Source organism: Panthera tigris, chromosome A1, assembly GCF_018350195.1.
Source record: "Panthera tigris isolate Pti1 chromosome A1, P.tigris_Pti1_mat1.1, whole genome shotgun sequence".
Classification (NCBI taxonomy): Eukaryota; Metazoa; Chordata; class Mammalia; order Carnivora; family Felidae; genus Panthera; species Panthera tigris.
The window spans coordinates 188553579-188625667 of record NC_056660.1 but is presented as its reverse complement, the minus strand read 5'-3'; the positions used below and the strand labels follow the sequence as shown (position 1 = coordinate 188625667).

Below are 72089 nucleotides of genomic sequence, written 5' to 3'. Positions count from 1 at the left end.
GAGAGAGAGAGAGAGAAAGAAAGAAAGAAATGAACAAAGAAAGAAAAAAAGGAGAGAGGAAAAGAAAGAAAGAGAAGGAAAGAAAAAGAGGATGCAAAAACAGAAAATATGACTTAGGGCCTAAAGTTGTAGCCCAGAATGAGAAACATTTGGGTTTAATGCTCAGCCTCAACACACACGAACTGTGTGATCTTGAGGGAATTATTCAATCTCTCTGTGAAACAGGAATGATAATCTTGTCAGGTGCTCCAGGACGTTGCTGGGGGCATTAAGTAAGATAATGCATCTAGTTTTGTCCCATGCTTGGTACATTGTCAGGTCTTGATAAACATTGGCTATTATTATTTTTACTAGTACTAGAACTGTTTGTATTATTATCAAAAGGGGAATAAATGTATGAGAGTGAATAAGCAAATTTTCAGAGGGCAAGCCTAGCAATCTTTTGCTTTTAGTAGGCTTCTATAGAATGCTTACCTTTTCCAAAGTACTTGCTTTTTCCTTTGAATCTTTTTGACAACTATTTAATAATAATAATAATAATAATAATAATAATTCATTCCCTCATTCAAACAGCATGATTAAGTTGCCAGTGTTGAATTGACTAATTTTATTTTATAGCTTTTTTTTTTTCAATAGTCTCATGCTTTACCAACCAAGCTATCTGGGCTATACGATCTTTTTAAAAAAACAGAAATATATGACCTTCAGTAATTTTGAATCAGTCATTTATTCAACAAGTATTTATTGAGTGCCCACCATGTGCCTACCTTGGGACACACAAAACAAAGATCCATGCCATAAGGCGTAGCTAAATCTAAGATAGCATGATAGTAAATTATATTGTATGTCAGAAGGTGGTAAGTGCCATGGAAAAAGAAAAAAAAAAAAAGTAGGGCAAGGTAAGGAACACTGGGAGCACAGAGGCTGGATTTTATTTTGTTTTGCTTTTAATCAAATCTGACCCTCTTAAGACCTCTTTGAGCTCTGTAGGCAGGTCTGAGTGTCTGCAGATAACTAGATGCTGAAAGAGCTGTATCTCTACCACTCTTGCCTGGTTCTCCATTCTGCCTTGGCAGCCTATCTCACATATATAGCTTAATTATTGTCTGCTACCAATTCCAGCTGATCCTTTTGGGGGTTGGAGATGGGGACAAATCAGAACCAGGCCCGTACAGTTACCCCCACTCAGAATGCAACCAGAGGTAAATGAAAAGTGATATTCTAGAGCATGAACAATTCCTCTCCTCCTGGTGGTTTTCCAGGATTATGCGCAAATGAAAGAACTCCATCTGGGTGCTAGGTGATGGCCCCTGGGTCTTTTAGTCCCTCTTGTGGGAATTCCGGCCTTCATTCCCAGGTGAGCTGCCAGAACACTCAAGTGCAAGGTAGCATTATCATTAATCTCCCAACCCAGGCTCCTATTAATGTGTCACTGAAGCAACCTATATATTTTTTTGTACCAGTTCCCACCCCTTTGATATACTGGACACGTGTCAAAAAAATCAGAGGCCATCCATATCTTATCTTACATTAGGAAGAGTCATGTAGAAATGTCCCTTCATTACCAGGACAGTCATGTCAAAAAGAATCGACTTATTGTCAACGTTTCTAACCTAACAATGTTAATGGAGCCTTTAGACATCCTTTCTCCTCATTTGTTTCTTAGATGCCTATCAAGGAGACAGTTGCATGAGAGTTTCCAAGCTCTGGGGAGCCGTGTGTATGTGTATTAAATGACAGCACTCTAGGCTGCTTATTATAAAGGGATATAGGGGTAGGTGGGAAGATTGAGACAGTGGCAAGAAAGCGTGCTTTTGTCATGGTGTCAGGGTGGTGAGGGACTCCAGGCAAGACACAGGCTCCAAAGATAGCTATTGTTTCTCCTCTTTCCTGTCCTTCCTCCAAAATTTTCCAGCACTGCATAACAAATATATTTATTGAGTGAAGGTAGCCTTTAAAAAGTTCCCAACAATGTTAAAATACTTCTCTCCCTCAATTCATACATGTTGTGCATTTCATTTTTTCCCCCCTGAAGCAGAGAAGGAAGTAGGGGAAGAAACTATTGGCTGGAGAATTTTCTAGGGCTTCAGAAAGTACCTGGTTCTGGATAAGAAGATTTGCTGGTCAGCCAATCTTGGAGGAACCAGCTCTCTGCCAACATGCCGTCGGCCACTCAGTGCTAATCAATAGTAACGAGATGACAGGTTGATATTAGTGAATAAAGCAATAAGCCATTTCCCTGTAGAAGTTACACAAATGACTTGTCTTAACAGCATGAAACTATTGGAATTTTTCTAGGAAATGCCCATGGGCTCTTACAGTAAATCTCTTTCATATATGGATAATTCATCCTTCTTTCTCTTAAAACACAATAGAATGTGCTCCTTAGGTCCATAAGTCCTAATCAACCCCACTCATAGGCAGTTGAACTCTGTCCAGTGAGTATGATTCAGAAAGATATAGCAGTCAACTGTGTGCAGAGTACTTTCATAGGCTTCAAGGGATATTTACTATTTAGGGGAATGTTCAGCAACCAAATACCTCTCCTCTGTGGAGATCTCTCCTGTTAAACTCCTGGAGGAAGGTAGTGCTCTCCCTCCCATGTTTGGAAGCTGATAGGATCTAGATTCCCTTCTTGTCAACCCCTGGCAGCTAGGGAGTGGGCTAATGATCTCGGTTCAGCCATCTGGATGTTCCTGCTCAGCCCTTTGGGTTGTGAGCTGGGGATGTCATTTAGATAGAATTATTCATAGTAGTGGACCTAGTGGCAATGGCTGCAACTTTCCGTGGTGGTGGCACTGGGTACTGGTAATGGTCATATTCTCCCTGGGGTGTTCCTTTTGAAATCAGCTGTGGATCCCTTGGATATGGGTTGTTTTCCTGATTTTTGAGTTTGGGGGCTAATACTTTGAGTAACTTGACACCCTTATAAAAGTACCTTTCCACTTATGTTAGCCAGAGTTGCTTTCTGACCATTAGAGAAACTCACCTTGTTCAAGTCCTATTTCAGTATGAGAGTATGGGATTTCAGACATCACTTTCTACATTCTGTAAAAGAGAAAGCTGAGGTTCAGCAAGGCGAGTAACTTGCCCATGTTTTTGCTAGTGAGTGGCAGAGTTGAGAACTGAAGTGAGCATATGAGACCCATGGAGGCAGGGTCCATGTCTTATTTAATGTGGTATGTCCAAGACCTGGTGAAGAACATGCAAAGGACTCTCCAGAGACTTCTCAAGAATATTTGTACTCCACATTCAGCTTACAGGATATATTATTTTCTCTATTTGATGAGAAAAAGACTGTGACCTGTAGTACATCAGGACATTTCTAATACAGAAATGTTTGTCCTTTATCAGGAGAATGGGCTCAGGAAAGCTGGAGCACAACCACAATCACACCTATATTTCTGTCCAAATTGATCCCATTATTCAGCATTCTCAAAGGGGAGCATAGCATGGAAAGATATTGTGGGAAATGGAGACTAAAACGCGGGGAGGGTGGAATGTCACTTATTTATGTAGTTTTCTGAGAATGTGCATAGAATTGTTACTCTGCTTGTGTTATGCTAGGCACCTGACATATATCCATCTCATTTCATCCTAACAATGGTTAACAATATGACGTAGGTGCTATTATTGCCCTTATTTAACAGATGAGGAATCTGAGACTTAGGGAGGCTAAGTTCCTTGCTCCAAATTCATGGCCAGTAAGCCACAGCATCAAGGACTGACGTCATGGCCCAAGCTCCTAGCCAATATACTGTACCAATGGGGCTTGTTGACATTTAGATCTGGGGTTTGTTGGTGATGGTTGACTGCTTTGTAGCACATTTCATTTTTTAAAAAATGTGTAGAATTGCTTATGTAATTTCAAGATTGTGGTCTTTGAGAAAGATATTCCCTCCTCCACTTTATTTATTTATTTATTTATTTATTTATTTATTTATTTAGTGGGAGAAAGCTGAAATTTGGAAGACTTGGCAAAGAGAGTGTTAATGTGCTAACATCAAATGAATTCCATGGATTTTCTATTCATTAAGGCCCATTTCCCTGCACATAACTCACCTCAGCTTGGTTATACCACTCCAGGGTATGCTAGTAAAAGGGAGAAAAATGGGGAAGCCAGCCAGAAAGAGGTGTTTTTGGCTGCAAAAATCAACTTACACCTACCAACAAAGAAAAACAGAAAGGCTTTGCCAAACAGTAAATATCAAGTTCATTGCCTAAGCCCCAGAAGAAAACGTATTAAGCAATTTATGATACCTTTTTGAGTCTATGGTCACCTGATACTACTTGGCTGTGAATTGGGGGAATTGCAACTCAGCAATTGGGAGATGAATCACAGCAAAAATTCTGGTCATTTCACACCTCCGATAAAGTATTGAGGGCTGGCAAAACATGAGTTTCCTTTGCCTTAGATAATGTACGTTTATTTATTCATTCACTGAATTAATTTACTGACTACCAGGCAATCTTTTAGCACTAGGGATAGAATTGTCACCTGATTTGCAATAGCCCTCTCTTACTAGCTGGGGAATATGGATAAAATTAAGAAAACAAAAAAAATGAATAATTTCAGAGAGTGATAAGTGACTTAACACCAATCAAGTGCTGTCATGGAAGGTGACAGATGGAGAGGTAGCAATTGAAATTGGATGGTCTGGAAGCTCTCCCTGTGGCCTGAATGTTAAGAAAAAGCCAGCCATTCAAAGGTCTAGAGCAAAACATTCTGGACAGGAGGGTGAGCAAGTGCAAAAGGCCGCATGGAAATGGAATTTGATGTGTTAGAGAACCAGGAAGAACTGTAGACCAGAGTTTAGTGAGAGAAAGGAGACAGGGAAGAATTGAGGTCAGAGGTCAACATGACAGATAATGGAGGGCTTTTGGCCATGCTCAAGAGTCTATTCCTTATCCTAAGAGCAGTGAGAGGCACTTGGGAGTATTCAAGCAAGAGCGTTGGTGTCTGATTGACGGTGATTGAAGGCTCCTTGGGAAATCTCAGTAGAGGGTGGTGGGGAGAGGCTTAGGGTGTTAGACATGATTAGGTATTGGGAGATGAAGATGCTTCCATGAACTATACTCTATTGGGTGTCTGTTGTTTTTGGTTGTTTAACATCCATTCCAATTTCTTTTTGGAGAGAGAGAGAGGTGGGGATGTGTTCTCCATGGGCTCCTCTGCCAAGATGCTTTGAGTCACCTGGGTTCTATTCATTTTGAGCCTGGTTTTGCAAACTTCCTTTGATCCTGGGATACCTCTATATCTTTCAACAAATCTCCTTTTTGCTATAGGCATCCAGAACCAGTTTTAATCGCTTGCAACAAATTACTCCTGTTCCTGTGTGATGTGGTGACCATTTAGAGAAGGAGGACTAGATGTGTAATACCCTAAGTTGGCAAATAGGCTAAATTTGCATTCTCCTATTCCACTTCCCACAATCATCCTCTCTAGGTCTCTCTCTGATTTCAGCTTTTGTGAAGATCACTGACTTCTCTTCTGGGATGCACGTCTTCCTCCATTTACTTACAGTGAAATGAGTGCCAACACAGAAAGACAATAGATACTCAAAAAGGATCATACTTTCAATCTGTTCATTTAGCAGCCATAGAGATTTTTCCAAAATGGAAATCATGGCACTCCCCTGCTGAAAACTCATTAATGGCTTCCTATTGTAACTAGGATGATGATAAATTCAATATTAAAGTGCCTATCAGGCCCCAGGAGATGTGATGCATACAAGAATTCAACTTAATCTTGCCCCATCTTTGATATCTATGCTCCAACCACACATTGTGGTTGTTTCAGGTAGGTACTGCATTCCAGCTGCCAGAAGGCCTTTGCACATTCTTTTCCTTCACTCAGACTCTTCCCATTTTGCCCAGGAAATTCCTTCTTTACACTTCAGAACTGTATTATTTCCCCAGATAAGCCTTATCAGACTATCCTGACTAACATAAATCCCAGTTCTCTACCCCTCTACACTCCTCTGCTCCGGCCCCAGCTACCATACTTAGCATATCTCATTTGAAGCACTAGTCACACAGTGACAATCTCGCAATTTGTTTTTGTGGTTCTCCATCTTTGATTAATGTTTAGGCCCTCACTAGTCTGTAAACTTTGTGAAGGCAGATCTCTTACTGTTTTTTTATCATTTTGTTCAAAGTTTACAGCATAATGCTTGGTACATAATGATAAAAATGATAAGAATAAGAGTAACAATAAAAGTAGTAGCTACCATTTTTATACTACAAGATGTTTTAAGCCCCTTACATGTGTTCTCAACAATCTTATGAGGCTCCATCATTATTCTCACTTAATTTGGGGGAAGCAGATACAAAGAGGCTCTGTGACTTAATAAAGGTCACACAGCTAAAAAGTATTGGTAGAAAAGGAGAGGTTTACTTTTTACTCTTTCTAGTTATTTGACTTTTTTCTTTTCCTGCAAAGTATCATCTGAATGATAACTTATGCAATATGGTTCCAAAGTTGGCACTTTTAACTATAATGTTATCTTTCTTCTGTGCAAAATAGTTGTTCAATAAGTGTTTATTGAATGAAGAAATGGATGAAAGTATGAATGAATGAACATGACCCCAGAAATCTGGAATAAAATTCCAGAGACCTAAGTTCAGTACCAACTCTGGGCCTGACACCTCTGGGTAATTTCATCCTTGAAGACCTCTGTTCCCTTTGTGTGAACAAAGGGGAGTGAGACAGACAAGTGTTAAACACAAACACTCTGGGACTCTAAGCTGGCACGATTTAAAAGGCCACATCTGGATTCAGCTCTTGGGCTTTGAAATCTTAAGACAAAAATGACCAAGGTAGAGAACTTATTCCCCAGATCATAAGGGAATATGTGGCCCCTGGAGATGAAACAATAAAAGAAAAGACCATATGAATGGAACCTACATCATGATTGCAGACCAAGGAAACAGGAAGTTGTAGGCCTTTCTCTGCCCATCACTTTAGGTATTGCACAAGGTGCGATTTAGGGGATAATTATCAACAATCACTTCCTTCTTGAGATATATTCATTATTAACAGTTATGAATGCCTGCTGGAGAAATCACAGAGTTAAATTTCCCCTTTCTTAATGTAGTTATACAAAAGTCTCATTGCATTAATACTTTTGCAATTGTGCTGTAACTGAAGCCACAGAAAACTGCTCACCAGGGATCCTGAGCCTTGCAAACAAGTCTCCCTAAGCCTGCATGGAAAATGCAGACATGCTCCTCTGTTGCTAGTTAAGCTTGCTGGGACGTTAATGCATGCCTCCTACAGTATTTTAGACCCAGGCCCCAGGCCCAGGCCCCCTTCCCCACCCCCAAAGCTGCCACCAGGGTCCTATGTGCCTCCTAAACACTTGGCTGCAGCACTTGGGACATTTTATTGAGGCAGCTTTACTGGAAGGATCCAATTACAGGGTATAGCAAGTTAGATTCAGTGCCCCGGTTAACAATGCTATGGAGAACACTGAGGTTCCTTTAGCCCTTCCTGATATAAAAGAAATGAACAGAGGTAATGGCAAACAGGCCCTGAGATGGCTGCTGCTTCTGGACACGAACACTCCACTGGGTTTTTAAAAATCTTTATATTTTTATTCATGTATAAAATGTAATACATCCTAGTTGCTGGAAAAAAAAAAGTCAAACAATAGGGAGTAGAAAGAGCAAAAAGTAAACCTCTCCCTTTCTACCCTTAAAACCCCACATACTTCCCCTGAGGTAAGCACTGTTTTCAGTTTCTTGTATATCCTTCCCGATCTTTATTTATTGTATTTACAAACAAAATTATATTATACTTTAAAAATTTCTGTCCACACTTTTCTGCAACTTTATTGTTTGCCTTAACAATACATTGTGGACATTTCCACATCAGTGCATATAAATCTACTTTATTCTTTTTAACTGGTCCTTTGCAATTTCTAGTATGTCTATATTACAGTTTTCTTAACCAATTCCTCTTGTCAGTGCATATTTAGGTGTTTCCAAAATTTTGGCTATTAAAAATGATGCTGCAATGAATATCTTTGTAGTTTCCTTAAGTATACTGTGCACATATGAAAGTTTCTTCAAGGTAAATTCCAGAGGGCTCTTTAGAGAATTAAACAAAAATATTGTATTAGTTCTGAAATGTTCAAGTTTGGGTTTCCCTTAGAGGTGAGACAAACCTTCTGAAGGGTTTGTTTTTTTAAAAATTATAATTAAAAAATAGAATAGTGCTATAATCACATGACAGATTTACAGTTTGCTTTCTTATTAGTATCCTCACCCAGCCAATTAAACCACCAAGCCCACAGGTAATACTGCTGTTAGTTTCTTAGATATTCTTCTGAAGCTTTTTATGCATAAACAAACAAATATGAATGTGCTGTCTTATTTTTTCCCCCATTTTTACATGAAAGACAGCATATTTTATACATTTCTCTGCTATTGCTCTGTTCTCTCACTCATACGTCTAATAGATCTTTTCATAAGAAATGCAGAGTTTAGCTTTGGCATTACTTTTAAAATTTTTAATTAATAGATTTAATTTTTTTAGAATGGCTTTAAGCTTATAGGAAATTTGAGTAGAAACTACTGAGATACAGAGAGCATAGGGTTCCTATATTTTCCCCACATTTTCCGTATTATTAACACCTTGCATTAGTGTGGCACATTTATTAAATTGATGAACCAATACTGATATGCTTTTGTTCACAAAAGTACATAGTTTCTATTAAGGTTCACTCTTTCTGTTGTACACTTCTATGAGTAGTGAAAAATGCATAATGTCTTATATCTACCCTTACAGTATCATACAGAATAGTTTAATTGCCCTAAAGATTACCTGCATTCCACCTAGTTATCCCTTTTTCCTTCCCTGACAACTATTGATCTTTTCATTGTCTCTATAGTTTTGCCTTTTCCAGAATGTCATGTAGTTGGAATCATATAGTATGTAGCCTTTTCAAACTGGCTTCTTTTACTTAGCAAATGCATACCAAATTTCTCCACGTTTTTCCATGGCTTGATACTTTTTTTTTTTTTTTTTTTGGTATCACTGAATATTCCATATGGATGTAATGCAGTTTGTTTACCCATTCACCTATTGAAGGACGTATTGGTTGTTTCCAAGTTTTTGCAACTTTAAATAAAATTGCTATAAACATTTGTGTGCATGTTTTATGGAGTTAAGTTTCATACCAAGGAGTACAATTGCTGGATCTTATGGTAAGTGTTGTTCAGATTTTTAAGAAATTGCCAAACTGTCTTTCAAAATGGCAATACCAGTTTGCATTTCCATCAGCAATGAATGAAAGTTCCTATTGTTCTGCATCTTTGCTTGCATTTGGTATTGTCAGAGTTTAGATTTTAGTCATTCTAAAAGATGTGTACTGGTATCTCAGTGTTGTTTTAATTTGCAATATCCTAATGACATATGATGTTGAATATCTTTTCATATGCTTATTTGCTATCTGTATAACTTCTTTGATTAGGTGTCTCTTCAGATTTTCTGCTTGTTTTTAAATTTGGTTGTTTGTTTTCTTATTGCGTTTTAAGAGTTTTTTGTATATTTTGGATACAAGTTTTTTATTGGATATGTTTTGCAAATATTTTCTCTCAGTTTGTGACTTGCCATTTCATTTTCATAAGTGTCTTTTGCAAAGCAGAATTTTTAATCTTCCTTAAGTCTAACTTATAATTTTTTTCTTTCATGGGCTATACTTTTGGGGTTGTATTTAAGAACTCTTCACCAAACCTAAGATCACCTAGATTTTTCCTGTGTTTTTACCTAGAAGTTTTATAGTTTTGAATTTTACATTTAGGATTATGCTCCATTTTGAGTTAATTTTTATGAAAAATGCAAGGACTGGGTTTATTTCTTCGTGCATGAATGTCCAGTAGTTCCAACATGATTTGTTAAAAAGAATATCCTTTCATTATTGAATTATCTTTGCTCCTTTGCCAAAGATTAGTTGACTGGATTTGTATGAGTCTATTTCTGGGGTCTCTATTATTTCTATGATCTATTTATCTATTATTTTGTCAATACCACACTATCTTAATTACTGTAGCTGTGTAATTGAGTCTTAAATTCAGGTAGTGTTGGTCCTTTGACTTTATTATTCTTCAGTGTTGGGTTGGTTATTCTAGGTCTTTTGCCTTTTTATATAAACCTTAGAATCACTTTGTTAATATACAAAAAATAAATTACTAGGATTTTATTGAGATTGCAATGAATCTTTAGATCAATTTGAGAAGAATTGATATCTTAACAATATTGAGTCTTTCTATATAACAAACATGGAATATATTTATTTAGGTATTTAGTTTCTTTCATCAGAGTTTTGGAATTTTCCTCATATAGATCTTGCACATAATTTGTTATATTTATACCTAAATCATTTTAATGGGGTGCTAATTTAAATGATGATATGTTTAAAATTTTAAATTCCAATTGTTCATTGCTGGAATATGGAAAAGTGGTTGACTTTTGTATTTTAGCTTTGTATACTGCAACATTGCCATAGTTACTTGTTAGTTCCAGAATTTTTCTATTGATTCTTTGGGGTTTTCTACATAAATACTCATGTCATCCAGGAATAAAGACAGATTTATTTTTTCCTTCCCAATTTGTGTACTTTGTATTTCTTTTTCTTGCCTTATTGCATTAGCTAGAACTTCTAAGAGGATGTTGAGAAGCAGTGGGGAAAGGGGACATAGTTGCCTTGTTTTCATTCTTGGGGAAGTATCTAGAAACTCACATTATGTATTATGTTAGCTCTAGGTTTGTTGCAGATGTTTTTTATTAAGTTAGAAAAGTTTCACTCTATTCCTAGCCTGCTGAGAGTTTTTATTATGAATGGCTTGATGTTTTTTTCTTTTGTAAGTCTAGTAATTATTGATTTAATTTCTGTATACATGTAGGCATATCAGATTACTTATTTCTCCTTGTATGAGTTTTGACAGATAATGCCTTTCAAAAAATTGGTCTATTTCATCTAGGTTGTCAAATTTGTGGGCATAGAATTGCTAAATATTTATTTATTGTCTTTTTAGTGTTCATAAGATTGATAGTGAGGCTCATTTTTCATTTTTTATTATTAGTTACTTGTGTTTTCTCTCTTTTTTCCCCCTTGGTTTGCCTGGCTGGAGATTTATGAATTTTATTGATTTTTTTTCAAAAACACAGCTCTTGGTTTTATTGATTTTATTATTTTCCTGTTCTCAATTTCATTGATTCCTGCTCTATTATTTTTTATTATTTCTTTTTTTCTGTTTAATTTGGATTTAATTTGCTCTTCTTTTTGTAGTTTCCTAACATGGAAGCTTAGATTATTAATTTTATATTTTTCTTTTCTTCTAATATATTCAATGTTATAAATTTCCCTCTAAACATTGTTTTCACTACACCCCACAAATTTTGATAAGTTGTATTTTTATTTTCATTTAGTTCCAAATATTTAATAAAATTTTTTGATACTTCTTTAACAAATGTGTTATTTATAAGTGTGTTGTTTAATTTCCAGATATTTTGTGACTTTCTAGCTATCTTTTTGTTATTGATTTCGAGTTTAATTCACTGTGGTCTGAGAACATACTTTGTTTAATTTCTGTTCTTTTAAATTTGTTAAGGTGTATTTTATGGTCCATAATATGGTATATCTTGGTGAATGTTGCATGTGAGCTTGAGAAGAATGTATATTCTGCTGTTGTTGAATGAAATATTCTTTAAATGCCAATTAGATCCAGTTGAGTGATGGTCCTATTCAGTTGAAGTATACTTTCACAGATATTCTGTCTACTGGATCTGTAAATTACTGAAAGGTGTGTTGAAGTCTTCAAATACAATAGTGGATATGTTTATTTCTTCTTGCAGTTCTATCAGTTTTACCTCATATATTTTGACACTGTTAGGCACATATACATCAAGAATTGTTATGTCTTCCTGGAGCATTGACCCCTTTATCATTATCTAATACCCTCTGTATCACTGATAATATTCCTTGCTCTCAAGTCTACTTTGTCTGAAGTTAATAGTTACCCTAGCTTTTCTTTGATTGATATTCACATGTTTTGTCTCTCTTCCTCCCTTTACCCTTGGTCTATCTGTTCTTTATGCTTAAAGTGGATTTCTTGTAGACAGCATATAATTGAATCTTTATGTTGTTGTTTTTTTTAAATGTTCTCCAAAAGTCTTTGTTTTATATTTGGTGTATTTACATGATTCACATTTAAAGTGATTATTGATAAATTTGGATTAATAACTACTATATTTTTAATTAGTTTATATTCATTTGTATCTTTTTTGTTTTCCACTCCTTTTCCATCACTGGCTTTAACTGAGCATTTCATATGATTTCATTTTCTCTGCTCTCTTAGTATATCCATTATAATATATAGCAATATATACCAATATATATTATTATTATTTTGAACACATTAATAATAATTAATTAACCTAATAATGAATAATCTAATAATTAATTAGTAATAATTAATTCATCTAACAGATGATTTAAAATGAATTAAGAAAAATGTTAGATGAATTAAGAAAAAAAAATGAAAGACTTTATTTTACCTTATTTCTTCTCTAATGCTCCTTTTAAAATGTTGATCAGAGTTTCATATCATTTTTCTTTTTTCTATAGAACTTCTTTTAGCATTTCTTGCAACTCAGGTTTAATGGTAACAAATTCCCTTAATTTTTGTTTTTCTGAGAAAGATTTTATTTCTTCACTTCTGAAGAATCATTTTGCTGGATACTACATTGGTGACTTTCTTCTGTCAACACTTAAATAGCATTATGCTGATATGGAGTCTTTATATTTTAATATTTGATAAGGATGGAATCCTCTCATTGCTCTTGAAAGAGATTCTGCCTTCATTCTCAATACACACACATATACATGTATGTAAACATATGTAATGCATATATAATACATATTTAATAAAATGAGAATGTCTAATTCCAAACTATCCCCACAAAAAAAAAAACCTTATTCTTTATTGGCATTACATTACATTTATAAATTAACAAAAGGAGAATTGTTATCCTTATTATGTTGCATCTTTCCACCAAATAATACAGTGTTTTAATTTATTTAAATATTATTTTGTATCTTTCAGTTCTGTTTAAAAATTTTCTTCTTATTTAGTGTCACATTTTTATAGTTAATTTTCCCCCATAATTTTATTTATGTTGTACTATTATTAATAAGGTCTCTTTTTTCATCATACCTTTTAACTGATTGTTGTTTGTTTATATGCTTATTCATACATATTATTGATTTCTCTATACAAATTGTCAAGCTTATTATTTCAATCAGCTATTAATTTTTATAGTCATTTTTAATAATTCTCTTAGGGTTTCTAGGTATACAAATGTCATCTTTGAAAAGTAGTATTTACTTCAATTCTAATTTTCATATACATGTTTTCTTTCTCTTTTCTAATTGTGTATTCCAGTACTTCCAATACAATGTTAAAGAATAGTGTGATGATAGTGCATGCTTGTCTTGACTGTCACTATAGTGGAAATACTGTTCAGTGGTTCTCACATCAGAGTAATACCACTTCCTTAGAGGGACATATGGGAATGTCAGGGCATATTTGTTTCTATAATTCAGGAAAGTTGCTTCTAGTATTTAACATGTGAGTGACTCAGAGGTAGAACATTTGTTGACAAAATGACTCTAGTGCTTCTCAGTGATCATTGGCTTGAGATGAAATAGTTTATTCTTATCTTATTGGATGTTTCTGTTAAGAGTGATCAATTTTTTTTTAAGTTTAATTATTTATTTTGAGAGAGAGAGAGAGAGAGAGGTGGGTAGGGGCAGAGAAAGAGGGAGAGAGAGAATATCAAGCAGGTTTCATGCTGTCAGTGCAGAGCCCAACATGGGGCCTGATCTCACCAACCATGAGATCATGACCTGAGCCAAAATCAAGAGTCAGACGCTTAACCGACTAATCCACCTAGGTGTCCCAGAGTGACCGAATTATTTACAATTTTTAAAAATGCTTATTTATTTTTGACAGAAAGAAATAGCGTGAGTGGGGGAGGGGCAAAGAGAAAGAAGGGGACAGAAGATCTGAACTGCGCTCTATGCTGACAGAAGCCAGCCGAATGTGGGACTCAAACTCACAAACTGTGAGATCATGACCTGAGCCAAAGTTGGATCCTTAACCAACTGAGCCACCCAGGTGCCCTGATCAAAATTTTTAAAAAGCCCTCTCAGCATCTGTGGAGATGATCATAAGATTTTTATGCTTAACAGCTAGAACTGATACATGAATTCAACAAAGTCACAGGATATAAAAGCAATGTACGGAAGTTGGTTGCATTTCTACACACCAATAATGAAGCAACAAAAAGAGAAATCAAGAAATCAATCCCATTTACAATTGCACCAAAACCATAATATACTTAGGAATAAACTTCAGCAAAGAAGTAAAAGATCTGTATGCTGAAAACTATAGAAAGCTTATGAAAGAAATTGAAGAAAACACAAAGAAATGGAAAAAAATTCCGTGCTCATGGATTGGAAGAATAAATATTGTTAAAATGTCAATACTACCCAATGCAATCTACACATTCAATGTAATCCCAATCAAAAATGTACTGGCATTTTTCTCTGAGCTAGAACAAACAATCCTAAAATTTGTATGGAACCACAAAAGATCTCAAATAGTCAAAGTAATGTTGAAAAAGAAAAATAAAGCTGGAAGCACCACAGTCCCCAACTTAAGCCTTTAATACAAAACTATAATCATCAAGGCAGTATGGTCTTGGCATAAAAACAGACACATAGACCAATGGAATAGAATAGAGAACTCAGAATTGGACCCACAATGTATGGCCAACTAATCTTTGACAAAGAAGGAAAGAGTATCCAATGGAAAAAAGACAGTCTCTTTAGCAAATGGTGCTGGGAGAACTGGAGAGAAGTATGCAGAAGAATGAAACTGGACCACTTTCTTACACCATACAAAAAAATAAACTCAAAATGGATGAAAGACCTAAATGTGAAACAGGAAACCATCAAAACCCTAGAGGAGAAAACAGTCAACAACCTCTTTGACCTCAGCCGCAGCAATTTCTTGCTCGATATGTCTCCAAAGGCAAGGGAAATAAAAGCAAAAATGAACTATTGGAACCTCATCAAGATAAAAAGCTTATGCATGGCAAAGGAAACAATCAGCAAAACTAAAAGGCCACTGACAGAACGGGAGAAGATATTTGCAAATGACATATCATATAAAGGGTTAGTATCCAAAATCTATAAAGAACTTATCAAACTCAACACCCAAAAAACAAATATCCCAGTGAAGAAATGGGCAGAAGACATGAATAGACACTTTTCCAAAGAAAACATACAGATGGCCGACAGACCCATGAAAAGATACTCAACATTGCTCATCATCAGGGAAATACGAATCAAAACCATATTGAGATACCACCTCACACCAGTCAGAGTGGCTAAAATTAACAATACAGGAAATGACAGATGTTGGTGAGGATGTGGAGAAATGGGAACCCTCTTGCACTGCTGGTGGGAATGCTAACTGGTGCAGCTGCTCCGGAAAACAGTGTGGAGGTTCCTCAGAAAACTAAAAATAAAATTACCCTATGACCCAGAAATAGCACTACTAGGAATTTATCCAAAGGATACAGGAGTGCTGATTCATAGGGGCACATGCCCCCAATGCTTATTGCAGCACTATCAACAATAGCTAAATAATGGAAAGAGCCCAAATGTCCATCACCTGAGGAGTGGATAAAGAACATACGGTTTATATATATAATGGAATACTATTTGGCAATGAGAAAGAATGAAATCTTGCCATTTTCAACAACGTGGATGGAACTGGAGTGTTTCATGCTAAGTGAAATAAGTCAGACAGAGAAAGACAGATATATATTTTCACTCATATTTGGAATTTGAGAAACTTAACAGAAGACCATGGGGGAAGGGAAGGGGAAAAAATAATTTCAAACAGAGAGGGAGGGATGCAAACCATAAGAGAGTCTTAAATACAGAGAACAAACTGAAGGTTGATGGTGGGGAGCACAGAGGGAAGGGGAAAATGGGTGACAGCATTGAGGAGGGCACTTGCTGGGATGAACACTCGGTACTATAAGTAAGCGATGCATCATGGGAATCTACTCCCGAAGCCAAGGGAACACTGTATACACTATTAGCTGACGTGACAATAAATTATATTAAAAAAATAAAAAAATCTTTACAAAAATAAAAGATTTTTATGCTTAAATCTACATTAATATGGTAGATCATATTAATAGATAACTTAATATTTAAAATTCCTTTTATTATTAGAAATAAACCTCACTTGGTCAGATATATTATTTTTTAAATATGCTATTAGATAATGTTTGTTAATAATTTATTTAAAAAGCTTCAATATTCATGGTGCCTGAGTGGCTCAGTCGGTTAAGTGCCTGACTTCAGTTCAGGTCATGATCTTGCGGTTCATGGGTTCGAGCCCCGCGTCTGGCTCTGTGCTGACGGCTCAGAGCCTGGAGCCTGCTTCGGATTCTGTGTCTCCCTCTCTCTCTGGACCTCCTCTTCTCGCACTCTGTCTCTTTCTCCATCAAAAATAAATACACATTAAAAAAATAAAAGAAAAAAGCTTCAATATTCATAAGTGAGGTAGTCCTACAGTTTTCTTACTTGTTTGTATATGTATATGTGGTTTATAGGTGCACATACTTGATATTTTCCAGGTTTTTGTTTCATTTTAGGTAGTGTTGAAATTAATTAATTTTAAAGATCAGAAGAATTGCACTATGAAGTCATCTGGACATGTAGAGATGTGGAGGTGGAGAATGATTATAGCCACACTACTTTCTCTATGTCTTCTCTGGAAATCAGAATTTACATTTTTCTATCCTTTCTAGAATCTGCTTTGGTAAAGTATATTTTCCAAGAATATTATCCATTTTATCTATGTTTTCAAATTTATTAACATAGATTTGAGCAAAATTGTTTCTTTGTAACTGTTTACCTTCTATAATTTTATTTAAAAATTGTTTTTCTCCTTTTCTTGATTAGGTTAGATAGGGTTTTTTTTTTTTAGTTTCAAAATAATCAGTTTTTGAAAGGTCAAAAGAATATTCATACTTTTCAGGTAAGAAATGAAAGGATACTTTAAAAGTATGTGTATCTGTTTATTTGGTCAAAAGAAATACAAGAAGGGTAAACCATAAACTAATGAGATTGGTTGCCTATAGGGATGGGTGGTAATGGAGTGAAAAGAATGAAGGAATGAGAATGGGGTAGGAGAGATGAGTGGGGAGCAATGCATTCCTAAGTATTTGTTTTTGTATAGCTCTGAAGGTTGGAACCATAGTAATACCTCACATACTGAAAAAAAAAAATAGTATCTACCAGAATGTGGCGGGGGGGAATCCAAAACAGAATATAAAAATAACAAATGAAACTAATGGTATTACAGATGAATAGCAACCACATTGAAGGGGATGGGGAAGAAGAAAACAAACCTAAATAACTTTGGAAACAGTATTTTTGTTGTATACTATGAGGCTAAAGACAAAAAGAACTGTACACAAATGTTGTATGCTAGCCACTAAATCTGGTTCTCATACAGATGTGATGAACAAGTCTGAAACTATGTACATACTAGAATTGAACAAATTAATACATGCAGTATAAATAATGAAAGCAGGTTTCATACTTTCAGAGAAACAAGTTAAAAATAAGGAAAGGAAGAAGGCAATGAATAGGCTGTGTGGTGTTGGATTAAAATTAGAGATACCAATATGAACTAATAGTTTTTAATATATATACATAGATACAGAAGTAAATATAGATATGTGTATTGCAGGCATTGGTATACATACATATAGTTCCTAAGTGTATCCACAGAGAAGGGCTAGTCATTCCACTAGCAAAGAGCACACCTTGCACTTAGGTTGTGCTTTCCATAGATCATTCTCCAACAGCAAAAAAGGGCTTCTTTAAGAAATAGTGAATTTCAGGAATGCAGCAGAGAAAATACAAGATGAGCCTAGAAAATATTGTGGCTCTCGGTGTAAGGAAATATTTTTAATTGATGGGGACATGTTTGAAAGGTCATTGGAAACAACTTGAAGAAGCCCCCAATGTCCAAACAGACAATTTGGAAAAGAAAATTAATAATGGTTAGCACTGGGTGTTATATCTAAGTGATGAATCACTACTTCTGAAGCCATTATGACACTATATGTTAACTAACTTGTATTTAAATAAAATTCAAAACAATTAAAAAAAGAAAATTAATAATGGTAGATTGTGTTACAATCTGTAAAATAAAAGAAATCACCCATGAGTCCTTCTTGATATAAGTGAATTTTTGAATGAGTAATTTGGGGAGAGAATAGTAGCATTCTATTAATAGATGTAGAAGGAAAGGTAGAAGTAGAAAGCACGATTAGCCAGGCCGTAATAATTGTAGTCAAGACCCTCAATGGGCATTAAAATTAATCAATGAAAGTATTATGAGAAACAAGATATTTACACAGTCTCAGAATATTTCCCCACAAGATATTTACTAACTACAAGGGGAAAAATAGTAGCTTTATAATGCAGAAGCATGGTATACACCTCCTTACCAAATTGATAACATCAGTAATAAGACCCACAGACATCAGGTCTGTTCTGATATGGTGTACTTCTGAGATAATTCTTGCCAAAGCTGCAAACCTCAGTCTCATCATGAGAAAATACCAGAGAAACCCAAATTGGGGAACATTCCAGAAAATCGCTAAGAAATAACTCATCAAAAATGTCAAGGTCATGAAGTTAAGAAAAGGCTAGAATTATCACATATGAAAGGAGACTAAACAACTAAATGCAATGTGGAATCCTGGAATGAATCCTGGGCCAGAAAAAGGATATTTGTGGGAAAACTGACAGAATTTGAATGAAGTCTGTAGATTAGTTAATGGTATTGCATTTGTTTAATTGTCTGGTTTCAATAGTTGCAGTATGGTTATGCAATGTGTTAATATTAGGGAAGAGGAGTAATGGTTATACAGGATCTCTGTGTACTGATTTTGCAATTTTTCTGCACACCAAAAATTATTTAAAAATTCAAAGTTAAAAAATAACTTGCTTTTGATTTTGTCATTAGTTTGTATAGCCCCTTACTTTCTGATTTTATTTCCCTTAGTTTCTAATGCTGGTTTTTTTTTTTGGTTTTATTTATAACTTTTAAAATCATATAAAATTCTTTTGTTTTCATTCTTTATCTTGTTGTTAGAAATATTTAAGGCTAAGCATTAACAACTCTCAGATGTTGAGAAAAGCTAAAGGGCTAAAATAAATATCTCATATTCTCACCATCTGGGTTTTACAATTAATATTTTAATGTATTTGCTTTATCACATACCTAGCCATCTATCCATCACTATATTCATTCTTTAATCTATTTCATTTTTTCATGCATTTAAAAATAAGTAATAGACATCAGTACAACTTGTCTCCCGAATACTTCAGCATGCATATTATTAACCAGAGTTCAATATTGGTTTTGCCTTTTTTTGTGTGTGTGAGGTAAAGTTTGCAAACAAATGATATAGGTATTTCTCAACATTTCTTGCTACTGAATATTGAAGTGGGAAAATCTGGGAGCATTTTTCTTCACCTTATAAGTGACAGTGTTTTTAACTGACTCTAGAAGATTCTTTCTTTGTGTTTGAAATTCAAGAGTTCCCCAAATATGATCATTGTTTATCTTCTCATATCAGTTTTTTTCTGATGCATGCTACCATCTTTCAGTACGTAAATTCAAGTCATCTTTTTAAAAATAAAGTTTTCTTAGATCATATTTTCCATGTGTTTTGGTCCATTGCTTTTGTTTTCTTGAACGTGGGCTCCAATTACATGATCGCTGCCTCTTTTTATCCTTTCCTCTATACCTATCTTTAATCACGAATCCTTTTAAACTCTTGATTTCGTATTGTTTGCCTTTCTTGTTGTTGTCTGTTATTTCTGTTACTGAGCATCCTGCAGTGTCTCTTCTACCATTTGCTCATTCAACAGTGGATGGTTTTCATTCTTAAAAGTTTTCTTTATATTTCTTGCTGAGTTCTGCCAGTTAATGTTTCATCTTCTACAATCTTATCAACCATTACCTAGCATTCTGCATCTCTGCTTTGGAGTATTCCTTTGTAGGCATGATTGCTTTACTCCTGGTTTTAAATTCATGAAATGAAGTCTGGTCATTTAAAAAAATTTTTTCCTTTAAATATGTTTCTAGTGAGTGTTCTTTATCTATTGGTGAATTTTGCTACTCTTCACCTTTTTCCCTCATGGTATTTCTGCATCGACACTGTGCTTATTCCCTTTTTTTTTTTTACTATTCATCATTAAATCATTTGGATTTTCCTTGGCTAATAGTTCTAGGAGGTTCTGAGTAGGTGTGCCAGACAGTCCTCAAAGTCTGGGACCATGTCTCAAGCCTTTCCGGATCCCTAAGGATCCACAAAGAGGAACAAACCCTGAAGTAGTATGTTAAAGATAATTACACATGAAGGAAAAAATAAGAAAAAACATGAGTTTTCCCTAGAAACAAACAAACAACTATATGCTGCTTTGCTGTTGGTAATAAATATGTCTTTATAAGGGGAAAGCTTTGTTACTTTAGGCCACCTGGGGTCTTTTTGTGCACATCTAACACTGTCATTTTCTCCTAGTAGGTGTGCAATGATTGTACAATTGAATTCTTTGGTAGAATGAATTATAATAGAAGAAAAAGAGAAAGAGTAAAACTAAAGCTCTTTCCTTTAACCATGTAGATCATTCTCATCAGCAGTGAGTGAGGAGCTCTTCTATATTAGATCCCATGCCAGACTGTATAATTTAATGAAAAAGCAGAGATCTCATCCTTCAGCTAGTTGACACAAAGGACATGAAATAACATTGGATCGTTTCTAGCATCAGACTTTAGGTTCTTTTTTTTATATTTTAGAATCCCCTTTTATGACCTACAATTAGCTTATTAGAAAGGGCAGAGTTTACTCTCAGTTCCATAAACTCTTATTGTTTATTATTTTCTAAGTGATTCACTGTGTGTTTATGCTGAAGGACACATTCTGCAAACAAATTTAGTTTTTGATTAAAAAATTCAATTGAGGTGAGTAAATTCATGGGAATCTTTTCGTTCTGCCTCTCACTCCATTGTTATTTCATTCTCTAATCATAGTGGTGTGTTTCAACATCTGACTTGGAATCTTAGTGTATGAATTTTTTAATATAGGAGTAAATTGTCTTTTTTATTTTCTTCTTTAAAATAAGGAAGTCTCTCTTTGCAGTATATTTTTATTTGCTTTATTCAAGGATAGAGAACACAAGCAAATAACCAGCCACCAGCTGATTTTAGCTTTTCCAAGGTTCAGAATCTTACCTGGGGTGTGAGGAAACAGAGCAGTCTCTTGGTCTGCAGATGAGATGATTATTGAAGCTATTGCATGCTGGTACTGTGAACATCTCCAGTTAGAGCATGTATTGATGCAAAGAATAAAAAGCCATACTGGGAAGGGTAGGGTGATCAAAATCTCTCTGGATCATGGGTTAGCGGGTGTCAGACATCGCTTTCTTAAGAGAACTGCTGTGTGTAGACCAAGGGAGTGTGCTTTTTTATTTATATGATGGATTTGAGATTCTGGGATGTGTGTGTATTTAGTTTTATGATAAGAAGTGGCCTGATAAGAAAAAGCCTTCTCATTATGGTAAAGGCAACACCTGTTTTGCTGGGGAAGGGCAGGAAGGTACAGATGGACCATGTGGCTAATTCAGCTAAGTGGCCAAATCAATGCTCAGTGGCATATTTGAAAGCAACCGGTTTGAAAGTAGAAACTGATTTGTCTATTTAAAAAAGGGGGTAGTGGCAAGAAAAGACATCTTTGGAAATTAAATCTTCTTAATATGGCTTAAAAGCATTAAGGATAATAAAATAACAATGTCGTTTCTACAGACCGACTCTCTTGCTAAACCAACACCAAAGCATCATTCAATTTTCCAGATGCAGGGACTAGTTTTCAAAAGATGGATTCATGTTACTCTGGAAAGCTCCCAAGCAAGTAATGTCTCTTTATTGGAAGCAAATGAAGAATAAAGAGGATCTGTAGGGGAGTGACAGCTACCTAATTGTATTAAAGCATAAACTTAGCAGTTCAGATAGGGATCCGTGAGAGAAATAGTTGCTCTGGGTTTGGGTGGAGAGAAGCTGCAATCAGAACCCCTCCACAGAGTAGCCTTATTAGTGATTGAGACGATGAAGGGTAACATCGCAGAGCCCAGCTCAAGAATTCAGCCAGGATTGGATTTAAACTAGTTTTGTTGCACCTTGGGGACCTGGAAGAACTTGGAGGTTGATTGTCTGGCAGGGGATCAAGGAGTGGGAATTGGTAAGATGGGAGCATGTACCTTCTAACAATTCAGGCTTTGGGTTCCAGGAGACTTGGACATGAATTATGACTCTGCTCATGAATAGTGGTATGGCTTTGGACAAACAGCCCAACCTCTCTGATTTTGTTTTCTTATCTGTAAATGGGGATAAAACCTGTATTGGTTTCATATAGGGGAGATTAAAAATGCTAATATGCACAAAGCACTTAGCCAATTGCTAAGCATAAAGTTAGAATACTAAATGTCAGTTGCTATAATATGATATTGCTAAAATAATAATAACAATAACAACAACAACAATAATAATAATCCCAGGATTTAAGTTTTAGAGCCTTATTTATTTTATTTTATTTTTTAAATATTAAATATAATTTATTGTCAAATTGGTTTCCATTCAACACCCAGTGCTCATCCCAACAGGTGGCCTCCTCAATGCCCATCACCCACTTTCCCCTCTCCCCCAAGTCTTCCTTGTTTAAAATGACTAATTGCACTGCACAATTCTCTCTTACATATTTGCTACTTATTCCATCAGTTTAGTCTTTGGAAAACTTTCCCCACATCTCAGTCCCCCAAATAGGACCCATATTAAAGAACTTGTATTGAAAGCATGCACTTACTCATTTGTCAGTTACTCATCCATCCATTCATTCATTTATTCAAAAAGCATTTATTGAGAAGCTACTATATGCTAGATCCTACTAGGAGAGAGGGATACATACAAAATGGTGAAAAAGGCAGATCTTTTCATTCTAGGAATTTATGACCTGCTAGAGGATATACATTTTAAAGTAGACTAATTGGATGAGGTTCTGAGTATTTGAAAGGACAGTGGGTTTGGGCAATGGCTTTCTAGAAGAAATTTCTGAGTTGAAACCTGAAAAAACAAGTAGAAATTACTCAGATAAAGTGGAGTGGGGAATGGATAAGAGCAGGGATAACTATTCCAGTAAGGAAGAAAAAAGTATGTTAAAGCAATAAATGTGAGAAAGAGAACAAGGCACTGTCCAGTGTGACTGGATAAGGGATGTGAAGAGAGGAGTGTCCAGAGATAAGAGGCAGGTTGGAGTCAGATATGAAGGGCTTTGTTAAACATGTTCAAAGAGTATTAATTTTATTCTGAGGGCAATGAGAATGGAAAAGAGAAAATCCTAACATTTCATTGAAAACACTGGTCTACATTTTTTTACACCATTTTTATTTTAGTTATTCCATTTTTTCCTTATAGAAAGCCTAAGACATGAAGGAGGGCAGCTATCTCTCCCTTTTTGTAGCCAAGGAAACAGTGTCAGAATTATGTCCTCCCAGGTGATTGCCAAGTTCCATTTTATAAGGTAACCGGATGATAAAAACAGTCTCTTCCCTTACCTACCAATAAACACTGTTTCTCCAAATTTAATTGATGGGATGTTGATGCTGAGATGTTGTTCAAGGAGAAAAATGTATAGTATAGGGCAAGCCCTTTAGGAAGATAGGTGACCTGATATGAACCCCTATAGCTCCCAAATCATTTGATTCCATGGAGCTCAACATGCTTTGGCCTGCCTTCTCCATTTGGAAGCCTGGGAAGGGTCTGTTCTTGAAACCCATTGAGGAAACCATGTGAGGTTATCTCCATTATTCCCTCAAATCTTCCTCCCTTGGCACAAAGAGACAGTTAACATGAGTGGGAATTTGAGAAAGGTCCAAGTGCCACAGCGCATTGATCACAGATCTCAGAGAGAGTCCAAAAGCAGTGAAAGCAAACAATATTTAATCCAGAGATTCATGGCTCTCATGAGGTTCAGGTGACTATAAGTACATACATATATACGTATGTAAGTGAGCAATAACAGACATTAAAAATAGGGCTTTGCCAGCTTGGAATTTTTCCAGCCAACAGAATACTCATTTTCCTCACCTCCTTAATGATTTCTTCTGAAAAGTCAATGGATACATAAACAAGGATAAAATCCTAACAACCTGAGAGAGAGAATGAATAGGAAATAATTGTTATAGGAGGCAACTCTTTTTTTTTTTTCTTTAATTGACAAGTTTCTGGTATGGAAGATACCTGGAAAGCAGAGAGCAGGGTTTTCCTTCTAGATGTAATAGATAATTTGGGTAACCATATAAGGTGTTGTTTACTTTTGAAAAATTATTTTTATTTTGAAATGATTTTAGATTTACAGAAGAGCTGCAAAAATAGTACTATATCCTTCATGCAGTATACACTTATGCTAACAGCTTATGTAACCAAGAAATTAATTTTGGTACAATACTATTAAATACAGTATAGAACTTACTCAGATTTAACTAGTTTTTCCCACCAATGTCCTTTTTCTGTCCCAGGATTTCACATTGCATTTAGCTTTATGTTTCCTTAGTCACTTCCAATCTGTAACATTTCCTGTCTTTCCTAGTATTTCACGACCTTGGTACATTTGAAGACTATTTGCCAATTATTTTGTAGAATGTTCTGCAGTTTGAATTTGTCTGATGTTTTCTCTCGATTATACTGAAGTTAGACATTATTGGGAAGAATATAATGGAAGTGATGTGCCCTTCCCCAGGCATATAATAGGGGGTAGATGGTATCAATGTGTGTTATTGGTGATGTTAACCTTGACCAGTTGGCTAACATCCATCACCTGGCTGCCTGCCTGGTCTTTCCACTGTAAACTTACTATTTTCCCTTTGAAATCACTAAATATTTTTGAGAAGATACTTTGGAATCATGCAGATATTCTGTTTCTGCCTAAACTTTTACTCACCGATTTAAGCATCCATTGGTGGACCTTGCCTGCAGCAATTATTACTGTGATGCGTTAATTGTGATTTTCTATTTCTCTCATTCCTTTTACATGCATTAGTTGGAATTCTTCTGTAAGGAAGAGTTGTCACTTCTCCTTTCTGTATTTATTTATTTAGTATTTTTTGTTACTTGAATTTTTATTAACAATGTTAAATGTTTATTAAGATTTTTTGTCACTTGAATTGTAATCCAGTATTATTGTTATTTATTTTGTTGCTTGATTGTTTGAATTTTTACCATTGGCAGCATTTTCAGATTGGCTCCTGTGTCATTTCCATTTGCCATAATTTGTTTGTTTGTTTGTTTGTTTGTTTGATTTCGTTTTTGAGCACTTGGACACTTTCTCCCTTTTTAGCACCACAAGATACTCAAAGCCCGTGGTGCATATTTCTTTACCCCAGCCCAGAAACCAACCGGCTCTCCAAGAAGCCTGGTTCCTTTTATTGGAGAATGTAATTTAGAGGGCCTGGGTGTTAGGTCTGATTATTGTTACTGAAGTCTTACTGTTTCTAGGTCCTCTCAGTGGATGGAGCTAAGAAATATATGTATGTGTACTAAATCATGCATACATGCATAGTTGTTATCTATTCCATATTGATACCTTCAACTTTAATTCACCACTCATTCTTGTCTTTCCTCTTTCCTTATATTTAATTACTTTCTATGACAGTAAGAAGCTTGACTCTCATTATGTACATAAGATATATTTATTTGTACAACCTTATGCACAAATACAATGTTTCAGAATTTCTAACCTATTTTCCTGTCCTAAACAAATTTACCAGATAGAGTACAGTATTTGTGTATACTTCTTTCTGTCTTTAGCCTTATAGTAGTACTAACTTCTCAAAACATTGTTTTCCAAAGTTACATAGGCCAACTACATTCTTCTCCAACCCCTTCAGTGTGGTTATGTGAGTCATTTGAAATTCATTAAAATTTAGTTGCCACAGGCTGAGTTCCATGTTTCCTGTCACATCCTAGTTTATTTACTTATTTTTTTACATTTACATAAAGTATGGTAGTTTTGTGTTTAACTTTGTAAGAAACCTCCAAACTGTTCCCAGTATGACTTTCCCATTTCATATTCCCACCAACAATATATGAGACTTCCAGTTGCTCCACATCATTGCTTAAATTTGGAGTTGTATTTGTTGTTGTGGTTTGTTTTTTTTAGCCATCCTAGTAAGTATTTGAATTATTAGAGCTCACTGTGGTTTTAGTTTGTACTTCCTCAATTATTAGTGATGTTAGACAATTTTTACTATGCCTCTTTGCATCTGTATATCTCTTTCATTGAAGGTATATCACCCATATTTTAAATGACATTGATTCTTTCTTGTTATTGAGTCAGGGTTCTTTATATGTTCCGGATACAAGCTCTTTGTCACAAATATGAGCTGCAGACATGCCTAGTCTTTGGCTTGCCTTTTCATTCACTTAACAGTTTCTATCACATAGCAAAAGTTTGTAACTTTTTTCTTTTTTTCCCTCAGTTTGTAGAGTATCTTTTTTTATTAATTTTATTTTTTAAATTTACATCCAAATTAGTTAGCATATAGTGCAACAATGATTTCAGGAGTAGATTCCTTAATGCCCCTTACCCATTTAGCCCATTCCCCCTCCCACAACCCCTGCAGTCACCCTCTGTTTGTTCTCCATATTTAAGAGTCTCTTATGTTTTGTCCCCTTCCCTGTTTTTATATTATTTTTGCTTCCCTTCCCTTATGTTCATCTGTTCTGTGTCTTAAGTCCTCATATGAATGCAGTCATAAGATATTTGTCTTTCTCTGACTAATTTCTCTTAGCATAATACCCTCTAGTTCCATCCACATAGTTGCAAATGGCAAGAGTTCATTCTTTTTAATTACTGAGTAATACTCCATTATATATATTATATATATATGTATAATATATATATATTATATATATATAGAATATATATATATAATATATATATATATAGATATATATATACACCACATTATTTATATATACCACATCTTCTTTATCCATTCATCCATCAATGAACATTTGGGCTCTTTCCATACTTTGGCTAAATTGATAGTGTTGCTATAAACATTGGAGTGCATGTGCCCCTTTGAAACATCATACCTGTATCCCTTGGATAAATACCCAGTAGTGCAATTGCTGGGTTGTAGGGTAGTTCTATTTTTAATTTTCTGAGGAAACTCCATACTGTTTCCAGAGTGGCTGACCAGCTTGCATTCCCACCAGCAGTGAAAAAAGAGATCCTCTTCTCCACATCCTCACCAACATCTGTTGTTAATGTTAGCCATTCTGACAGGTATGAGGTAGTATCTCAATGTGGTTTTAATTACTATTTTCCTGATGATGAGTGATGTTGAGCATTTTTTCATGTGTCGGTTGGCATCTGGATGTCTTCTTTGGAGAAGTGTCTATTCATGTCTTTTGCCCATTTCTTCACTGGATGATTTGGTTTTTGGGTGTTGAGTTTGACTAGTTATTTATAGATTTTGGATACTAACCCTTTATATGATATGTCATTTGCAAATATCTTCTCCCATTCCATTGGTTGCCTTTTAGTTTTGCTGATTGTTTCCTTTGCTGTGCAGAAGCTTTTTATTTTGATGAGGTCCCAATAGTTGATTGTTGCTTTTGTTTTCCTTGCCTCCAGAGACATGTTTAGTAAGAAGTTGCTGTGGCCAAGGTCAAAGAGGTTTTTGCCTGCTTTATCCTTGAGTATTTTGATGGCTTCCTGTCTGACATTGAGGTCTTTCATCCATTTTGAGTTTATTTGTGTGCATGGTGTAAGAAAGTGGTCTAGGTTCATTCTTTTTCATGTCGCTGTCCAGTTTTCCCAGCACCACTTGCTGAAGAGACTGTCTTTATTCCATTGGATATTCTTTCCTGCTTTGTCAAAGATTAGTTGGCCATGCATTTGTGGGTCCATTTCTGGGTTCTCTATTCTGTTCCACTGATCTGAGTGTCTGTTTTTGTGCCAGTACCATACTGTCTTGATGATTATAGCTTTGTAGTACAGCTTGAAGTCTAGGATTGTGATGCCTCCTGCTTTGGTTTTCTTTTTCAAGATTGCTTTGGCTATTCTGGGTCTTTTCTGGTTCCATACAAATTTTGGGATTGTTTGTTCTAGCTCTGTGAAGAATGCCAGTGTTATTTTGATAGGGGTTGCATTGAATATGTAGATTGTTTTGGGTAGTATTGACATTTTAACAATATTTGTTCTTCCTATCCAGGGGCATGGAATATTTTTTCCATTTTTTTTTTGTGTCTTCCTCAGTTTATTTCATAAGCTTTCTATAGTTTTCAGTGTATAGATTTTTCACCTTTTTGGTTAGATTTATTTTTAGATATTTTATGGGTTTTGGTGCAATTGTAAATGGGATTGATTCCTTGATTTCTTTTTCTGTTGCTTCATTGTTGGTGTATAGGAATGTAACCGATTTCTGTGAATTGATTTTATATCCTGCAACTTTGCTGAATTCATAAATCAGTTCTAGCAGGTTTTTGATGGAGTCTTTTGGGTTTTCCCTATAGAGTATCACGTCATCTGCGAAGAGTGAAAGTTTGACCTCCTCCTGGCCAATCTGGATGCCTTTTATTTCTTTGTGTTGTCTGATTGCAGAGGCTAAGACTTCCAATACTATGTTGAATAACAGTGTCAAGAGTGGACATCCCTGTCTTGTTCCTGACCTTAGGAGGAAAGCTCTCAGTTTTTCCCCATTGAGGTGATATTAGCATTGGGTCTTTGGTATATGGCTTTTCTGATCTTGAGGTATGGTTCTTCTATCCCTACTTTCTTGAGGATTGTTATCAAGAAAGGAGGATGTATTTTGTCAAATGCTTTCTCTGCATCTATTGAGAGGATCATAGGGTCCTTGTCCTTTGTTTTATTGATGTGATGAACACATTGATTGTTTTGCGGATATTGAACTAGCCCTGCATCCCAGGTATAAATTCCACTTGGTTGTGGTGAATAATTTTTTAATGTATTGTTGGATCTGGTTGGCTAGTATCTTGTTGAGAATTTTTGCATCTACGTTCATGAGGGAAATTTGTCTGTAGTTCTCCTTTTTAGTGGGGTCTCTGATTTTGTAGTCAAGATAATGCTGGCTTCATAGAAAGAGTTTGGAAGTTTTCCTTCCATTTCTATTTTTTGGAACAGCTTCAAGAGAATAGGTGTTAACTCTTCCTTAAATATTTGGTAGAATTCCCCTGGAAAGCCATCTGGACCTGGACTTTTGTTGTTTTGGGAGATTTTTGATTACTAATTTGATTTCTTTACTGGTTATGGGTCTGTTCAAATTGTCTATTTCATCCTGTTTCACTTTTGGTAGTGTATATGTTTCTAGGAATTTGTCCATTTCTTCCAGATTGCCCATTTTATTGGCATATAACTGCTCATCATATTCTCTTATTATTGTTTTTATTTCTGCTGTGTTGGTTGTGATATCTCCTCTTTCATTCTTGATTTATTTATTTGGGTTCTTTCCTTTTTATTTTTTTTTAATCCAGCTGGCTAGTGGTTTATCAATTTTGTTAATTCTTTCAAAGAACCAGCTTCTGGTTTCATTGATGTGTTTTTTTGGTTTTGATAGCATTAATTTCTGCTCTAATCTTTATTATTTCCTGTCTTCTGCTGGTTTTGGGTTTTATTTGCTGTTCTTTTTCCAGCTCTTTAAGGTGTAAGGTTAGGTTGTGTATCTGAGATCCTTCTTCCTTCTTTAGGAAGGCCTGGATTTCTATATATACTTTCCTCTTATGACTGCCTTTCCTGCATCCCAGAGGTTTTGGGTTGTGTTGTTATCATTTTCATTGGCTTCCATGAACTTTTTAATTTCCTCTTTAACTTCTTGGTTAGCCTATTCATTCTTTAGTAGGCTATTCTTTAGTCTCCAAGTGCTTGTTACCTTTCCAAATTTTTTCTTGTGGTTGATTTCGAGTTTCATAACATTGTGGTCTAAAAATATGCACGGTATGATCTCGATCTTTTTGTACCTGTTGAGGACTGATTTTTGTCCCAGTATGTGGTCTATTCTGGAATATGTGCCATGTGCACTGGAGAAGAATGCATATTTGCTGCCTTAGGATGAAATGTTCTGAATATATCTGTTAAGTCCATCTGGTCCAGGGTGTCATTCAAAGCCATTGTTTCCTTGTTGATTTTTTGATTAGATGATCTGTCCATTGCTGTGAGTGAGGTGTTGAAATCTCCTATTATTATGGTATTATCAATGAGTTTTTTATGTTTGTGATTAATTGATTTATATATTTGTGTGGTATCACATTTGGTGCATAAATGTTTATAATTGTTAGGTCTTCTTGGTGGATAGACCCCTGAATTATGATATAATGCCCTTCTTCCTCTCTTGATACAGTCTTTATTTTAACGTCTAGGTTGTCTGATATAAGAATGGCTACTCTGGCTTTTTTTTGTTGACCATTAGCATGATAGATGGTTCTCCATTCCCTTACTTTCAATCTGAAGGTGTCTTTAGGTCTAAAGTGGGTCTCTTGTAAAGGGCATATAGATGGATCTTGTTTTCTTATCCATTCTGTTACCCTATGTCTTTTGATTGGAGCAATTAGCCCATTGACATTTAGAGTGAGTACTGAAAGATATGAATTTATTGCCATTATGTTGCTTGTAGAGTTGGAGTTTCCGGTGGTGTTCTCTGGTCCCTTCTAGTCTTTGTTGCTTTTGGTGTTTGTTTGTTTGTTTGTTTGTTTGTTTGTTTTTTCATCTTTTCTCCCCTCAGAGTGTCCCTCTTAGAATTTCTTGCAGGGCTGGTTTAGTGGTCACAAACTCCTTTAATTTTTATTTGTCTGGGAAACTTTTTATCTCTCCTTCTATTTTGAATGACAGCCTTGCTGGATAAAGAATTCTTGGCTGCATATTTTTCTGAATCAGCACACTGAATATATCCTGCCACTCCTTTCTGGCCTGCCAAGTTTCTGTGGAAGGTCTGCTGCAAACCTGATCTGTCGTCCCTTGTAGGTTAAGGACTTTTTCCCCCCTTGCTTTCATGATTCTCTCCTTGCCTGTGTATTTTATGAATTTGACTATGGTATGCCTGGTTGATAGTTGGTTTTGGTGAATCTAATGGAAGTCTTCTGTGCTTCCTAGATTTTGATGTCTGTGTCTTTCCCAGGCTAAGAAATTTTTCTGCTGTGATTTGCTCACATAACCCTTCTACCCCTATTTGTCTCTCTTCCTCTTCTGGGACCCCTTTGATTTGGATGTTTTTCCTTTTTAATGAGTCACTGATTTCTCTAGTCTTAAATTGTGCTCTTTTGCCTTAATCTCCCTCTTTTCTTCAGCTTCATTATTCTCCATAAGGTTGTCCTCTATATCGCTGATTCTCTGTTCTGCCTCATCTCTCCTTGCCACCGTGGCCTCCATTTGAAATTGAAGTTCAGTTATAGCATTTTATATTTCATCTTGACTAGCTTTTACTTCTTTTATCTCCACAGAAAGGGATTCTAATCTGTTTTCAACTCCAGCTAGTATTCTTTTTTTTCCTTTTTAAATTTTTTAATTTTTATTTTAAAATAGTTTTGTTTTTTATTGTTTAAAAATTTACATCCAAATTAGTTAGCATATAGTGGAACAATGATTTTAGGAGTAGATTTCTTAGTGCTCCTTACCCATTTAGCCCATTCCCCCTCCCAAAACCCCTCCTGTAACCCTCAGTTTGTTCTCCATATTTGTGAGTCTCTTCTGTTTTGTCCCCCCTCCCTGTTTTTATATTATTTTTTGTTTCCCTTCCCTTATGTTCATCTGTTTTGTCTCTTAAAGTCCTCATATGAATGAAGTCATATGATTTTTGTCTTTTCTGACTAATTTCACTTAGCATAATACCCTCCAGATCCATCCATGTAGTTACAAATGGCAAGATTTCATGCTTTTTGATTGCTGAATAATACTCCATTGTATATATATACCACACCTTCTTTATCCGTTCATCCATGATGGACACTTGAGCTCTTTCCATACTTTGGTTATTGTTGATAGTGCTGCTATAAACATGGGGGTGCATGTGTCCCTTCAAAACAGCACACCTGTATGCCTTGGATAAATGCCTAGTAGTGCAAACGCTGGGTCGTAGGATAGTTCTATTTTTAGTTTTTAGTTTCTGTTTTTTAGTTTTTTTTAGTTCTGTTTTTAGTTTAGTTCCATACTGTTTTCCAGAGTGGCTGCACCAGCTTGCATTTCCAACTCCAGCTAGTATTCTTATTATCATTATTCTAAATTATGGTTCAGACATCTTGCTTGTATCTGTGTTGGTTAAGTCCCTGGCTGTCGTTTCTTCCTGCTCTTTCTTTTGGGGTGAATTCCTTCATTTCATCATTTTGAAGGGAGAAAAGAAATTAATGAGGTTTAAAAAATTAAAATAAAAAACAATTAAAATTAAAAAATATTAAAATTAAAATAGTAAAATCACACACAAAGAAATTGAATAAATGATGCTAGATTCTAACTGTGTTTTGTTCTGGTTGTTGAAAGGTGCTTGATAGATTAGAGAATAAAGGGGAAATTAAAAAAAAACAACAAGGAAACCATTTGAAAATTTGAAAAAATGAATACACTATGGTTGACTAAAATGAAATGATGGACGTCAAGTAGAATTTGAAAATATTTACACAAAATTAAAAAATATAGTAGCAAAAATTAAAGAAAAATATTTTTAATACAAATTGAAAATAAAAATGAATTTTTTCTCTTTCTGTATTCAAGAAAAAGAAAAGAAACAAATAAGAGAGAAAAGAAAAAAGAAAAAGAAGGAAAGAAAATTGAATAGATGGACTGGCAAACAGACTGAAATACAACTGAAATTACGGCATTTTCCCCTAGAAGCAAACTATGAAATGCCTTATAGTCCATAAACTAAGCAGGCAGAGAAACTTGTGTTTCTGAAAAGCAAGGTTGGTCCAGTTGTGTGGGTCTTAATGTAATGGCTCCGTTGTCTGCTAGATGGTGCTGCTTAGCTTACTGGGGTGGATTGTTGTGGTGCTTGTAGGTGTTTGTGTACATGCACACACGTGTGTGTGCATACACACATGCACAAGAGTGGTGAAAATGGCGTCACCCAGCTACCTAGTCTCTAGTATCAGAACTGTGTTCTTCCCAGTCAGCAATCGCGTACTCATCCCTTGTCTTTGGCTTCTGTCCATTCCCCACTTTTCCACTGTCAGTGACCAAGCCCCAGGTAGAACCTCCCTCCTGAGTTTTATCCAATGCTGCTGTTTTTCCTGATCCCTTATTTCTGAGGGACTGCAGGTTTGACCCATTCTGCCCCTCTGCAGGAGGGTTTTCCCGACCAATGGTTGGGTGCTGGCCATATCCAGGAATGTTCGCGCGACTGTGCTGCTGCCAATGCCCAGAGATTGAGGCTGGGTGCCAGCCCGCCCCTGAAAAAGTTCATGTTATCATGTAGCTGCAGTGTTTCAGGGATTCTGGCAAATCACTACATATATCTGGCATCAGGCTTCAGCAAGGTTGGCCCCAGCAACCTTGTTCCAGCACCAGTGAATGTTGTTGTTCTCCCGGGTCCGCTGAGACCTTTGCCTGGGGGTAGGGGGCACACAGACTCTACCACATGTCCCCCAGCAGGGGAACCGGCTCTCCCAGTGTGGCCCAAAGACCTCCAGACTTTACTCTGCTCCTGGGGATTCACCCTTCTCACCAGAGCACTGCCAGGTATTGAGCTGCAGAGTTTCAGACTCTGCACTCCCCCTGTGTATAGAGTCTTAATGGAATTTAAACCCTCTCCTTTCTCCTTTCTCCCTTTTTAGTTCAGTCCCTGTGGCTATTTCCACTTTTCCATTTTCTCTCCAGCTGTTTTTTTTTGGGGGGGGGTGCTTTTCCCATATTCCGCCCCCCATCTCTGTCCTCTCTCCACACACAAAAGTGGCTCCCTGCCCTCCATGTTTTCTCTCTCCCCCAGTTTACCCATCCACGCTGCATACCTGCTGAATTCTGTGGTTTAGGTTGTGCAGATTGTTGTGTTAATCCTCAGATCCATTTTCTAGGTGTGAAGGATGGTTTAGTGTTGGTCTGGCTGTATTTCATGGACACAAAACACACAAAAAACTTCCATTCTGTTCTGCTATCTTGGCTCCTCCAAAAGTTTGTAACTTTGATAAAGTCCAACCTATTTTTATTTTATGGATCATGGTTATATTGCTATATCTAAAGACTTTTGCCTAACCCAAAGTCACACATATTTTCTTCTATTTTTTTAAAAGAAGTTTCATAGTTTTACATTTTATATTTAGGTACATGATCCATTTTGAGTTATTTTTGTATAAAGTGTGATATATAGGTCAAAGATCACTTTGTTTTGCATATGGACATGCAATTATTTAAGTACCATTCATTGAAAAGACTATTCTTACTCCATAACTGCTTTTGAACTTTGCTAAAATTTCACTTGATTCTATCTGTGTGGGTTTATTTCTGGGCTCTCAGTTCCGTTCATTGATCTTTGTGTCTATCATTCACCATACTACATAGTCTTGATTTACACTAAATTTGTATCTCAAAAATGGAGTAATGTGAGTCCTCCAACTTTATTCTTATTTTTCAAAAATATTTTGGAGACGACTGAGTGGCTCAATCAGTTAAGTGTCTGACTCCTGATTTTGGCATAGGTCATTGTCTCACAGTTCATGGGATTGAGCCCTGTGTTCTGGCTCGCACTGACAGCACAGAACCTGCTTGGGATTCTCTTTCTCTCCTGCTCTCTCTGCCCCTGCCCTGCTCACACTCTCTCTCTTTCTCAAGATAAATGAATAAGCTTTAAAAAAAAACAACCAAAAATATTTTGCCTATTCTAGTTCATTTGCTTCTTACATACATTCTTACATTTTAGAATTTTAGAATCAGCTATCATTTTTTAAAGGTATTTTTGAAAAAAGTCTGCTTGGATTTTGATAAGGATTGAAATGAATCTGTAGATCAAATTGGAGAGAATTGACATCAAAACAATATTCACTTTTCCCAGTCAGTTCACATTTTATGTATTTCTTCTTTAAGTGTTTGGTAGAAATTGCTAGTGCAATGATCTGGACCCAGAGTTTTCCTTGTGGAAGATTTTAAACTATGAATTCAATTTCTTTAATATATATAGGGCTTTTCAGGTTATCTCTTTCTTTCTGTTTTGATGTGTCTTTCAAGGAATTGATTCACTTGGAATGTAAGGATACAGAGTTGTTTATAGTATTCCCTTGTTATTGTTCTATTGTTTTATTTATTTTTTAAATTAAGGTTTTATTTAAATTCCAGTTAGTTAACATACAGTGTAATATTAGTTTTAGGTGTAGAGTTTAGTGATTTATCACTTACATACAACCCCAGTGGTGATCACAATTGCCTTGTTATTTCTTTAATGTTTGTGGGTTATACTGTGATGATCCCTTTTTTGTTCCTGATATTAATAATTTGTGTTTTCTTTTGGTTGTCTGGCTAGAGATTTATGAATTTTTATTAATTTTATGAAAGGACCACCTTTTGGTTTTATTGATTTTGTTTCTACTTTTTCCTCTTCCCAATTTCATTGATTTTTGCTCTTATGTTTATTTACATTTTTTTGTTTACTTTGTGTTTGCTTTTCTTTTTCTAGTTTCTTAAGATGGAGATTTAGATGAATGATTTGAGATTTTCTTTTCTTCAATAGGCATTAAATGCCATTAACTGCCCATTAAGTGCTGCTTTAGCTGAATCCCACAATTTTTGATATGTTGTTTTGTATTTTGACACAATTTAAAATATTTTAAAAATTTCTTTGAATATTCCACTTTGATCTATAGGTTATTTAGAAGAATCAATTTTCAAACATTTGGGTGTTTTCCAGGCATATTTTTTGTTAATGATTTTTAGTTTAATTCTGTTATATTCTGAGAACATTATATCATATGATTTCTATTCTTTAATTTGTTGAAGTTTCTTTTATAGCTCTGAAAATGGTCTGTCTTAGTACCATGAAATTTAGAAATTTAGAAATTTAGAAATTTAGAAAAGTGTCTTCTGCTCCTTTCGGGCAGAGTATTCTTTTATAAATGTCAATTAAATCTAGTTGGTTAATAGTGTTGTCCAGGTATTATATACCCTTACTGATTTTGTCTACTTGTTGATGTCTTCAGCTATCATGTTTTGTTGTCTATTTCAGTTGTATCAGTTTTTGCCTCCTATACTTTGAAACTCTTCAATTCAATTTTGATTTAGGATTGTCATGTCTTCTAAGAAAACTGACTTAATGTCCCATTTTTATCCCTGATAATCTCTATTGTTCTAAATTCTACTTTGTCTGACATTAATGTAGTCAGTTCAGCTTATTTTCTATAATGTTTGTATAGCATATCTTTCTCCATACTTTACTTTTAATATAGCTATGCCTTTATATTTAAAGAGAATTTCTTGTAGAAAGAATGAGTTGAGTCTTGCTTTTTTTATCCAGTGTGACAATTTTTGTCTTTTAATTATTGGGTTGAGACTATGCACCTTTAATGTTATTATTTATAACATTACTAAATACTGTACTAAAATCTATCATCTTGCTAGCTGTGTTCTATTCTTTCCTTGAGTTATTTGTCCCTCCCCCTTAATATCTTTTCTGTTATTAATTAAACATTTTAAAATTATTTCACTTTATCTTTCCTATTAACTTGTGTGTAATGCTTCCTTCTTAAAATAATTTTAGTGGATGCTCTGGGATTTAAAATATACATCTTTACTTAGAGTCTAGCATCAAATAATACATTACTTCATGTGTAGTATAAGGATTTTATAAGAATATATTCCTAGTATTTCTCCTTCCCATCAATTGTGCTTTTACTTTTATGTATACTATAATTCCACAGTCCACTGCTACTATTTTTGCTTTAATCAGTCATCTTTTAGAGCAGTTAAAAGTAAGAAAGAATAAGGAGCACCTGGGTGACTCAGTTGGTTAAGCATTCGATTTCAGCTCAGGTCATGATCTTATGGTTCATGAGTTCAAGCCCCACATCGGGCTCTGTGCTGACAGCCTAGAGCCTGGAGCCTGCTTCAGATTCTGTGTCTCCCCTCTCTCTCTGCCCCTCCTGCACTCATGCACGCTCTCTCTCTCTCTCGCTCTCTCTCGCTCTCAAAAATAAACATTAGAAAAAAAAGTAAGAAAGAATGAATTTGATTTTACCTTCACTTATTCCATTTCCAGTATTCACCATTTCTTTGTGTATGTCCAGGTTGTACTCTGATATGCCTTTCTACCTAAAGAACATATATATATATTTCTTCCACATCTATAGAGGTATAATTGATAGTTAAAAATTCACCATAAGGTGAATTGCTTCTGAGGGAATCTTGGCACTGAGCTGCTCCAGATGGGGACTTGGGGTGATGCAGGTAAGTACTTCCTACACTTCTCTGTGCCACAACACTCGGTTTTCATACTCTTCAGTTTCTGCTGCTTCTTCACTATAGTTCAAAGTTCTCCTAGAGCTATTTTCATCAGTTTCTAGCTATCTTTTGTTTTAGTTGTTTTCATGGGAAAGACAAGTGTTTGAACCTCCTGGTGTACCATCTTGCTGACATCCCATCTTGTGAAATTTCAGAGTATGTGAAGTACTTAACCTGCATCACCCTGAGTCCCCGTCTGGAGCAGCTCAGTGCCAAGATGCCCTTAGAGGGACATCTGTAACCTGTGCTACTGAGAACCCTACAATCTTCACTGAACTCAACTGATGGAGCCACCTGGAGTCCCTACCACTGCATCTCCTTCCTGGGGCTGGAGGTGTTCCTATGCTGAGACCTAACCAAATGGCCCAAGTTGTTGCTGTGCTCTGCTCTGCTCTTCTTGATTGGGGTACCATAGTACCTGCCATTTTTAGAATTAGGGATGCCACTGCCTTCCACTCGCTGCCTCTTGGGTCCTAATAACCCTCCACCACTGAGACTGTGCAGCTAGTGCTCTATACTCTTCCCCATGGGTCCTGAGTTACAGATGTGACCCACCATCACCAGAGCTGTGCTGCTGCTTCTCTGCACCCTGCCCTCTGGGGCCTGAGTTGGCACTGGAACCTACCATATCCAGGGGGTTGGGCTGGGTCCAGGCTAGTGGTACCCCCTATCATCCCTGGGCCCATACCCATTGTTGCGTCCTGTCTCCCCTCCACTCTCAAGTGGTCACCATGGTGAGTCCCAAAGACCTAGATCCTAGTTCTGTGGGTGGTTTGCACATGCCTATACCTCAGACACTGGTGCCAATGATACAGTAAATATGCCTGTGCCCCAAGCCCCAGACATCATAGTAATTCCATGTGGCACTGAACCCAGGACACTGGCAGTCACTTCATTTTATGAAGTTTGTCTAGATCTCCTTCCCCTTTCTCCAAAACACATATACACATACCTCATACTTGGTTAAGATCATTTCCTCAGATAGGTCCATACTCCATCCCCATCTATCAGTGCTAGGGAAATGGTCTCTCTCTCTCTTTCTCTCTCTGGATTTCACTGCTTCAGTCTCACACAGGTGGGCTAACTTCTTCTAGAAGTAAAGTAGCTCTATTGTTTTATCCCTTGCAACTCTATCAGAACCAAAGGTGCTAGCCTACCTTTCTAGTGCCATAATTTGCAGAGACTGAGCCTTAGCAACATGACCAGTTAATTGTGCCCTCAAACAACCCAATTTGGATCTGAGGCTGGAAAAGTTCTGCTTTATGCTATTGTTCTCCTGCCCTTTAGAATTACAGAATCATAGTGTCTAAGGTTTGAAGGAAATCTTAAAGGCCAGCATATACTGGTTCTCAACTTCCATTCTGTTACAATAAAAGGAAGAATAGTATAGATAAGGATAAGAATCTCCCATTGATGCAGGTGAGTCAAGTTTACTCACTAAAAAGATAATTTGGTTTGTGGGTATGCGCAATTCTTTTCTTTCAATTCTCTTAGCTATTCCATATCTGTCCAATAGTTTCTATTGCTTGTTACCAAGAAACGGACACTGAACCACTTTAATTTATATATTTAAAAAATAAATCAAAAATATTATTCTATATTAGTAGTGTCAAATTACATGTGATATACCATAAACATGATTATGGCTATAGAAATGTATCAGAAAGCAAAGTTGAAAACTTCCAAACTAGTTTAATTCTTCATCTGAGTTTTGAATCCCCTTCACATTTCTGTCAAGTGGTTATTCATCCTCTGCTTGCATACTTGCAGTGACAAGTGATCTCACTTCTTTCCTGAGGAAACTACAATTGTTGATAAGCTTAGTGCAGATGGAGCTGAAATCTCTCTCTCTGAAATTTTTTTCCCATTTGTTTTATTGTATATTCTTAGGCCAGGTAGAAAATATATGTGAAGAGGTCATGGCACATGGCAGACTTTTGGTTCTTTCCCTGTGGTCTTAGCCAAACCTCTGATGCACCACTGGACCAGTCAACTTTTTTTTTTTTTTTAAACAGGGAATTTTTCTTGATGATTCAGGCTTATTAGCATTATAAAGCAGGGATGAAAGAGAACATTTTGGAGCACATCCAACCAAGAGAAGCATTTGGAGCTGGTCTACTGGGAGAACTTAGAGGTGAGGAAAGCACAGAGCAGATGCCCTTTGCCCTCTCTAGACATCACTGAATACCAGTCTCACCCAAAGGAGTAGTAGAGTCTAGGAAAGAAAATGCATCTCTACAGAAATGCATCCTGATCCACAGCATGAGGGTAAACAAAATTATTTTCTAGATGCAGCAATAGTTTATAGATGGAATAGCAGTGTTCAAGAATCCAGATTTCAGATAGAGAATGCCTGGATTTGAATCAAAGCTGTGCCACTTACTAGTGATGTGATTTTGGACAAATTCTTTAATCTTGAAACATCAGCTTTTTCATCCGTGCACTGAGAATAGTAAACACTATTTCATAGTATTATTATGAGAATTAAATGTGGTAAGTTATGTAAAGGACTATTATGGAGAATTATTATTTACTTATTTATGTATTTATGTATTTATTTTTAATTTATATCCAAGTTAGTTAGCATATAGTGCAACAATGATTTCAAGAGTAGATTCCTTAATGCCCCTTACCCATTTAACAACCCCCCCACAAACCTTCCAGTAACCCTCTGTTTGTTCTCTATATTTAAGAATCTCTGATGTTTTGTCCCCCTCCCTGTTTTTATATTATTTTTGCTTCCCTTTCCTTGTGTCATCTGTTCTGTGCTTTAAAGTCCTCATATGAGTGAAGTCATATGATAGTTGTCTTTCTCTGACTGACCAATTTCGCTTAGCATGATGTCCTCTAGTTCTATCCACGTAGTTGCAAATGAGAAGATTTCATTCTTTTTGATTGCCGAGTAATCAAAAAGATCACATCTTCTTTATCCATTCATCCATCAATGGACATTTGGGCTCTTTCCATACTTTGGCTATTGTTGATAATGCTGCTGTAAACATTGTGGTGCATGTGCCCCTTTGAAACATCATACCTGTATCCCTTGGATAAATACCCAGTAGTGCAATTGCTGGGTTGTAGGGTAGTTCTATTTTTAATTTTCTGAGGAACCTCCATACTGTTTTCCAGAGTGGCTGCACCAGCTTGCATTCCCACCAGCAGTGAAAAAGAGATCTTCTCTCTCTGCATCTGCACCAACATCTGTTGTTGCCTGAGTTTTTAATGTTAGCCATTGTGACAGGTGTGAGGTGGTATCTCAATGTGGTTTTGATTTCTATTTCCCTGATGAGTGATGTTGAGCATTTTTTCATGTGTCAGTTGGCCATCTGGATGTCTTCTTTAGAGAAGTGTCTATTCATGTCTTTTGCCCATTTCTTCACTGGATGATTTGTCTTTTGGGTGTTGAGTTTGATTATTTCTTTATAGATTTTGGATACTAATCCTTTACCTGATATGTCATTTGCAAATATCTTCTCCCATTCCATCGGTTGCCTTTTAGTTCTGCTGATTGTTTCCTTTGCTGTGCAGAAGTTTTTATTTTGATGAGGTCCCAATAGTTCATTTTTGCTTTTGTTTTCCTTGCCTCCAGAGACATGTTTAGTAAGAAGTTGCTGTAGCCAAGGTCAAAGAGGTTTTTGTCTGCTTTATCCTTGAGTATTTTGATGGCTTCCTGTCTGACATTGAGGTCTTTCATCCATTTTGAGTTTATTTGTGTGCATGGTGTAAGAAAGTGGTCTAGGTTCATTCTTCTTCATGTCGCTGTCCAGTTTTCCCAGCACCACTTGCTGAAGAGACTGTCTTTATTCCATTGGATATTCTTTCCTGCTTTGTCAAAGATTAGTTGGCCATACATTTGTGGGTCCATTTCTGGGTTCTCTATTCTGTTCCATTGATTTGAATGTCTGTTTTTGTGCCAGAGAACTATTATTTATATTTAAAACTTTACATTAAATTAAAAGAAAGTTAAGTTTGATAAAAAATTGAGACATAAGCTTTTTTTAAAAAATAAAAAATAAAAATTAATTATTTATTTATTTTAACATTTAATTATTGTTGAGAGACAGAGTGCCAACAGGGGAAGGGCAGAGAGGGAGGAAGACACAAAATCCAAAGTAGGCTCCAGGCTCTGAGCTGTCAGCGCAGAGCCTGACACGGGGCTCAAACCCACGAACTGTGAGATCATGAGCCAAAGTTGGATGCTCAACCGACTGAGCCACCCAAGTGCCCATAAAAAAAATAAAAATTTAAGTGGACTCTCTCTTCTCTTTTTCTTCCCCTGTTGACTGGTGTTTAGAAGCAAAAGATAGTTTTGCCAATCTCATCTGGACAGCTCTTTTCAAAGAATTTTGATAACTGTGGAAATACTGTATTTAAAACATAAAGGTTTAATAATGAGTACCATCATGAGACTGCTGGTTTTAACTTTCTCAACATAGGGACTCATGGAGTCTTTTCTTCTCTGATGTTATATACACAATCTAAAAAATATTTTGATTCAACTAGGTATTCTGTGTAGACACAGCCAACATTGTTGCTGGAGGGAAAATATGAAGAGGCCAAAGTGAGAAAAATCATAGCCTGGGGATAAAAGAAGAATAAAGAGGAAAAACAATTGTACTCTTTATGAAGAGCATTGAGACTAACATTTGAGCTGTCTCCAATGTTTATTGTGATCTGGGGCCAATAGAATATATGTTCCTTGATAGTGTCATCCAAATTTTAACTGATAGGCCGAAATAGTGTCTTACTGTTTGATACAACTAAAGTTGAGCAAAGTATTTCTTTTACTGTGGACTTTTGTTCTTAATCTTCTGCCCATTTTTTATTGAGTTGTGTGCTATTTATGCTAAATTGCTTCATTGTTATTCTTGTGTTGTTTATTAAGCTTATTCTTAGTGGTTTGTAAAAACTCTTTACATGTCATGAAAATGATGCATTTAACATGAAGAAATTTTTGTATTTCATATAGTCAAATTAATGGCATTACAGTGTCTAAGATACGAATCAGGAAAGCATCAATGTCTTAAGTTCTGGAAAATGTGTGTGTGTGTGTGTGTATGTGTGTGTGTGTGTGTGTGTGTGTATACCTATTTGTTTTATATAGTTTATTTGCACTGTAGGCATGAAATATCACAAAATTAGCCCTTATTCCTAATTAAAAGAAAGCAAAGAAAAAAGTTCAAATTTTATTATTGTTTCTTTTTTTTTAATGTTTATTTATTATTAAGACACAGAGAGAGACAGAGCATGAGCATGGGAAGGTCAGAGAGAGAGAGAGAGGAGGAGACACAAAATCCGAAGCAGGCTCCAGGCTCCAGGCTCCAAGCTGTCAGCACAGAGCCCAACTTGGGGCTTGAACTCACAAACCGTGAGATCATGACCTGAGCCCAAGTAGGACACTCAACTGACTGAGCCACCCAGATTCCCCTATTGTTTCTTTTTTTAAAAGCATCTCTTTCTTATGAACCTCTATTAACAAAGAGGTTTGATACATGTGTGCCACTTTTCTTCTGAGGTTCACTAAGAGTTTTATTCATACATTTTAGTCTTAACAACATGTCCAGATTGGATAAGAATTCAGTTAAGTATGCCACAGTATTTATTTTCTCTGTTTTTCCTTCTAGATATAACATTGAGCAACAATAGTATTTTGCCTAAGGAAGCTCACTGCATACAACTTCTCCCAAGGTACTATCTTGTGCCCTTACACTGTTTGGATATATTTGAATGTAATTTCTTGTTTTTCTTATTTTTACCAGTAACATCTAACACTATTTTCAACTTCAGGTGTGTAATAATACTTATTAAATAGTGAAATTAAACTAAGTCCATTGATGCATTATTAATACTCATTATAGGAGCAATAGTAGCAGAAGTAATATTTAGAGTTACAGTTTTTAGTAGTTTTTCCATAGGACATAAGAAAAGAGGAAGATATGATCAATTTCCTAAGTGGTAAAACAGGAACACTAATAGCATTTTCCCTAGGAGAAAAGGGTGTCCTTTCTCCATTCCCAAGAAAACATACAGTGCTCAGCAATGCTCAAATCACTCCCCAAATCTGCTAAATTAAGTCCCTTTTTAAGAAAATTACCCAACTGGAGGAAGGAAAACAACTACAAGCTATCCAGTATTTATTGTGTGCATACTAAGGACATTAATTATAAGGAGTTTGGTCCTGTGCTTGACCAAGAGAGAAATGAGATTCTTTCTGAGTTGAGCACATAGGCATTTAGAGACGTTTATCGTCAAAAGTGCTTCGGGAAGAGTTTCCCCTCCATTGTCATGGTTTATTATTGGATTATATGATTTTCATTTTTCCATCCCCAGACTTACCACTTTAAATGCTCCATCCTTTGCAATCAAATGCAATTCTTAAGCTTCATTTAGAAGCAACAATAGTGATGTTCTATGGAATGGAAAAAGAAAAGGAGGGAAAAAATAGAGAAGAGATCTAATTTACCAGAACACATCTTAAGAAATGAGAAGAAGATAAACCTGTCCCTTGGAACTCACATGCTCCAGTACAGGGCCCAGTGTGGGTTCACAGGGGTTTGGGTTTTACAGGCAGATTTCTGGGAAACAGGGTTTTGTTGGAATGGGAAACCACAGAGCCACAGACCTGTTGCAAAAGTGTTGTGTGGCCCTGTCTCCATAACAGCTACTAAAACACTTCCAAGAATAAGAAATGCTAAAAATAATAAGCAAATATTACCAACCTCTCTGAGTTAGGAGCAAGCTTTGGAAGTGTGAGGGTCATAGAAAACTAAGACCCTGCATATAGAAAAAGAGTCAATTTCCTTTATAAAGCCTTGTTTGCTACATCTGCCTGTTGGTTCTTGTCTGTGACCATGCAGAGGGGAGAGCACTTAGTCAGGAGTCTGAAGAACCAGGGGTTCATAACCACACTTTGATCTCAAATTATTTTCTCTATGAATCTACAACTTCGAGGGTCCTCTTATGATGGCCTGTAATCTGTGATCCTACCTTGCAGGGGCCAGATCACAATGTTGAATGTTAGCAGAGCCTTTCCAAGCAAGTTAGGCTATTTTGATGAATATGCTTTTATGTGAAGTCCTGGACTTTGTGACCACAAAGTTATTAGCTTTATCAGTGTCTCAGCTGCCTCTACCTCCCATCAACCCACCCATTTCCCATGCATTTTTAGATTGTTTTAAAACCAGCCTGAGACATGCTGACAGGGAAGTATAAAATATAAGGTTGTTAGACTAACCCTTGTATCTTAGGATTTCAGAGTTGGTTAGGCCCTCAGGGATTTTCTGGTTCAGTTTCCTTATTTTAGAAAGAGCAGCAAAATGATTTTTACCTACAGATCAGATATTGCCACTGCCATACTGATAACCTTCAGGACTTACCATTTCAGTGCAGTCGGCCTGAACACTGACCAGGGATGCATCTCTTTGCCTAGGGCTTTCTCTGGTCTTTGAAGCCCACTCTGTCCACACATATGACAAGCCAGAAATGCCTGGGGAATTACTGCCCCATACTCCAGCAGCCTTTTGTCAGCGATAGACAGGAATTCATAAATAAGTACCCCAATTTTTTCACCATCAGTCTCCCTCTTGCCTGCTAAATAATTGAGGCATGTGTTCTATACTGGCCCCCAGGGTTCCCAACAGATTAAGTTCTATTTGCTCACAGTGGTAACTTGTATAGTTACCACCTATAGGATATAATATGTAATATCAAATAATAGGTGGTAACTATAAAATATATATAATATATATTATAAATATATATAATATGTATAAATAATTATACATATTATCTATAAATAATCTATAAATAATTATAGTAGAACACTTCCTCCCTTACCGGCATCTTTCCTTTCACAGGTCATTTCCCCATTACTCTAGCCCTGCTTCCTAGACTGCCTTCCAAATACCTGTCATTTCCACTCGATCCTAACCACGGGATTAGGGGATCCTAACCCTTGCTTCTAGGGGAATTCAAAGTTAAACCTCCGCACCTTGCATGTTAACTTCTACTCCTTTTTTTCTAGCACGAGGTTTCCTAGTGATTTGTTTTTGTAGCTGTGACTCCTACCAGTTAGCTGATTTGTTGAACATTGTCAATAGCTTTTCAGCTTTGCTTTCTCATGTCTTGGCACTAGCACATAGTAAGATTCAGTACATGCTCATGGCAGTGAATTAAATTGAATTTGTAAGACTTCCTCACTGGTTACTCCAGAGCTGGAAGAGAGTGTGCAGGGTTCCCCATGGTTGTCTTCATGCAACAGTGCCATCCATGCCTTTTGTGGTGGATCTTTACTGTTGATGCCCACCCAGCAGGCATTCTACCTTGGCCAATCTCTGTTTTGTTTTGTTTTTTTAGAGAGAGAGAGCACGCGAGAGAGCATGGGAGTGTGAGTGCACACACGTGCACGTGCATGTGCATGTAAACACAAGGGCAAGCAAGCCGGGCAGGTCCAGAGAGAGAGAGAGAGAGAGAGAGAGAGAGAGAGAGAGAATCTTAAGCAGGATCTATGCTCAGCCCAAAGCCCAACTCAGGGCTTAATCTCACCACCTGAGTGGAAATCAAGACTTAGTTGCTTAACCCAAGGAGCTGCCCAGGTTCCCTAAGATAGGACTTTTGATCCATGTAGTTGTTACCTCTGACCATAGTGATTTGCTCAGAGATCCAAACTGATGGAGCTGCTGGGAAAGAGAGGCTTGTTCTTTCCCTCTTCTTATTTCCTTTTATTCTTCCTTCTTGCTTTCCTTCACCCCCCTCCCTTCTTTGATTTTTCTCCCTCTCTTCCCTCCCTTCTTCTCCTTTCTCTCTTTCCTCTCTCCCTCACTCCATCCCCATCCCCATCCCTCCCCCTCCCTCCCCCTCCCTTTCTTTCTTTTTCTTTCTCCCTTTCTTTCTTTCTTTCTTTCTTTTTCTTTCTTTCTTTCTTTCTTTCTTTCTTTTCTTTCTTTCTTTCTTCTCTCTCTTCCTTATTATTAGAGTTACTGAGCTTGTAGGAATAAAAGCATAAAGTTTCTTGACGAACAGCTGACTATCAACAGAAGACAGTCTGCTTATGGTAAAATCAATAGAGGGGAAGGCAGAATGAATGTTTAGAGGAAGTGAGGGACAGGGGCTGAAACATGAAGACACTTAGTTTTTGCATACAGATGTGTCTAAAGATCTTGAACTTTTCAACTATGTAAGTCAGTATGTCACCATTTTTGCTTAAGTCAGTTGAGTTGAGTTTCTTAGAGTCAAGTACAAACTTTTGTTAAATTACCCACTTTGCACCAGACCCTGGCCAGGGACTGGAGACACAGGGATATACATACTATCACTTTCCCCATAATATTTGCATATTAATGGGTGATTTGAGGAGTAATAGTATATACAACACTGCTTTTAATCTTCTTGGCTTCCTTTTTTGGAGCCACCATGTTTCTTCTTTTCATGTCTTTCAGAAGAGACAAAGAAAGCTGGTTTATTTTCCTTTCAATTTCCTTAGTAACACAAAACTCCCTTCTAGTACTTTTTTTAAGAGGCCAGCATATCCTGGTTGTTTGTTCCATATGATGAATGTCCCCATTGCTTATTAACCTCCAAAATAGGCAGCCCCCACCATTAGGGCTTATGGTCTATATGAGACAACATAAAAACAAGACACATTCTCCCCCATGCACATTTCAAATGAAATGTAACGGAAGAGAAATAAATAAAAATGGGAAAAAATGCCTTAAATGGTTTATGTTAGAAAATGTTATATGGGCAATAATGGTGCTTATATGGGCTTTGGGCAGAGACTTTGATAATGAAGGTTAAATGAGGGAATGTTGCAAAAAATGTTCACTGTTCATAAAAATAAATCTCTGGTATGAACCAGAATGAAATAAACAGAGTTGCAGGCGCCGGGAGCAGCTGGGGTGACCTCAGCTTCAGGTTGGTAATAGCCAGACTTGCTGGAACCACACACTCTCACCTCAGCAGGATTCACTTAGCTCTCCATCACAGGACATTGAGTTCTACAGCCTTAGGGGTGGCTCTTCAGCTGTCTCACTGAAAAACAAAAGCCTTGTCGTTTCCGGCATTTTTCCTCCCTGGGTCCTGGCAGGGTTTCCAGGAACCCTGCCTTTCTAGGTTAAGTATCAGCCCAGGAGTTTCAAACGCAAATGTCCATGGGGGCAGCAGTGAATGAGTGAAATGGACTTGGAGAGGAGAGTGGCAAATTGGAGAAAACATGCCCCATTTGAAAGGGTCACCACCACTCAGCTCCAGCTGACAGTGGGAATGCTGCTAGCTCAGTGGGGTCAGATCTTTCTATTTTTCAAGGGTAAGCTGGAAACCTGAATTTTATATAAATTTTTCTGATTTTTAAATGTAGCAACACATTTCTCTCTCTCTCTCTCTCTCTCGTGTGTGTGTGTGTGTGTGTATAGTATGTATAGTAGTGGGGGTAGGGTCGAAGGCAAAAGAATACATGTTTATGGGATAGAATTGGCTTAGCAGCAGTCAGTTCCAATCCCTCACTAAGTGAATGTTGAGATTGAAACTATCATTGTTTGGTTTCATTGGCTGTTGATGCAGGTCTGTCATATAAAGGCCTTCCATAGTATTCAGTCTTGGAGGTAAGAGTTTATATTAGAAACAGCCATTCATTAGCATGTATTATGTGCTGGCATTTTGCTTTAAGCTTTATGTGGATTATTTCATCATAGTCTCCCTGCATTCTTAAAAGGGAAGCACTAGTGTTACCTTATTTTTTAGAAGGGGAAACTGAGGTTTTCAGAAATGAAGTAGTTGGCCGCAGTCATTACAGAGGACACCCTGTGTGTACCACCTTACTTCTTCTTGACCTTGCCATTGATGCCAGCCAAAGCTTCTCTCCAGCTTCCTCTGGTTGCTTGGGGATGGTAACACATCATGGGGCAACCCTCAACCAATGGGGGCAGGACCCAATGGATAAAAAGGTTTTTATCCCTGGCTGACAGTTTTGACACATATTCCATAGGATTCCTCAGAAAGTCCTGCTTGAAGTAAGCAGTTGCCTTCAGCAATTAGTGCTTTCTTGTATTGGTTTTTCCTCCTCTGTTCAGTTCCCTGCCTCTCGTTTGGAGGATCACATTCTCCAATAAATACACACATCCTCATCTCAGTCTGTGCTGTTGGAAAACCCACACTGAGACAGTGAATGGTAAAGCTGGAATTTGAGTTTAAGTTTGGCTGGTCCTCAAGTGAATACTCTATCAAACAGTCACTAAAGTCTCTATGTGATTCCTTTACCAGGTCCTTTTGGTATGATTGGTCCTGAAATAAAGCTTTAGAACAAAAAAGGCTCTAAAAGGATTCTTAAACCCGCAAGAAGAGAGGATGGTGGTGGTGGTAAAGGGGAGTTGGTATACAGAAATCAAATGGGGAGGGGGAAAAGAGTGCAATATAATTTTAGTTCATAACACATTTTATTTTTTGGCACCCACTATATGCCTGGAACTGTGCCAAGAACTAAAGAGGGCACTTGGAACTATGAATGAAAAGTATCAGGGTAAAGACCAATTTCCAAAGATTTTCAGTGACTTTCAGCAGCGATGTCAACCTCAAATGCCCACAAGGGCCAAGTGAGAAACTTAAGTTAAACCAGCCTGTTTTTTGTTTGCATATCAAACACAAATGCATAGTCTTCACTCCTACAAAGAATTAGGCTTTAAGTTTTCTCCCATTTTTCTTCCAATATGTGGCTATCCCAGTTTGCCATTAATTTTCCCACTTTAGACAGACATGTGGGTATGAAAAATATTTCACTTCCTTTTGTTTTTAAATTCATTAACTAAATTTTTAATTGAGATATAATTGACATATAACACTGTTTAACTATAAGGTATATAACATGTTGGTTTGATACATTTATACACTGCGATATGATTATAATAGCATTAGCTAACATCTCTATCACATCACATAATTGTCATTTCGTTTTTATGGTGAGAACAATTACAATCTAATCTCTTAGCAACTTTGAAGTGTATAATACAGCATTATTTATTATAATCACTATGCTGTGCATTAGATCTATAGAACTTATTTATTGACTAGACCAAAGTTTATATCCTTAAACAATGTGTCCTCAATTTTCCCACCCACAACCCCTGGTAACCACCATTCTACTCTGTTTTTGCAAGCTCAACTTTCTGGGGTTCGGCATACAAGTGGTAACATAAAGTATTTGTCTTTATGATTCTGATTTATCTCACTTAACATAATAGCCTCAAAGGTCTACCCATGTTGTTGCAAATGGAGGGGTTTCCTTCTGTCTCAAGGAATATTATTCTAGTGTGTGTGTGTGTGTGTGTGTGTGTGTGTGTGTGTGTGTGTATACACCACATCTTTATCCATTTATCTTTTGACAGACACTTAGGTTGTTTCTGTATCTTGTATATATGAATATTGCTGTAATGAACATGGGTGTGTAGATATTTCTTTGAGACACTGATTTCAATTCCTTTAGATATGCACCCAGATGTAAGATTGCTAGATCATATGGTAGTTCAATTTTTAATTTTTTGAGGTAATGCCATAATGTTTTCTATAGTGGTTCTACCATTTTACATTCCTACCAACAGTGTATAAGGGTTACTTTTTCTCTATATCCTTACCAACATTTGTTATCTCTTGTCTTTGTTAATAGCCATTCTAACAGATGTTAGGTGATATTATGGTTTTGAGCCCTGATGATTAGTGATGTTGAGCATCTTATCATATACTTATGGTCCATTTGTATATCTTCTTTGGTAAAGTGCCTAAAGTTTCCCTATTTTTAAGTTGTATTATTAACTATTTTGCTATTGAGTTGTGTGAGTTCCTTATATATTTTGGATATTAAGCCCACATCAGATACATGGTTTGTGAATATTTTCTCTCATTCCATAGGTTGCCATTTCAATTTATTAATTGTTCCCTGCTGTGCAGAAGCTCTGTAGTTTAATGTAATCTCACTTATTTATTTTTAGTTTATTTTACTGTCTTATCCAAGAAATAATTGAAAAGACCAGTGTCAATGATCTTTCCCCCTATGTTTTCTTCTTGGGGTTTTATAGTGTCAGGTCTTACATTTCAGTTTTTACCAATTTCGTGTTAATTTTTGTGAGTGGTGAAAGATAGTGGTCCAGTTTCCTTCTTTTGCATGTGGATATTTGGTTTTCCCAACACTGTTTACTGTAGAGACTGTCCTTTCCTCATTGTGTGTTTCTGATGTCCTTCTCAATAATCACTTGACTATATATGCATGGGTTTTGTCTGGGATCTATATTCTGTTCCACTGGTCTACGGGTCTTCTGTTGTACTGGTCAAATCTAAGGAAAGTAGAAAAACTCAAAGGATAATGACAAATGGCAACTGATCCTGTCTTTCTGACAGGGAAACATGATGAAGTCTAGGAACTGGGGTGACTGGCCCCTGTGTGAGCTAAGACTCAGCTCCAGCTGGCTGTCACTATGCAGGAATGCAGATCCTATCATGCCAGATCTCCTAATTGTTCAAGAGAAGTCAGAATTCAGAAACACTTGTGATATCTCCAGATTTTTAAATATTAACAATGAATTCAAATTTCTTAAAAACAGTAGGCAAGCCAATACTGGCAGACCAAATAGAACACGTCTGCAAGTTGTATTTTACACATAGGCCACTGGTTTGCTTTCTGTTATAGGTTCTGCCCTCTTTTTCCTCCAAAATCCTTGAGCCATGTTTTCCTGGGAGAGAAGCAAGACTTGGAGGAGTGCAGAGTATGTGGGAGGCCACTGCATTTGTCACTTAGGATTCCCTTCACTTTCTATTTCTAGGGGAAATAGGTTAAGACACGTTTATGTATTTGTGTGTTTGTGTGTTTGTGTGTATGTGTGTGTGTGTGTGTGTGTGTGTGTGTGTGTGTGTGTGTGTTTGCTAGGGATCCAGAAAGAGACCTAATTCAAGAGAAACAAACAAATATTACATTGACTTTCCTCAGATACTATGAGAAGGCCAAGGAAAAACAAATTAATTATCTAAATAGGTGTCTTTTGCTGATGGATGGCAATATTTGAGTATGGTAGGTAGAATTTTTTAAAAAGCATTCTTAAATCATCAAGAAGGGAGTATATGACTTTCATTTTTTTTCTTTGTGTAAAATTATTGTGTCCCCTGACCAGATTTCTATTGGCCTTGATGATTAGTTGGCTATTTTAGCTGTTCATTGTGTCAGCCTTTAGTAAGAGCCTCTTCTGAATGGGACTCACTATGTCATAGCTATATAAAATATTCATTAACATGATGCTTTTAATGGATTTGTTTGGAATGAACTTAAGTGGAGGGAGCCGCCACTGATTTGTGGAGCAGGAGGGCTGTTTCAGGGCTGTGTCTGCCCCAAGTTTGGCCTTGTCCAACAAGCCCCTCCACCTGCCCTCTTTGCCTGCAGGCTCCAGTCTGAGAGGGGACACTGATACCATTCTGATGACTAGAAATTCTATTCCTTTTGAACGAGTGTGCTCCAACTTGGAATTTTTTTTAATGTTTATTTATTTTTGAGAGAGAGAGAGAGAGAGAGAGAGCGCAGAGAAGGGGCAGAGAGAGAGAGCAGAGAAGGGGCAGAGAGAGAGGGAGACACAGAATCTGAAGCAGGCTCCAGGCTCTGAGCTGTCAGCACAGAGCCCCACACAGGGCTCTAACTTACAAACCATGAGATCATGACCTGCGCTGAAGTCAGAGGCTTAACTGACTGAGCCACCCAGGTGCCCCAAGCAATGCTAGTTTTTAATTCATACATTATTTGAAGATTGAATGGGGATAGTTTGCAAAGTAACTTATTGCCTGAGACAAATCAAAAACTTATTAACATTAGCCATTATTCTCCAAGTGATAGGCATCCAACTGCTGTCACACATCTGGGTCCATTTGAAGTTTGTATGGAAGCTTCTGCTAGACAAATACCATTTGGTTCTTAATCATACCAACCCTGACAGTAGAGCAGGTATAACTGAGCACCTTTATAATTATTTTTGTAATGTTTATTTATTTTTGAGGAAAAGAGAGAGAGACAGACAGAGAGAGAGAGAGAGCATGAGCAGGGGAGGGGCAGAGAGAGAGAGGGGGAGACACAGAATCTGAAGCAGGTAACTGAGCATCTTTAAACAAATGAATGAAATATGGACCGGAGAGGTTAACTGAAATGATCAAGATTGCAGTGCAAGGTGGTGATGGAACCTGGGAACAGAATTAAATATTTTGACTTCTTCCTTGGCATTAATTTCAATCTTTTATGTCAGATTTGAACCTTTTCTTTTCTTTGTATTTTTTTCTATCCAGAGGATATCTGAATTTGAAACTTGCCATTGTGAGTTCTACTATTTAATTTCTATCTGTGTACCTCTCTACTTTTCAGTCTTGAGCACCCACCTTTTTTTTTCAATCTTTTGAAATATGGTGATGTGAGATAAATAATAATAATCCTCCCTGTCTTAACACTACCAGTCTCAAAATCTGGAGTCTTGAGGCTCAGTCCAAGCATCCAGCAAGTATGCTATCATTTCAGCCCATCTCACTCTGTTCCCTCCTGGTTCTGTAAACTGTGTATCTATTAGGGACCTGTAACTCATTTGGGACGTGACCTTGGGCAAATAGCTTCACTTTTTGGGTCTTTGTTTCTCTATTCTTAAAGTGGAAAAGATTATTAATATATGAATAAGGGGATAATACTTCCCTATAAAGGTATGGAAGACATTTAACAATGATCATCTTTGCATGTTGCAATCTGGGGCTGGGTGGGGCTAAGGTTTTATTTTCATAATCTTCAAACTGGAGTCACAAACAATTTTCATAAGATTGCTGGAATAATGAAACAGCTGTTTCTCAGGGCAGGGTCCAGGGAAGTGGCAAAGGATGGAGCAACCACATGGGAATGGGCCGGAGGCTGCTTCAAATAGACTCTTCCTTGGTGCCTTAGTCCTAGGAGGGAAAATACGCTCATCAAGATCCTGATTAAGCAGGGATTGCCAAGGGCACTCTTTGTAACCAGGCAAACAATAGCTGCACCGCCCTCCCCAACCCCAACTCCTTCAGCTCTTAAAACAAAAATCTATCAAGATTTAATCACATTGCTTTATCTCTAGGATCTAACCTCTGAGTGTTCATGAGAACATTTTGCTTTGTCTCCAGGCCCTAAGGCATGTGCCTCTATGGGAGTCATGGTCCCTTTAGGGTTTTTACTTGAGTGAAAGAAGCAAAGATTGCTTTTTGTTCCCTTTTGACTCTCTTCTGAATTAACATGAAATTGAAGATGACTGTAGTTAGGGGAAAAAAAAAGGAGTGTGTGTGTGAGAGAGAGAGAGAGAAAGAGAACAATGAGGAGGGGGCAAGGGAAGAAGGCTGGGAAAGCCTGTGTGAAGAGAGTGTCTTGGAACCCAAGGGAAGCTCTGTGTTCATCAAGCTGATAGTTCCCTTCCAGGCCACCAGCAAAATGAAAATGCCTCACCCAAAACCATTTAAATCCTTTCATCTAGGTCTCTAAAACCTTTCTCTGGGGAGTGCACATTGGAGTATGAATTTCTCCAAGTTGATTATCTTGGTGTAAGTGCCCCATGCCATCCTCCCCCCCGCCCCTCCCCCCACCTTTGGTGGCCCTTCCATTATGAGGGACTTTCTGGGGCTTCAACACCAAACTCATGCCAGCACAAGGGGGCTGCATCTGAATGTGTAATTGAGGAACAACACAGACACTGATGTCTCAGCATTAATTAATGGAATTTGATGTTTACTGCTGTCATGTCAACCAATCACTTTTCTCAGAAAATTAATTAAACCATGGGTAGGGGTTTAACAGCTCCCTACACAAGGCCGAGGGCTGATTGGGAGCCTTTGGGACTTGGGAAGGGAACTGCATCTGTGGTTTGAATTGTGTGTGAGCCTCGTCCAAAACCACAGACTTAGATTCCAATGCTGAGAGATTGGAGAGGAATGTGGGGAAGGGCTCCTTGCTGCCTCTTACCTTAAACAATCTCACTTTCTTCACTGGATTATTCTTTCTCACTTCATTCCGCTGACTATCCCTGTTCTGTGCAGGGCAAATCCACCCATTTGCCCACTGAGATGAAGTGTGGAATGAACAGTGCAAAAGAACTCTCAAGAAAAATCTCAGTAAGGCTTGTTCAGATGCAGTCACCAGATGGCTTGTATTACACAGAAAGGCCTGGATTTCAACATTCTGTCCTTCTAAAATGTTCCTCATTAGCATTTTTGAATGCTTCCTTCTTTTCCTCTTCCTTCCTCCATCTCTGTTCTTTACTCTTTTTTCTTTTCTGGTTAAACAGAAATTGCATTTATTTCAAGTGTTTTGGATAATGTCATTTTCTGATTATAAACTGAAATGATATATATTCATTATAAGAAAATTGATTAAAAACAGAAAAGTGTGAAAAGAATGCCAATTGAAGAATAATAAATGTTCCAGTGTTTACCAGGTGATAAGCTCTGTGCTAAGTGCTTTATGTATATGATCTTATTTAATCATTTTAACAACCACGTGAAGAAGATACTGTTTTTGTCTGTTTTGTAGATGAGAAATTGAAACAGAGAAGTTAAGTAACTTTTCCAAAGTCACACAGCTACTAAGGAGTATCATAGGCTTTGAACCAAGGCAGTCTGACTCCAAAGTCTACATTCTTATCATATGCTATACTGTCTTGCAATGGGTTGTGCCAACTACATTCTGGCCTAGGCACACACATCAAGATAGAGGGTACAAACTGAAGAGGTCTCCAATCACTCAGACCAGTTCTCCTGGAAGACATCTAGTCTGGGAAACTCACCACCTTCCACACTCAGGTTCTCTGCCTAATAGGTTCAGAAGCCTGTTTTTCACAAGGATGAATTAACATGAATTGGGTTCATAGTAACAGCTATGGTACCCAGAATTTTAAGCTTGTTGAGTTATAAGAGCAAGGCCACAGTCTAGAAGACTTGTGTTCACCTATCAGTACATCGTCACCCTGCAGCGAGGCTGCAGAAGCTAGCCAACAAATGTTTTCTTGGACTGGGTGCCTGGGATCAGTGCCTGGGGACTTGTTTAGTTAACTCTTAGTTGAGTTTTCTTTTCAGTACCACCTCTTTCCTCTCCTCCTACCCGCCTCATGACAAGAGTAATGGAAACACCAACACAATGATACTCTCTAAGTCAAGACCATCTCTCCCCTTTACCTGTAGTCCCAAAACTGCCCACCCTCCATTTCGATAACACATTCCTTCTGTAGATTTCTTCCTATGTTGTCAGGTTATAGTCAAGTCTTGTTGGCCTGGGAGTCATTCTGTCTTCCAAAGGTGATTTTGTAGATCTCTGCTGAGGTCTACTAACTTAATTTGAAGCTCATCTTTAAAAAAATTTTTCCATTTTTAAAAGTTTTTATTGAAATGTACTTTACATATTATAAAATTTACCCATTTTAAGTGTACGGTTGAGTGATTTTTATCAAGTTTACTGGGTTGTGCTTATCATAACACATTCATCTGTTCAGTAAGATCCATAATACTCATTTAAATTTAATCTCTGTTCCCATTCCCATTTCATATAAATAAAATCCTATAGTATATGGTCTTTTGTGTCTGGCTTCTTTTGGTTACAATAATGTTTTGTAGCATGTATCATGCATTCCTTTTTATAGTGTTTCATTGTATGGATATGCCATATTTTGTTGATGGACATTTGAGTTGTTTCCATTTAGCTATTATGAATAACGCTGCTATGAACATTTAAGTGCAAGTCTTTGTGTGGCCATGTTTCCATTTCTTTCAGGCAGATACCTATGAGTGGAATTGCTGGGTTATATGGTAAATTTACATTTAACTTTTTTTTTTTTTGAGTGGGGGATGGGCTAAGGGAGAGGGAGAATCTTAAGCAGGCTCCACACCTGGTGTGGAGCTCAAACTCACAACTGTGAGATCACGACCTAAGCAAAAATCCGAGTCAGACACTCAACTAACTGAGCTACCCGGGCTCCTCACATTTAACTTTTTAAGAAGCATCCAACATATTTTCCAAAGGAGCTACATCAAAGGGCCGTTTTAATGCTCTAATTTCCAACCTGTTGGGGTATCCATCATGCTAGAGCCCCATGACTGGTAATAAAAGGAATAAAAATGACCCATAATCATCCTTCTGAGCATTTTACTGATACATATAAAAGTATTATTTTATGTATAATATTTTATAAATATAAGTGTATAATATTTTATTTCATTCATAACAGAAAATATATGTTTATATATGTATACCTGTACTTTGTGTTGAAAACTATATATTTATATACATATATATGAAAATTATATATGTGAGGATTTTGTATATATGTATATACAAATACATACTTGGGATCACATTATATTAATAATTGAGCTTTTTTAAAACTATAATGGAATTTATGGTCATTTATCTGTTACTAAATATGAAGTTTGATTTTTAATATCTTCATAATCTCCATATGGACATGCCATAATTTTTAAATCCATTGTCCTAGTTTTTATTTTTTTAATTTTTTTTTTTTTATTTTGAGAGAGACAGAGACAGCATGAGCAGGGGAGGGGCATAGAGAGGGGGAGAGAGAGAATCCCAAGCAGGCTTTGCACTGTCAGCACAGAGCCTGATGTGGGGCTCAAATCCACAAAATCACGAGATCATGACCCAAACCAAAACCGAACATCGAAGAGTTGGAGGCTTAACTGACTGAGCCACCCAGGCGCCCCTCCATTGTCCTATTTTTTAACTTTTGGATTGTGTTTTTACTTCTAAATCATAATTTAAATATGTTATACTTTCAATTTCAGATTAAACTTCTAGCTGGTCCCATTCTCATGCTTTTAATATTTTATCAATATTTTATCCCTGTGACTTCTCATGGACATATGTTTGTTCACCCTTCACCAGGTTTTCCCTCTCTGTTGTCTCTTATGGTCCCTTCACCAGAGGAGTGATTTAGAAAGCAAATTCCTGTTGAAAATGTATTTGTTGCTAACAATATCAAAGCTGATGATCAATTAAATTATAATAAAGAAACAATAATAAGCAGGATGGTAGTTTAATGAGTATAGATAGATTGGCTGAAAGATTTTACCCTACAGTAGGGTTTTATATGTACTTCATCAGAGGATTGTGAAAAGGAGGTGACTTTTTAAGATTCTCATAGAAAATTTGGACATTTTAAGAATGGTATCTTAATTTAAAATACTAATGACAGTATAATTCCTTCAGTGGCCTTCTCCCACATTGCAACCTGTAAGCCATTTTCCTGACAAGGCTTGCTACTTTAAGAATAAATCATAAGTGCAGGTCTGATCGTGTGGCTGTTCAGTTCTCTCTACAGGGTCATTTCATTCAAGGCTCATCATAGTCTCCCACTCTACTGCACAAAACTTACCCAAACTGAGAAATTGTTCAATAGAGGAGACTTAACCCCTCAACTTTTGTTTTCTTTTTGGGACATTTTATTGAGGTGTAATAATTCAAAACCCCCAAATTTCACCCTTTTAAACTATATACTTTAGTGGTTTTGAGTACATTCATCGATAGAGTTGTGCAGCCATCATCACTATCTAAATTGAGAACATTTTCACTTTCATCATTCTGAAAAGAAAATCTGGTCACTCCTTGTTCCCCTCTCCCCTGGATCCTGACAACCACTAATCTGCTCTCTGTCTCTACCGATATCTCTGTGACCTTTTGTATCTGGCTTCTTCACTTAGTATGTTTTCAAGGTTCATACACGTTGTAGCATGTGTCAGTACTTCATCAGTTTTCTAGGTCAAATAATATTTAATTAGATGGTTACGTTATCTTTTTAAAAAAAAAATTTAAATGTTTATTTTTTTTTTTGAGAGAGACAGAGATGGAATGTGAATGGGTTAGGGGCAGAGAGAGAGGGAGACACAGAATCCAAAGCAGGCTCCAGGCTCCAAGCTGTCAGCACAGAGCCCAACGTGGGGCTCGAACTCATAAGCTGTGAGATCATGACCTGAGCCAAGTCAGATGCTCAACTGACTGAGCCACCCAGGAGCCCCATTACATTTTTTTTAATCCATTCATCATTTGGTGAAATTACTTTTTGACTATTTGTATAATGCTTCCATGAATATTTATATACAAGATTTTGGTTGGCATATACTTTGGAAGTTTTGCATATAGCACAGGTTGAGTGGATACTTGTCACTTGGGAAAATAGCAAATTTATATAGTAGAGAATGAGTACAACTGGAATTAGGTTAAATGTTTCAAAAAGATAACTTGCCTCTGACTTACTTTTTTCTTCTGAAAAAAAATTTATTCCCTTGAAACCTTTCTATAGCAGTGTGCACAAGGTAAGAATTAGTAACTCCTCGAAGTAACAGCTCAAAAATCTTCTAGAAAAGAAACAATGTCAACCACAAAAAATATAAAGAGAAAAATTCTTAGAATCAGGAAAGAAGTGTTGTGGCAAGATTATTGATCTGTTAAAACTGGGTTGGACCTATTACTATGTTTTTGTTCACTCAAGATACACTGCTTTTTTCCCCTCTTGCTGCAGTTGACCAGAGCTAGAAAGGGCGGAGGGCAGTGAGGAGACAACTCACCTCTCTGAGAGTGGCCAGCTGACTGCATTCAGAGTTAACACACGGGACCAAGTAACTCTGATGACTATAATGCTAACCGTGAAGTACATGAGGGATTTTTACCCACCAAATTTTCGAGTCAAACACTATAGTCAGAAGAAGAAAACTACTAGACGGTATATGGATATAAAACTTGAGCCTGAGCAAAAATTTTCACCATTCACCTCATCTTCTAGATATCTACAGCAGTTTTCCTGGCTCTCAAATTTGAACATCAAAATAAACTAGAACACTTTTAATACACATGGTCCCTCCACAGACTTTCTATTCAGTAGATTCCTAACAAATTTCCGGGCAATTCTAATGCTGTTGGTGTAGGGAGCATACTGCTCTAAAATTGTCATGCTAATCTCAACTCAAGCCCATAAAGTTCCCTTTTACCACAGTGTTGGTCTTATTTGGCTGTGTGGATAGCAGTCTGATTAAACAAGTCTCTTTGAAAGCTGACTGAGTTTGCTTATTTTTGTATTCACAGTCTCTAGAACAATGAGCTTTTGTCTAGGTGCTTTTGTCTTTTAAATGAATGTATGGAACTAATTTATATTAAGTTATCAGTGCTCTATAGAAGCTTATTATTATATATATTATTATTATTATAGAAGCTTATAATTCTGGGATATTTAAATTTTAAAGGCAGATCAACATAAATTGAATTAATCTTCAAATTATAAGAATATCACTAAACAAATGACACAGTGTAATTTTTTAAATGTATAGAAGATTTGGAGTACCTGGAGGGCTTAGTTGGTTGAGTGTCTGACTCTTGATTTCAGCTCAGGTCATGATTCCAGGGTCCTGGGATTGAATCTAGTTTCGGGCTCCACACTAAGTGTGGGACCTTCTTAAAATTCTCTCTCCCTCTCTCTCTCTCTCTCTCTCTCTCTCTGCCCCCTCTCTCCTGCTTGTGCTCTCTCTCTCTCTCTCTCTCTCTCTCTCTCCAAAAAAAACAATGTATAGAAGATTTGAGAGACACTTTACCAGAAACGATATTTGGACAGCAAATAAGCATATGAAAAGATACTCAACATTAGTTAGCTGAGAATTGTTTTAGAGCCATGATGAGATACCGCCACACATCTATTAGATGTTACAAAGAAACAAACAGCTAAGAACAAAGAAATGAACAAACAACCTTGATAATATCAAGTGCTGACAAGGATGTGAAACAACTGGAACTCTCATACGTTCCTAGCACAAATGCACATGTTACAGTCACTTTGGAAAATAGTTCGGTAGTTTCTCATAAAGTTAAACTTACTATATAACCCAGCAATTCTGTTCCTAGGTATTTACATGAGTGAAACAAAATCTGTGTTTTCAAAAATACATTACACAAAGTTTTATACCAGTTTTATTCATAGTCCTCAAAACTAGAAATAATCCAAATGCCCCTCAACTGTCAAATGGATTAACAATCTATGGAACATCGAGAGGTGAGGAAGCCGGGAATAGAGGAGAAAGCTGTTTCTCGCTAGCCTTGGTTCTCACGCACCGTGGCGGCCCCCGTCCAGCAGCCTCCTCAGTCTAGCGGTGGAAAGCGCAAAGGGAAAGCTTGGTATGTGCAGGCCAAGCGGGCGCGGCGCTGCGACGGCGGTGGGCCACCGCAGCTGGAACCTGGGCTACAGGGCATTCTCATTACCTGCGACACGAACGAGCGCAAGTGCGTGGAGGAGGCCTACAGTCTGCTCAACGAATACGGCGACGACGTGTACGGGCCGGAAAAGTTTACAGACAAAGATCAGCAGCCCTCTGGAAGTGAGGGAGAAGATGATGATGTGGAGGCTGCCTTGAAGAAAGAAGCATCTTTCATTTGAAGAAAGAAGCATTTTTCTTCAATGATGCTTCAAATGATGCTTCAAAGATGACATTAAAGCATCTATGGAGATGAAGCTAAGAAGATTCCAATCAGTGGAGAGTGGAGCAAATAACGTAGTCTTCATCAGGACACTTGGGATAGAACCTGAGAAATTGGTACATCATATTCTTCAGGATAAGTATAAAACCAAGAAGAAGAAGACTCGGGTTATTCTACGAATGTTACCTATTTCGGGCACATGCAAGGCTTTCTTAGAAGACATGAAAAAATATGCAGAAACATTTTTGGAACCCTGGTTTAAAGCTCCAAACAAAGGGACATTTCAGATTGTATATAAATCTCGAAATAACATCCACATGAATAGAGAAGAAGTTATCAAAGAATTGGCAGGAATAGTAGGCAGCCTCAATTCGGAAAATAAAGTGGATCTTACCAATCCACAGTACACAGTGGTAGTAGAAATCATTAAAGCTGTCTGTTGCCTGAAAAAAAAAAAAAAAAAACAACAATCTATGGAACATCTATGCAATGGAATATTACTCATCAGTAAAAAAAGAGTGGACTAAACGCCGACGAATTTCAAGCGCATTATGCTGAGTGAAAGAAGATTTGAAGGGATACACACTGTACTATTGCATTTTATATGAAATTATAGAAGAAGACAAATTAATAGGGACAGCGAATAATCAGCTATCAGCAGGATTTAGGAGTTACGGTGGGTGACAATAATTGGATAGCATGAGATAATTTATGGGGGGAGGATGGAAGTGCTTTTATCTTGATTGTTATAGTGGCTATACAACTGTGTGGATTTGTTAAAATTCAGAACTGTACACCACAAAGAGTGTCTTTTATCATATATAAATTGAAAGTAATTATTTTTTTAAAAAAAATTGTCACTAAAGATCTTTTTTGAGAGAAATGGGGTGTGAAGCTTGAAATTTCACGGATTAGAGAACAGGTGACCTGGGTTAGGTATGGCTCTCTGACCAAGTAGGTGCAGTGAATGGTATGCCGCCAGCAGCAAGAGCTAGTGAATAGTGACTTAACTTTTTAGGGCATCAAGGAGAGCCTACAAGTACCAGGAAGAGACGTGGCTAATAAAAGAAATGATCTTTCAGAATAGAAGTGAGGTCATAGTGTAGCTACTTCAATTGTGAATTGTTTGAGGAGAAAGGGGCCAATAGCAGATTGCTTCTTGTGGAAAATATAAGGAAGGGAAAAATTACATAAAAAGTAAGATGAAAATGTTCTTCCTTGAATGGTTATCCCCAGAAGCATTATATTCCAAAGAGAATACACTCAGTGGTCCTCACTGAAAATACAATAGCAACCTCCTTATAGAGTGCTTATTCTATGAAGGAAACTTTGCAGGGGCTTAGCTAAGGGCACAAGGGAATCAGAAAGGCCTAGAGGAATATCAACTCTGTCTTTTACAAGCCTAGAGTTCTTGTGAAAACCACTATAATTTTTTTTTTATTTTAAGTTTCTCCATCTATAAAACAGGGTTAACAATAGCACATGTGTTTTGAGTATTGAGAAAATTAAATGAGATAATGCATGTATAGCATTGAGCACAATGTCTGGAAGCACTCATTAGGAAGCAGTCAATAATTTGCAGTAAGCATCACATTGATGCCTCATTTTAGGAGCATGCATATACTTACTTTTTTCAAGTTCATACTTGTATTTAATATTTTTTTGGTCAGCCTCTCATCAACAGGAGATTCTCAAGCCTATGAAGCATCATCTTACTGCCTAGAGTGTGTATATATATATATATATATAGAGAGAGAGAGAGAGAGAGAGAGAGAGAAAGGGGATTTGAGGAGACACATCTTATTCCCAGAAACATAAAATCGATTATACTCAATACAAAGAACCTTCAAAAGCAAGCTGTGACTTCCTTGCTCCAGAACTGGTTAACCTGTTGGGATATTTGGTAGATGAATGCTATACCACGCTCTTTCCTTTACTATGCACTAGACTGAAAGGCAGCAGCTGCTCGTGGTGCCCTTCTTCCAACATAGAAAACCAATCTCCCAGCACCAGGGGAGACATTAAAAAGGGAAAAAATGCAAATGCCCAACACTGATTAGTTTTGCCAGCTGCTCTTCTTGCTCCAGAATCAATGGATTGGCCACTTTAGCTGCAAAGTCCATTGGACAGACTGGGGTTTTGTTTTTGTTTTTGTTTTTAAGAAATGGTATTAAAAATAAATAATCTTTTCTAGGTCAAACCTGTCAAAAAAGTTGACAAATGGATAGAGGGTTTAAATAAAGAGAAGAGATAGATAATATGTCTATATTGGACTATTACTGAAAATATGTTTGAGTCTGGTTATTTTAAACATAGGATTGCAAACTCAAATGCTTTGAGAAGCCAGTCTAGTTATGTAAATGAGTGAGGAAGCATCTAGGTGTGAGGCAACAGGGAGTGAGTGGTGAGTATGGGTCTACTCTTTTTGTTTTTCTACTATTAGGAGACACTTGGATACAAAAACATTTCATTTTTTTCTCAACTCTGCTACAGAGGGAAAAATGAATGCATGATAATAAATGACAGCTGATGCAACCTCAAAGATGTAGGACAATCTTGGTTCCCATCTTGGTCATATGGTGGACTGGAGAAGTGCATGCGATATCTGAATTCAACAGCTTTTATTCAGCTCCAGCTAACTACTTTTGGACAAGCAGTGAGTCCAGTATTGCTGAGTATTTAGTTATTCAAGAGACACCCAACATCTTGATTTTGATGTGATTTCTCTAAATCACATCACAATTCTGACCATTCTAATTCTGAAAAGTCATTCCATTTGGAAAAATAATCATGTGGACCAAACACATGTCTTTATATTAGTTTTAGCCAGTGGCTATCAATCTGGACCTCTGCTTTGGACTTCAATTTGACAACTGCTGTGGAGTAGAGTACAACTTTTTGGTAGATGGTGATAAATGATAGAAACAATGTACATTATGTTATAAATAATCTCTTGCTGATCTTTAAAAGGATTGTGAATTAAAATGGTATTGTAAAGTATGAAGTTATTAAAGCATTATTCTAAAAGCAAAAGATGGGAAATAGACTAGATATCCACTAATAAGGAATGATTATAAAAATTATATTACATCCAAACAATACTAGGTATCTATTAAAAATAAGGGAACTCTATAGTACTAATATGGAACACATGCTAAGATACATCATTAAGTAAAAGAAAAAAAAAGAAAAGAAAAAAAGAAAAAAAAAGCACAGAAAATGGTGTAAAGCATGCTACTGTTTTATTATTTAAAGTGTGATATATATATAATATATATATGTATAGTATAATACATATGTATAATATGTATAATATATGTACAACATAAGATGTATGATATATATATATATACACAAATTATGCTAGATTTAAATAAAATATAGAATGATATGTAAAATATAATCTCTGGAAGAACATGAAAGGAAAAGATAACAGTGGTGGCTCCCTCTGGGAAAGAGATGGAGCCTGGGGAACTAAGGACAGGGATAGGGGGAGACTTACTTTTTTTTTTCATGTATATTTGGCAACATTTGATTTTTTTACCACATGTGTATATTCCCCATTCAAAATAAATGTAATTAAAACAACAACAACAACTTCTAATCCACAGGAAATAACCTCTTCTAAAAAGGTAGTGACAGGGTAGGGATGGGTTGCCATAACATAGAGAAGATGGACATTTTTTTAGGAAATGACATGGCTAGTATGTGCTTCATCATCTTTCTACCATCTGCTCCTGAGGGACAATTATATTGCTTCAATGGATGGTCACAGACTCCAATATGAAATAGGACACAGTCCCAGAAGTTATTAATTTTTATTATCAAACTCACAGGATCCTACACACAAAGGACCAAGTGGATACCATGGCAGTTTAAGTATATGGCACTTGCTAGCTGCTGGGTTTTCCTACTACACTGTCTATTCTTTGTTATCTATATCATCTTCTTTGGGATTTGCTCATATCCTCAAAAATTGTCTTCTGTTGGCTTCCCACTTCCTTTTCTTGGTCCTGAGTTTGTCTCATTTATGAGCATGATTAGTGTCAGCTGTTGGTTTTACAAAGGATTTAGTGTTTCCTAGCATATACCTGGATTTGCCTGAGGTTGTGTTGCAAATATGCACCTCTTGTGAGGAAAGGAATGAAATAATGAATGGATTTTATGTTTTCAACTTTATCTATAGCTAGATAGATATGGATATGTAAATAAATATGAATAGGTACATAAATATACATATATATGAAACAATATAACAGAAACTGACAATGGTGACTGACTTTGGGGAGAAAGCATGATAAGTGCTCTTTTTATACCCAATAAGCTGATTGTGGAATTGACAAACTGTATTCCCAGTATTGCAGATGCTGTACTTGAGGAAAGGAGAAATGACCTAGTTTGAGATATATAAACTGTATCGTTCTAAGGAAAACAGAAAAAGTCAAATTTCTAATCAGTTATGGGAAAGGTAGGTAATTTAATAAATGATATTGAGAACTTGGCTAATCTTAAAAAATGTCTATTCCTACCTCACTCTTTTCACCAAAAAGAGGTTGTCGAGTACAGAAATAGAATGGTCCTCAGGACCCCTGCCTCCTGGTATTCATAGCTTTGTGTAATCCCTCTGGAAGGATCAGTGACTCTCTTCTAAACATTGTAACGTGAAAAAGGTGAAATGTATGTGATCACATGTGTGTAATTACATAATGGTGTAAGGTCTTGCTAGAGTCTCTCTCTCTCTCTCTCTCTCTCTCTCTCTCTCTCTCTCTCTCTCTCTCTGGATTTGATGAAGGAGGATGCCATGAATCCTATAGCATTAGGAGGTGAATTTGGACAACAGTCTGATGGAGCTTGGAAGTGGATCTTTCCCCAATTGAACTTCTGATGAGACACAATTCTAGCAAAATCTTGATCAGAGTGTATACAATTCTAAGCAAAGGCCCCAGTTAAATAATGCCCAACTCCTGATCTGCAGAAACTGTGAGATAATGAATGTGTGTTGTTTTAAGCTGCTAAACTTGTGGTAATTTGTTATACAGCAGTGGAAAACTAACACAGTTCCATATGGATTCATGGATTAATTGTAAAAAGGAAAGAAAAAAAAAAAACCATACAGATCTCTAAAAGAAAATGTGATGGAATACTTTTGTAACCTTGAAGTACAAAAGATATTTCTGAAGAAGAAATAAATCCCCAAAACCATACACAAAAAAATGACTGACAAATTTGACTACATAAAATGTTTAAAATTGAACATGGAAAAAATACTATGCTATAACTAAATTTCCTTAATTCAGTGTCTGCAAATAAAGAGATAAAATCACCAACTGAAAGAAAAATGAATCAAGGATATTAACAATATGTTCAAAGAAAAAGAAACATAAATGTCTTTAGCATTTAACAAAATGTTCAACCTTATTCATAATTAAAGAAATACAAATCTTCAAAAATGAGATTTCATTTTTCACTTAATAGATTTGTGAAGATGGAAAAACTTGATAACACTGGGGAAACAAATATGCATATGCTATTGCTTGGAATGTAAATTGCTGCAGATTTTTTGGCAACAGAAATCAAAATTTGTGGCATACCTACATAGGTCAGTCTTTGTGTATGACGTCATTCAACAGTCATGCCCACACACGTGCAGTGGCTTTTGAATAGGAAAACCTAGAAGTAACCAAAATACTCATTGGTAGAAGGCCTATTAAGTAAACTCAAGGGTACCTTACTATGAAAAAAATTGTCTTCTGTGTATGTCATGATAAAAATAATTTATAAGGTCTATTAAGTTAAAAAAATCAACATTCACACAGAGAATGCTGGTAATTTGCCCCTACTTTTTCAAAAGGATATATTCTAACAAGACAAGTTGTGTGTGTGTGTGTGTGTGTGTGTGTGTGTGTGTGTGTGTGTGTGTAATTGGAAAAGAAGAGTGTACCTGAATTTGACCTCAGCCTAGGAAAGTGTCAACATGGGGGTGGAGACCTCGATATGTATGCCCCTATAATAACATATTCTAAAAAGCAGTAGCCAAGATGAAGTATTAAGAAAATTATTATGATCACAAGAATGGAGGTCTGGGAGCAGAAGACCAGTAAGATGGGAAGGAGTAATCCTCCCTGATCTTGGAGGTCAGTCAGGGAATCAGTGTATCCTGGCAGTTTATGGTTCTAGCAAGCAGAGAATCCCAGATGTGCCTAATTCTGGAGCAAAAGCTGTTTGCTTTCTGTGAAATCAACAGGTAGCAGATGCTGTTATCTGGACACTGGGGTGGAGGTCTGAGGATGTACAAGAAAGAATAAGAATTAGTCTCTATAGTATTTTTTTATTCACTGAATTCAAGCATCTTGTAATAATCTATTCCTGGGAGTCAAATTTGTCATCAAGTTCTAGGTAGTAGTTTTCACTTCTCCTATTTGATCTTCTCAACTAATTTTTACAGGAATCTCAATACTCCTATTCTGTAGGTGGGATTTATAGAGGTAAAGCTCTTCTTTTTAAAGACCTTAGAAAGTGCTCTCAGGATCTGGGAGGAAACATAGGGATGTAGAAGGTTAATGAAAGATTGAATCCAGCTATGGAGACCAATTTTTAGATACCTCAACCAGTCCACAAGATAATTCATCATCTTGCCTCAAACATGCTAATTTTCTGTACACTCTGTCTTCACAAATATTTTTTAGCACCTCCTATGAGCTCAGATAATGTTTCTAGGACACGGGGACATGGTGAACTAGATAGACATGGATGTTTTTGCTCTTTTGAATAGAGAATTCTAGAAAGGAAGATAGAGAATGAGGGAGTAGCAAATAAGAAAGTAACATAGAAGAAGAGATAAAGAATAAGAGCAGCATCTACACAGCAAAGTTTTGATAAGTATTATAAAAAAAAGAGTGAAGCAAGATAAGAGGACAGAGATTAGTAGTGAAAGTAGGGGTGGGGAAAGTAGTATGCTTAATAAAGACTGTCTGAAGGGGAGTTGTTTGAGGACAGATCTGAATAAAAGAGAGAGGATCATGGGAAAACTGAGAAAAAAAAAACTCAAGGGCAAGTGGTGGGATGGTCGTGAGCTTGCCTTGTTGAGGGAGCAGCAAGAGCTCCAGCATAGCTAGGCAGAGCTGAGCAGGGGGGGATGTGCAAGGAAATTGAGCTCACAGGGGTGGGAAGAGGCCAGATCACATAGAGCATTTTAGGGCATGATGAGGAGCTTGGATTTTATCTGTCAGGAAGCCATTAGAAAGATGGAAGCAGAGAAGAGATGGGTTTTGACTTATGTTTAGAAAAGAAGGCTCTGCAGTGGGGAAATCATAGGATATGGAAGCAGGGAGTTATAAGGAGACAGTCTCAGGTGACAGGTCATGGGGACAATGAGGAGGGTAGAGGCAGTCATGGGGAAGATGAGTGGCTGGGTTTTAGAATCCACAGGATTATTTAATGGATTAGATATACAGTGAAAATGAATGATGAAAAGTATAAGGTTGACTCCGAATTTTGGTCTGAGCAACCAAGTCATGAAGGTGGCAAGGACCAAACCATTCCACTTCTCTGTTTAAGGCACTTGCTGATTCTATAGCACCTGCAGATTCTTTAGCATGGCTTAAAGCCCCTTCCGTAATCTGCCTGACCTGCCTTTCCAGGCTTCTCTCTAGCTCCCCTGTACTCCTCCCTGTGTTCTCCAGCAACTGCCTTGTTCTACGGCACACCTGCTACTTCTTGCTTCTGTGCTTTTGCTCAGGCTCACTGCTCACTATACACTTCCTGGGCTCCTTATCATTCATGCCTCAGCTTGAGCATCACTTCCTCCAGGAAGCAGTTTCTGATTTCCCAAATTTAGATTCACCCCATTCTCCAGTTATGCATTTTTAAAAAATAATTTCCTTTTTTATGTTATTTTTATTTATTTATTTATTTTTAATTTACATCCAAATTAGTTAGCATATAGTGCAACAATGATTTCAGTAGTAGATTCCTTAATTCCCCTTACCCATTTAGCCCATCACCCTCCCACAACCCTTCTAGTATCCCTCTGTTTGTTCTCCATATTTAAGAGTCTCTTATGTTTTGTCCCCCTCCCTGTTTTTATATTATTTTTGCTTCCCTTCCCTTATGTTCATCTGTTTTTTATCTTAAAGTCCTCATATGAGTGAATTCATATGATATTTGTCTTTCTCTGACTGACTAATTTCACTTAGCATAATACCCTCCAGTTCCATCCACGTAGTTGCAAATGGCAAGATTTCATTCTTTTTGATTGCTGAATAATACTCCATTGTGGATATGTGTATACACACACACACATATACACATATATATATGTATATATACATATACATCTTCTTTATCCATTCATCCATCAATGGACATTTGGGCTCTTTCCATACTTTGGCTAAATTGATAGTGCTGCTATAAACATTGGGGTACCTGTGCCCCTTCAAAACAACATACCTGTATCCCTTGGATAAATACCCAGTAGTGCAATTGCTGGGTTGTAGGGTAGTTCTATTTTTAATTTTCTGAGGAACCTCCATACTGTTTTCCAGAGTGGCTGACCAGCTTGCATTCCCACCAGTAGTGCAAAAGAGTTCCTCTCTCTCCGCATCCTCACCAACATCTGTTGTTACCTGAGTTGTTAATGTTAGCCATTCTGACAGGTGTGAGGTGGTATCTCAGTATGGTTTTGATTTGTATTTCCCTGATGATGAGTGATGTTGAGCATTTTTTCATGTGTCGGTTGGCTATCTGGATGTCTTCTTTGGAGAAGTGTCTATTCATGACTTTTGCCCATTTCTTCACTGGATGATTTGGTTTTTGGGTGTTGAGTTTGACTAGTTATTTATAGATTTTGGATACTAACCCTTTATATGATATGTCATTTGCAAATATCTTCTCCCATCCCATCGGTTGCCTTTTAGTTTTGCTGATTGTTTCCTTTGCTGTGCAGAGGATTTTTATTTTGATGAGGTCCCAATAGTTGATTGTTGCTTTTGTTTTCCTTGTCTCTGGAGACATGCTGAGTAATAAGTTGCTGTGGCCAAGGTCAAAGAGGTTTTTGCCTGCTTTATCCTTGAGTATTTTGATGGCTTCCTGTCTTACAGTGAGGTTCATCCATTTTGAGTTTATTTGTGTGCATGGTATAAGAAAGTGGTCCAGGTTCTTCTGCATGTCGCTGTCCAGTTTTCCCAGCACCACTTGCTGAAGAGACTGTCTTTATTCCATTGGATATTCTTTCCTGCTTTGTCAAAGATTAGTTGGCCATACATTTGCGGGTCCATTTCTGGGTTCTCTATTCTGTTGCATTGATCTGAGTGTCTGTTTTTGTGCCAGTACCATACTGTCTTGATGATTATAGCTTTGTAGTACAGCTTGAAGTCTGGGATTGTGATGCTTCCTGCTTTGGTTTTCTTTTTCAAGATTGCTTTGGCTATTCTGGATCTTTTCTGCTTCCATACAAATTTTGGGATTGTTTGTTCTAGCTCTGTGAAGAATGCCAGTGTTATTTTGATAGGGATTGCATTGAATATGTAGATTGTGTTTTGGGTAGTATTGACATTTTAACAATATTTGTTCTTCCTATCTAGGGGCATGGAATATTTTTTCCTTTTTTTGTGTGTCTTCTTCAGTTTATTTCATAAGTTTTCTATACTTTTCAGTGTATAGATTTTTCACCTTTTTGGTTAGATTTATTCCTAGATATTTTATGGGTTTTGGTGCAATTGTAAATGGGATTGATTCCTTAATTTCTCTTTCTGTTGCTTCATTGTTGGTGTATAGGAATGTAACCGATTTCTGTGAATTGATTTTATATCCTGCAACTTTGCTGAATTCATGAATCAGTTCTAGCAGATTTTTGGTGGAGTCTTTTGGGTTTTCCCTATAGAGTATCACGTCATCTGCGAAGAGTGAAAGTTTGATCTCCTCCTGGCCAATCTGGATACCTTTTATTTCTTTGTGTTGTCTGATTGCAGAGGCTAAGACTTCCAATACTATGTTGAATTACAGTGTCAAGAGTGGACATCCCTGTCTTGTTCCTGACCTTAGGGGGAAAGCTCTCAGTTTTTCTCCATTGAGAATGATATTAGCATTGGGTCTTTGGTATATGGCTTTTCTGATCTTGAGGTATGATTCTCCTATCCCTGCTTTCTTGAAGATTTTTATCAAGAAAGGAGGCTGTATTTTGTCAAATGCTTTCTCTGCATCTATTGAGAGTATCATAGGGTTCTTGTCCTTTGTTTTATTGATGAGATGAACACATTGATTGTTTTGCGGATATCGAACCAGCCCTGCATCCCAGGTATAAATCCCACTTGGTTGTGGTGAATAATTTTTTTAATGTATTGTTGGATCCGGTTAGCTAATACCTTGTTGAGGATTTTTGCATCCATGTTCATCAGGGAAATTGGTCTGTAGTTCGCCTTTTTAGTGGGGTCTTTGTCTGATTTTGTAGTCAAGATAATTCTGGCTTCATAGAAAGAGTTTGGAAGTTTTCCTTCTGTTTCTATTTTTTGAAACAGCTTCAAGAGAATAGGCGTTAACTCTTTCTTAAATGTTTGGTAGAATTTCCCTGGAAAGTCATCTGGCCCTGGAGTCTTGTTTTGGGAGATTTTTGATTACTAATTGGATTTCTTTACTGATTATGGATCTGTTCAAATTTTGTATTTCATCCTGTTTCAGTTTTGGTAGTGTATATGTTTCTAGGAATGTGTCCATTTCTTCCAGATTGCCCATTTTATTGGTGTATAATTGCTCATAATATTCTCTTATTGCTTTTATTTCTGCTGTGTTAGTTGTGATCTCTCCTCTTTCATTCTTGATTTTATTTGAGTCCTTTCCTTTTTCTTTTTGATCCAGCTGGCTAGTGGTTTATCAATTTTGTTAATTCTTTCAAAGAACCAGCTTCTGGTTTCTTTGATCTATTGTTGTTATTGTTGTTGTTGTTGTTGTTTGGTTTCAATATCA

The 72089-nt window shown here is 36.8% G+C and overlaps 1 protein-coding gene across 1 annotated transcript; it reads left to right on the top strand.

Moving 5' to 3' along the window:
• Positions 1-37591: 37591 nt before the first annotated feature.
• Positions 37592-61657, top strand: LOC102953765 (THUMP domain-containing protein 1-like). Its single transcript, XM_042956806.1, has 3 exons — positions 37592-37597; positions 60751-61079; positions 61138-61657. Exons 1-3 carry the CDS (start codon positions 37592-37594, stop codon positions 61655-61657), a joined length of 855 nt encoding a protein of 284 aa, XP_042812740.1.
• The last annotated feature ends 10432 nt before the right edge of the window (positions 61658-72089 follow it).

Bases quoted from the DNA above. Each gene is read 5' to 3' on its own strand.
- LOC102953765 (XM_042956806.1), top strand. The intron at 61,080-61,137 runs TTTCATTTGAAG...ATGCTTCAAAGA, and splicing joins GCCTTGAAGAAAGAAGCATC to TGACATTAAAGCATCTATGG.